This window comes from Dryobates pubescens, chromosome 13 (assembly GCF_014839835.1).
Source record: "Dryobates pubescens isolate bDryPub1 chromosome 13, bDryPub1.pri, whole genome shotgun sequence".
Lineage (NCBI taxonomy): Eukaryota > Metazoa > Chordata > Aves > Piciformes > Picidae > Dryobates > Dryobates pubescens.
The window spans coordinates 3,785,504-3,853,493 of NC_071624.1; the positions used below are offsets into that span (position 1 = coordinate 3,785,504).

The 67,990-nt window shown below is 45.2% G+C and overlaps 3 protein-coding genes across 3 annotated transcripts; 1 reads left to right on the forward strand and 2 right to left on the reverse strand.

Moving 5' to 3' along the window:
* Positions 1–10,664: 10,664 nt before the first annotated feature.
* On the forward strand, positions 10,665–16,369 carry ADIPOQ (adiponectin, C1Q and collagen domain containing). Its single transcript, XM_009904786.2, has 3 exons — positions 10,665–10,817; positions 14,627–14,840; positions 15,270–16,369. Exons 2-3 carry the CDS (start codon positions 14,636–14,638, stop codon positions 15,794–15,796), a joined length of 732 nt encoding a protein of 243 aa, XP_009903088.1. The 5' UTR covers positions 10,665–10,817; positions 14,627–14,635; the 3' UTR covers positions 15,797–16,369.
* A 7,275-nt stretch (positions 16,370–23,644) lies between these two features.
* On the reverse strand, positions 23,645–26,443 carry COPS9 (COP9 signalosome subunit 9). Its single transcript, XM_054166607.1, has 3 exons — positions 26,341–26,443; positions 26,145–26,217; positions 23,645–24,095 (listed from the first exon to the last, which is right to left on the reverse strand). Exons 1-3 carry the CDS (start codon positions 26,401–26,403, stop codon positions 24,058–24,060), a joined length of 174 nt encoding a protein of 57 aa, XP_054022582.1. The 5' UTR covers positions 26,404–26,443; the 3' UTR covers positions 23,645–24,057.
* An 876-nt stretch (positions 26,444–27,319) lies between these two features.
* OTOS (otospiralin) lies at positions 27,320–30,540 on the reverse strand. The gene is made up of 4 exons (XM_009904784.2): positions 30,456–30,540; positions 30,062–30,161; positions 29,700–29,726; positions 27,320–27,610 (listed from the first exon to the last, which is right to left on the reverse strand). The coding sequence occupies exons 2-4, from the start codon at positions 30,111–30,113 to the stop codon at positions 27,426–27,428; spliced, it is 264 nt and encodes an 87-aa protein (XP_009903086.1). The 5' UTR covers positions 30,114–30,161; positions 30,456–30,540; the 3' UTR covers positions 27,320–27,425.
* Between the last annotated feature and the right edge of the window lie 37,450 nt (positions 30,541–67,990).

Below are 67,990 nucleotides of genomic sequence, written 5' to 3' on the forward strand. Positions count from 1 at the left end.
AAATCTCCTTGTTGACAAGCAGCTATGAAACCTCCACACAGATGACTGGAGAAGGAGGAGACTCACCCATAAAGCCAAGGAGATTCATGTGTCCTATTTGAAGTGGTGGGGTTCTGCCAAGTGAAGAGAGTATTCAGAAAGCAGGTAATCTCAGTCTTGGAAAAATGCTTGGGAGGAGTAATGGCCTGGGAATAATAACCTTGGGGCTTCTCTTTCTCTCCATTTCAGAGCATCAGAAACATTCTGCATTTCAGAGTCATTACAATGTAGCTGGAGCAGCCTGTCTCAGAGGGAAAGGCTTTGGAAGACTTGGCACTTGTGAACTGGAAAATGCTGTCAAGGTAGAAAATGTTTTGCTAGGATGATGGAAGGGTCTGGTGGGAAAACATGGCCACATTTTTAATTGAGTCATAAAGACACACGCTGTCTGAGCAGCAGTCACTGAGGGGCACACGCAGAGATGCCACTTTCCTACATTTCCAGAAACAAGTATATAAAACAGGACCAAAACATGAAGTCAGTTATTTTCAGAGGTATCAGAAAAGGCACCACTCACTGAGGGGAAGATGGGAGACAAATGGAGCCCAGAGACAAAAGCGAGAGAGTGGGGGACTACAAAGGCGCTGAGCACAAAAGCTCCCTGATTATCTCCCGCAAACACCCGCAGGCATTTGCAGGCTCATCACAGACCCAAAGAGCAAAGCTGTGAGTGATTACTTGTGGTTCAGACAGATAAAAATATTTGCAGAAAGCAAGCCAAGAGACAACAGGCTGTGGGGCTTGGGGGGCTGGATTTTGCCCCATGCCACTGGGCACACCGGCAGCCACTCATCGGGAATGGCAATGGCACCGGCTTCACCTGCTCATGCTGGTGCCCACTGGGGTGAGTGAAGCCTTCTTTAATGGCAGGCAGGCCAACACTGCACAGAGACACATGGGCAACACCTCAGCATCCATGCTCCTTCAGTGGTCTCCTCTGAATCCACCAGTGGGAAGTTTGCTTAAGGGTTTCCCTGCAGAGAGCTGACAGGCTGGGAAAGAGCCCAGGTCATCAGGCACCAGTGCTCTGCCCTGCCTTGGGAGAAGGTGGCAATGGCATGAGAACTCCTTCCCGCCTCAAGTCAGCAGCCTTGATCATGGTCCATGGATGGCTTCTGCTGAACCACTTACCCCTTTCAGCTGAACCACTTGTAAAGTCAATACAGGCCCACTGCAGTCCCATATGGGAGGTACTGGGGTGTTTCCCACCATGAATACCCGTATCTTAACTCACTTTTGTTCTTTGAATTGCCTTGATCTTTCTATTTTGGCTATGGGGAAGGAAAAAGCTCCTTTCTTGCTCCTTTCCTCCTGTGAAAGGGAAACTGATGTCCCCATCTCTACCAGTGAGCAGCAGGATGCTTCACAGGCAGTGCTTCAAGGGTAGAACCACATGAAAAGTAAAACTATAAGATGTTGGGAGAAATTGTCCTTGAGGTGGATATGTGTAGCTGCATGGGGAAAAAAAAAAAGAAAGAAAGAAAAAAAAAGAAACAGCTTAGATCCTTTTTGTTTTCTTTCTGTGCTGTTCAGAGAACCTCTGTGTCATCTGAAAAGAGACACAGTGGGGAGTTGCTACTTGCTTTGCCAAAGCAATGAGAAGGAAAGGTCTCTGTTAAAGACCCCACCCTCATAGGTATTATAAATACAAAAGGAGATGAATTTATCCAGTTGAACCTAATCCATAGAAAACATTGCAGAGAGGAGCAGGAGGAAGGGGAGAGCCTGGCTGTGGGTGATGGGCCAGGCAGGGACATATGAATCATGTTAGAAACCTATAAAGGAGCACCAGAAAAATGTGTTTTAATATAGAAGTGCTTTCACTCCCCCCTCCCCCCCCCCCCCCCCCCCCCGCCGCCTGTCTAGCTCTGCAGCTTTTCCTGGAGGAGACTAATGATGCCAAGACAGCAGAATCTCATCCCAGCATGTTGGGACACCCCAAGGTCCATGGGCCTGCCTTGGGGTGGAAGACCATGGCAGGAGGCATGGAGGCATCTATTGGGGCACAGCAGGAGCAGAAGAGAATTCAGGACATCTGGTTTGCCTGTGGGTTTGGTGTCTGGGAGCCCAGTCCCACAGGGTTACCATGTGGACACCTGTACTCAGCTCTCTCAAGCCCACATAAGCAGCACTAAGGGTCTCATGGCTGCTGTGTACCTGGAGCAAAGGGTCTCTGGCATCCAGATGCAACTGAGTGAAAGCTCAAGGGCACCAACACAAACCACTGCATGTTTTGCATGGGCATTCATGAAAGGTTTTTGAAACATCAGGTCTGCATCAGGAGGAAGCATTTCCTCAGCCTGGGCTGAGCTCAAGGCACGGAGGAGGAAGCTCTAACTGAGGCTGGTGACCACAGCTCACTGCAGCAAATGCAATGCTTTGAATGCATCACACCCAGTGCTCCAAAGTTCCTCAGCACATTGTGTCCAGGTCCCCAGTCTGCTCTTGGCTGCCAGCTCTGGCTCCCACAGAAACCTCCTGGCAGACACCGGGGGAGGTGATGCAACCCAGTGTGAATGAAGGCTGCTGGCTCATCCAGCTGCTGGGTGGAAGGGTGCTTCCCAGAAGGAGAAACATAAAGTGTTGTGATAGCTGAGAGTGAACCACCATTGTTTTTCCAATAGAAGAGAGGCAAAGTCTGCAGTGGAAGTGAAGTCATTTGATTCCATTAAAACCCCCTCACCATTTACTGCTAAAGCCAGTCACAGCATGGTTTCAGCTGTTCAAGTCAGGAGCACAAGCACTTATAAAAATGAATAATTGAAGACATCATAAGCCTTTCATCAGCCCTATGGCCATCCTAAAAGCTTTCTGCTAAGCACAAGGAAATGCCCTGTCGAAAGTGTCATGGATGTTTCATTCCCTGTGACTTCCCAGAGAGTACTTCATGATGATTTATACCATGAAATGCCCAGAGAAAAACAGACACTGATCATTTTTTTATCAGATTTCAAGTTTCCTGATGAAATATGCATCATTCAGATTCCACAGTGATATTTCATTTTATAGGCAATATAAGATTCATAATGCCTTTAATTAATCATGTCCTAGCTTCTAAGTGAGTAGGTTTTTTAAATGATGGGAAGGAATAAGCAAACTGTTGTCCCTGAGCACCTCACCAATGTTTTGAAGCAAAGGCATGAATCTGAACATGCAAGGCAGGCAAGAACTGGTTGCCCAAATCACAGAATCACTATGGTTGGAAAAGACCTTTAAGATCATCAAGTCCAACTATTACCTAACTCTGCCAGTGCCACTACTACACTATAACCTTGAGGACCATACCTGTATGGCTTTTAAATACATCCAGGGAAGGTGATTCAACCACTTCCCTGGGCAGCCTATTCCAGTCTTTGATAACCCTTTCTGCATAATTCTTCCTAATGTCTAACCTGAACCTCTCCTGGTGCAACTTGATGTCATTTCCTCTTATGCTATCAGATGTGACTTGTGACATGTGATCAACACCCACCTCACTATGACCTCCTTTCAGCTAGTTGCAGAGAGCAATAAGGTGTCCCCTCAGCCTCCTTTTCTGGCCTGAGAATACTCAGTCTTGCTGGCAATGGAATGACAGTTCAGTGGGGTCCTGCACCTAGAACACAGCTCCAAAATCCAGTGAGCCAGCACCTGACCTGCCTGCCCCACAGCCCTGACATCACATCCATCATGCTGCAAAAAGCAGGGAGTCAGCAAATGCATGGCAGAGGTGACTGGAGCTGGTGACTCTGGATCGAATCTGCAGTCAATGGAAAAACCATTATGGCCAAAAGTTATTCCTGTGCATTTGCATAATGCAAAGAAAAGTGTAGTGGGAAGGCTTTAGGTCGCTTGTGGGCTCCTGACTTTCACCCCAGTGGTGGGGTAGAGGTAGACAGCACTGGACTGTCACCAGGCAGTGCTTTCAAATGCAGCAAACAAGGGCTGTGGTTTACTGAGACATAAGGAGCCCTGCCTGTGCCCTGCCTGTGCCCTGCCTGTGCCCTGCCTGCCTGGGGCACATTCAGAGGAGCCACATGTGCCAGCACCCACCCCCCCGCCAGCAGGGAGAGCAACTGTCCTGTTTGACATAGGCAGTAAAAGGAGGGAAGAGACAGAGAAGGGGAAGAAAATCCCCTTGCAAGGAGTCTTAACTCCCAACTGGATGCTGTGGGTAGAGCTAGGGGTCACAGTGAAACCCCTGAAGCAGCAGCCCCAGCATCCCATGGCCCCTCATTGCCTGCACTGGTCACAGAATGGAGCCAGTTGCCCCCACACAGTCTCTGCCAAACCATTCAAGGCTACAGGGCCCCAGATGCTGCTCCCCTCACTTCCAATCAGGCTCAGAGCAAATACAGTCTTCTGGTGAGTGCAATGGTTCCTCCAGATATCCCAGCAACACTGTTAGCTCAAATCAAGAGCAGCAGCTACAGAGCCTGATAGAAGAAACATATTCAGTGATGAGGAGTGGTGATGGGGGAGATGGTGCCATTTTTGTCCCTCAGCAACCAAAGTGATGAAAAATGGGGGACTGGGGGCTAACACAAAATCACATTACATAGGGCTTGGAAGGGACCTTTGGAGACCATTTAGTACAACCCCCTGCTAAAGCAGGGCCACCAAAAGCAGGTTGTCCAGGACCACAATGTCCAGGTAGGTTTGGCATCTCTCCAGAGGAGACTCCACAATTTCTGTTCCAGTGCTCCAACACCATTACAGGAAAGAAGTTTTGTTCATGTTTGAATGCCTTACATCTTAAAAGCCCATGAACCAGCAGGGGAAGTGGCCTGGCTAGAGCAAGCAGCTTGGAATTTCAGGAGCTTCTCTACCAACATTGCCACCAAAGGCAAAGGCCATGCTGGCTGTGTGAGACACCTGGAGGAAACTACCATGCACCCTCCTGCTGCTTTCCACTGAAATGATGGCTCTATGGGAGTGTATTTGGTTTGTGTCTGGCAGGGGTTTGGTAGCAGGGGAGGGGGCTATTGGCATGGGCCCTGTAAGAAACTGCAAGAAGCTCCCTGGACTCCAAGTCAGACCCACATTGGGCCAAGACTGAGCCATCAGTACCTCTGCAACAACACATTTCAGAAAATAGAAGCCTGTTGGGAGAGTTCTTATGTTTGGAAGAGGAGTTGGACAACCCTGTGGACATGAGGGAGAGACAGGCGTACAGACACAGAGGTCATTGAGGAAGGAGGAGGGGAGGCATGCTGCAGCAATCATTCCTCTTTGTCCCATGTCAGATGGCAGGTTGAGCCTTTGCAGCCCTTAGAGATCAATAATGAAGAAGAATCCTTTCTGCAGCCTGTGAAGGACCCCGCAGTGGAGCAAGTGGCTGCTGCCAAAGAAGGCTGTGACTCTGAGGAAAGTCCCTGCTGGAGCAGTCCTTCCCATGGAAGAGACCCTCGTGGTCAGAAAAGTTGATGGAGGCCTGTCTCTGGTGGGAGGGACACCTCATTGCAGCAGAGGAGGACTGTGAAGAGTTTTCCCTCTAAGCAGGAAGGAGCATCAGAGGATGGAACAGACTGACCTCAACCTCTATTCCCTGCCCCACTGCACTGCTCGGAGTGGGGTGGTAGAGAACGGGGGGAAGAGCTGAACCAGGGAAGGGACAAGAAGATGATTTAAAATCCAGTTGTATCAGTCACTGCCCTACTCCAATTCATTTGGTAAATTGTGGTGGTTTTATCATTTAAATTAAACTGATTTTCCTTCCCCAAGTCAAGTCTGTCTTTTGCTTGTGACTGCAATCGGTGGGTGAGCCCTCCCCCGCCCTTTGTGATAGAAGCACAGAATTGGTTGGAAGGGACCTTAAAGATCATCTACTTCCAAATCCCCTGCCACGGGCAGAGACACCAGTTTGCTAGACAACGTTGCTCAAGGCCTTGTCCCAGCCTTCAAGGCTTCTGTTGAGGAGGAAGAAGTGAGAGAGTGGCTTCATGGTGTTTAGTGCCAGCTGGGTGGGCTTAGATCACAACAGAGGGGATCAGTGCAAAGCAGCCACCAGATTTCCCAACTCAGCAGCGCTCAGCAAGGCTTGTGGTGCCACGGTGGTTAGCACCATCTATTGTCCAAACCTCACAGCAGAGGGGCCCGGCTGACTTGGAGAAGGAAATTCATGTGTGCAAAGGAAACTGCTTTTTTCAGTGCCTGAATTATTCAGCAATGCTCTTCTAATAAATAATTCATCTACTTTGTAAAAATGTGTTTTGGATGAATGCAAGTAGGCTTTGGTTATCTGCATGATTATCAGCTGCAAGCTCTCCTTCTTCACCCACACTGAGGCATTCATTTTAATGGGCAAATAGAAATCCCATGGAACATCTCATTAACAGCTCTGGCCGTGGACAAAGGGGAGAGCCAGGCAGAGGCACTCTCTCAGGTGCCTTGTTGGAAAGATGCAGTCACTGCTGGGAGCAAAACCTGGGGAAGACATTTTGGCAGAGGAGTGCTCCACATACCAGATCACTGAGGTTGTTCTGTTTCCTGCCCAGAATGAGCCTCAAAACAAGAACAGCCTGGCTCAGCCAGTACCTGCGAATGGAGGGAAGTTGGATGGAGCTGTGCACAATCCCTACACTGCTCCTTGGCTGTGCTTCCATGGTGCAACTCTGGGGGGCCAGAACAGCACCCTGAACTTGCAGTGCAGAAATGAGTGCCCTGGGAACAGCTATAACAGCAATAAAAAGAGCTTTGAGCAGTATTTACAGGGCTCTGTTTCCTGAACAAATGCATCTCAATGTTCCTTTCGTCATGAGAAACCCTGCTGTGCCAAGATCCCTTGCCCAGAGCCAAGCAGGGATCCCCTGAGGCCAGGGAGTTTATTTGTGATCACTGAGAAGAGAAACACGCTGTTGCTCAAGCCTGGCAAGGAGCTGTTCTGCCCAAGCTGCCCACTGCAGGGAAGAAAAGAGCCTGTTTGTCCATGTGAAACGGGCCGAGAAATCGGTAACCTCGCTGCTGAGGAGCAGACTGGATTCATCAAGCAAAAGCAAAGTGTGTCAGGCAGGTCCCATGGCCCTGCTGAGAGAGGCACATCTCCTCCTTGCTGCTGGCTTCTGGTGGTCCCCAAATGTTGGCATTCCCCACTGTGGCATGCACCCTACAGGGCTTGTATCCTCTCCACCGCTCAACCTGCACTACCATTACCTTGGATGACCAAACACACCATGCACAGCCTAGCCAGGCTTACCTGTGTCCCCATAAAGCCCTTGCCCCTTTCTCTGGGCTGGCCCAACCTGTGCTGCACCTGCACAGCCCTCCTTGACCATCTCTGCTTGTCCCTGGCCCTATGCTGCCTTCCCACACTCATGTAGGAAAATATAGTGGGAGCATCAGGGTCCATGAGCTTGTAATATGTATGTCTGCACTACTGGTGGCCCTCATGCCTCCCACTGGCACTGTGGGGATGCAAATGACTGAAGCAGCCAAGTGCCAGGCAGCACAAGGTGAACCCACCGGCACAACAGCCCCCATGGGGGCCAGACTGCTGAAGAAGAGGCTGAGCAGCACCCAAGGACACTCAGGCCAGGCTAACGCCTTCCAGCCTGCCCACAGGGAAAGAGCTCCTCATGCCCATGAATCATTAGCCACTAGAGGGAAGTGCAATGCTGTAGGAGAAGGGTTTGGGCACAGCAATTCAGGGCATCAGAGAGAGCTGCCATTTGTGGCTCGGGTCCCTTGCTAATTGCAACACTGCCACTAAAGGCCATTTTAATGCTTTTTCTTTTGGGCTGGCTCCGATTCAGGTGCCCATAGGGTGATGGTGGAGACAGGCACAGGGTCTGGCTGGCTAAACAAGCAGACTTGTCCAGGCTGCAGTGGAGGGGTACCCAGTTTGTCCAGGGCTGCCAGCAGTGCCAGAGGACAGAGCCAGCAGCACTCCTGCCATGGAGACTTCTATCCCTCTGCTGTCACAGCCCTGGGCAGCACTAAAATAGCAGGCAGGAGCCTGTCAGCCATCCCGCTCCACAGCACAGGCTCTGCTGTTTTTAGCAAAGTGGGGAATGTGTGTTGTTTCTGGGACGTGCAGTATCCAAGGCCAGCAGAAAGACAGGGAAGGGCCAAGCATCCCACAGGGACAGCGAGCCAGAGCAGGGCAGGGGCCAGCTCCCAGCAGAGGGGCCCCAGCCCCAGGGCTGGGTTGGGGGGAGTACAACAGCTCCAGGAAGGGACAACCAGAGGGAGCAGGGTTCCCATGGACTGGGTTCCACAGTAGTGCTAGCTTGACCCTTTTAGGGGAGGACAATGGTTGCCAACTGGGGGCTTCTTCCCTGGCCCCAATGGCACAGATCCTGCCCACACGGCCAGGCTGGCCTGGGCAGCCACCAACCTCCTCCTGAGGCAGCCATCCAAATGTCCCTGCAGCCAAAGCAGCTTTTCATCCCTCAAATCATGCCAGTGGGGATCATGACTACACTGATGGAGCATAGCTGATAATGAGCCTCCTGCTTTATTTTATTCCTGTTCATAGATGCCTAAATATAACTTCCTGCTTATTTTTATTCTTAGTGAAAGCTGTGACCCACAAGCCATCACATCAGGCTTGCATTTTTTTATTTGCAGGCTTGCATCAGATCCAAGAGAGAAAACAAAGGCAGGCAGGGCACAAGGTTTGTAGCCAAGTTAGGTACGAGCAGCATGTTGTGTGTCTGGGATTCTGTGACCATGGTGCAGTGAAGAAGGTGTTGCAGGACTTGTGGACAGCAGCTTTCTCTGTGCCAAAAAGACCCCCTAGCACCAACCAGAGCTGCTGTCTCTGAGCACCACAGCTATGGGCACTGCTGGTCCCATCCACATTTGGTGGCAGGTTTTACTTGTCACTGGGCAAAGCAAAGGGCATTCTAAATGTTTTCCTAGAAAACTGTAGCTCTCTGGATTGTACAACATCTCCCTCTGCAGCAGGAACAGGAGCAAGCATGGCCCCACAACCCAAGTGTGTAAGACAACATAACCAAGAGTTCATCAGTGGCCGTATCAGCTGGTTGCTTCCACCCCTCTTCTGGGAGACAGGGATATTTGGGAAGCTGCTTGGTGGACCCCTGGATATTTTCTTAACAACTGAATTGAAAGGCCATGAGGTATAGAATCATAGAATTGTTTTGGTCATAAAAGACCTTTAATATCATCAAATCCAACCAGATAATTGCAGCACTATGTATTAAACACATCAGGTCTAATTTTCAAATCCTGGAAGCCTAGTGAATACCCCAATCACACATTTCAGGGTTCAAACTGAGTTGGCAGGGAAACCATCCTTGTCTTGCTCACACCCTGAGCAGAGGCAGCCAAAAACCTCTCATCTCCACTCAAAACCAGTTATTTCAGTTCCCAGATCCTGCTCCCCCATTCTTTGCTCAGGAGATTCTGCAACAGAAACACTGGCAAACCATTTTGTTTGGAAGATACCTCCAAGATCATCAAGTCCAGACAGCACTGCAGGTCACCACTAAAACATGTCCTTCAGCACCACATCTAGATGGCTTTTGAACCCCTCTAGGGATGGGTATTCCATCATCACACGCACACAAAACACACACATGGCTCTAGCAAATCACTTTTGTAAGAAAACAACAGATCCAGCTATATCTATGTCATATTTTATTGGCATTTTGTGAGGGATTGTTTTAAGCCTCAATGCTGCATAGAAAAACCATCATCCAAAATAAAAATAAATAAAATAAACAAATTCTTTAAATGCTGGGCTTGACCAAAGTAAGGCAGGCAGCAAGCAGCCATCCTGCAGCTCCTCCCTTCTGCACTTTTCTCTTCAGGGCTTCCAAACTGACCCTTGCTGACTCAAAGATCTACGTATAAGAAATTATTTATGTGCTCATTTATACAGCCTTTAAGTCCATCCAGATAGCCAGATCTTCACAGCTCAGTAATTGGGGATACCATATTATTCACTTAGATAAGATATGTCAAGGACACCAGACCCCTGACACCACACACACCCCACACTATTTTTTCCTGGTGGAAATTTGCAAGTCCAGGTTTGCCTAAGTCCTGGTTAGCTAACCCTGAACTGCCTCGGAGCATCTGGAGAGAAAAATCTCCATTCTCCAAGGTTCAGCCTGTTTTGGAAGGAAAGAAACACAGGGGCCAAAATACTTAACTTTGACCTAAAGCCAGAATTTGTGATAGGTTGAAAGCCATCTGTAGAGCTGAAATTACTCTGATGATTTACAATAGTGTTGGCACGTCCTTGGCTGGCTTGAGCTGAAACTTCCCCCAGCACAGCCCTTCCTCTCAGGCAGCTTTGCCCTTCTTTGGTGCGGCAGCAGCCTCCAGGCAGGATCAGCTCTTGCCATTAAAAGGAGAAGCCAAAACTTGTCCCACAATGATTCATATACTATCCCATTTTAAAAAGCCCATTTGAGTGCGTTAACACAAGGCTCCAGACACACTTTCTCCACTTTCTCCTAACAACATTTCCCAGTTTGCACAGTGCTGTACAAGTCCAGCTCGGAATGAGCAGCAGGCTTTCACATGGGTTTCTCCAGCAACCCATTGCTCTTTCCATTCCCAGCGAATTCCCAAACCCATCTTTTCCCTCTTAAGGTTATCTTCACAAGCTATCACAGTGTGACCAGATTATATAAGTGATCCAAAACTTAAGCAATCGCCAGGAAACATTACTGGGAAACCCAAACTTTTAGTCATCATGCGCAACAGCAAATGGAAAACGCAGTGTCTGAGCTGAGAGCTCCTCATGCCCTTAGGGATAGCGATGTGGTAGTCGGACTTCATTTCTGAAGAGACTGCAGCAAGCCAACTAGGACTCACGGCAGCTGGTAAGCATGACTTTATTCTTTCCCCCCTCTTATTAAGTTCAGGGTTTTCTTTTCTCTTGGGCTGAATCAGGCAGACAGAATTTTCTGTTCACTGGAAGTTTCCTTTCTCAGAGTTATTCTCAGAATAGCCAGTGAGTATTTAAACCAAGAATAGCTGATCTCCCGTAGAATCATGCTCCCGTTTTTGGAAACACTAAATCAAAAGTAATCAGGAGCAAGAGTGACAAACCACATGGCTACAATGGCAAGTACTGCACTGGCACCTTTTGATTCACCTCTTTCCTCATAGAATCCTGGGATAACTGTCTCTGCCCCAGATCTCCCTGGTCATACCAGCTCCTTACCAGGAAGCTGCACCACCCAAATTTAAGGTGTGAGTCCCCTGGAGCCAGTCTCTGCTGGAATGTCAGCAAAAACTGTGCTACAAAGGATTATAAAAAGAGAGGAAGCTCAACATATGCTAAATCTCTGGTTAATATCCTTTGAACAAAATACTGGAGTTGGAATGGATTGGATTTGGAGATGTGGGGGTTTTGTTTGTGTTTTGCATAGGGAGGTGTGGGGAGCTTAATATATATATAAATAAATATTAATAAATGTATAATAGAAATATTTACTACAATTTTATATAACTGTATAATATTTCTAATGTTATGTGACATTTAAATCCTGGATCACTAGATACCACTTATGAATGGCTTTATCCTTATGGATGATATGCTGCTTTCAGATGATAAATGGATAAGCTCCATATAATGCATATGAGCTTTCAATATAGTAGCCAAGGAATAACTGAAAGCCATCAAGAGTACTTAGCTCATCTATACCTTGTCCAAAAGGTACAACTAACATTCAGATATCACAGATTATGTCATGTTACACTCCTGAGCACTAGATGGAAAGACAAAAAGGAATGAGAAAGACACAGTATAGGGATATCATGCCTAAAGCAGAGTTTAGACTCAGAGCTAGGAGAGCTTAGAATTTCCTCTTTGTCAGACAGACTTCTGTCAGAGAATTCCTTCATTTCTCAAACAAGAAAACCACCTCTGTTGGCATCAAACTGTCATAATATAAGTAATTTTACACTTTCACATCATAGTTTTCTTCTGAAGAAGGAGAAAAATGGATTGTGTAATGCATCAGCAGTGAGTTGCTGCCCAGGAATGCTGTGGGGTGGGCATCATTTGGAGCTCCTCAGAGCAAGCTGTACAAGCATTTACCAGGAAATCTCCCTGCAACTCTGTTGTGAGCTGCCTCAAATTGACATCGCTTTTGACCTTAAGGGGGTGGGGTGGGGGGGCGGTTTGCACCAGGAATAAAACTGGCTCTGGGGCACATGTTGCTAAAATTTAATGCTATTTGAGTTCTAGGCAGCATATGAGGAAGAGGAACTAACTAAAAAAAAAATCACCAAAACACAGCTTAAGAAATGCACTTCTGAGGCAGGTGTTATTGGACATTAGAATGCTGTCCATGGTTAGATGTCCTCGGGCAGCTTGTGCTGATTTTGGAGGGGTGCTTGCATTGCAGCTGAGCCAGAGCTTAGAGCCACCCACTGGCATGGCAAAGTGGCCATCTCACAGCATGTCCAAACATGCATACCCTTTCAGGCTGTGATCACTGGACCCCACGGCACCCTCAGCTCCAAAACTGCCTCCAAGTGTGGCCCCAGCCCCATTCCACGGTGCCCTGTGACTGCTGGATTGGTGAAGCCTGGCAGGGTGGGTGCAGTTTTAGGAGTTCCCTCATTTTGTGTGCTAGGTACTGCCTACCAAAGTAATTAAGCAGAACTTTCAAACTTTCTTCGAAGACCCCCATTATCCTGCACAAACTGAAGTTTTGGTGACCATAGTGTCATTGTCCTGGTTTAACCCCAGCCAGAAACTAAGCCACAAACACTCCCTCACTCCCCCCGCAGCAGGAGAGGCGGGAGAGAATTGGGAGGGTAAAAACAAGAAACCTCAAGACTTAAGAACGGTTCAATAATTGAAATAAAATAGTGATAATAAATTGTAATGAAAAGGAAAATCACCAGGAGAGAAAAATAAAACCCAAGACAAACAAGTCAGGAAAGTGAACACAATTGGTCACCACCAACCAAATGGTGCCCAGACAGCTCCCAAGCAGCAGACCCACAGCCAGCCTCCTTCCTGATCTTACTGCTGAGCATGATGTCATATGGTATGGACTATCCCTTTGTCATCTGGGGTCAGATGTCCCAGATGTGTTTCCTCTCAAATTCCTGTGCACCCTCAGCCAACATGCTGGTGGGATGGGCTGAGCAGCTAAAAAGGCCTTGACTCTGTATAAGAACTGCTCAGCAGTAACAAAAACATCCCTGTGTTACCAACACTTCTCAACACAAATCCAGACCATAGCTCCATACCACCTACGATGAAGAAAACTACCTACCTCAATGAAATGCAGCACATTTGCTTAGTTTCCTTTGAAGCAGTTCTGGGCCAGTTAACAAGAAATTATTTAAAATATGACATTGACATAGCTTGCCTAGGAAAATCAACCCTGCAAAGGAATTGCTCTGAAAGATCTGATTTCTTGGAAATTACAGAGCTAAGGGAGTCTAATGGCCATGCCGTTATACACTTCTTATTGCCTATTATGCCACTTACAATCCTCATAACAGGATACCTTTATTGTTCCAGGGAATAATGTGTGCCTGGGGAGCAGCATCACACAACAGTAGTGATTTTTAAATATCTGTTCCCTAAAAGCCTGGCCCAAGGGCTGTGAAGGTCCTGCTGATTGCTGGGAGCATCAGAACAAAGGCCCAGGCTGGCTGTGGGATGCCACCACCAGCCTGGTTCTGGGAGCCACACTACACACTCTGACTAGCAAAGCAACTAAACACAGTCCAACTCTCTTTCCCATAATCCACAAAAAAAGGAATCTGGGTGGAAAAGAACCCAGTAATATTATCTCATATGGTCAGTCAGAGGAGATGGAAAGCCTGGCTGCAGTTTCTGTCCACGTTAGCTAGACTCAGGTTAGTGGTCTGCATGAGCAGCAATAAACCACCTGCTCAGCAGCTTAAAGGCTTTGAAGATTTTGACAGTCTCAAGCTGCACCAGGGGAAGTTTAGGCTCGAGGTGAGGAGAAAGTTCTTCACTGAGAGAGTTTTTAGCCATTAGAATGGGCTGCCCAGGGATGTCGTGGAGTCGCCGTCCCTGGAGGTGTTCAAGAGGGGATTGGACACAGCACTTGGTGCCATGGTCTAGTAGGCATGAGGTCTTGGGTGACAGGTTGGACTTGATGATCTTTGAGGTCTTTTCCAACCTTGTTGATTCTATGATTCTATTCTATGATTCTATGACATGAACTCTGCCAGACCTGTGCTTTCAGTCAGCTGCTCACAGGGCTGGGCAGAAACAGAGCACATTGTGGACAACTGAACAGAGCTTTGGGAGGAAATCAGCCACAGATACCCTGGTATCTCTGTACTTGATGCCAAGCTACATCTGTGCTTGTGTAAAGAACCCGTGAGTGCCTGGGAAGTAACTGGTATTTGCTGCTCTCTGCACTGGATGTGCTCCCCAACTGAGGTCCATGCTGCCCCTGGGGGCCTCATCCCAGCTTGGCTCATGGACCTCATGCCAGCACCTTGCTGGACATGGAGGAGCCCTCAGGGTGAGCAGAATTGCTTTCCTTCAGATACGTTGATTCGAACTTGAGTCTTCTGTGCCTCTCCACTATTCATGGGTGAAGGGTTGTTTACTTTTTTTTTTCTTTTCTTTTTTCTGTTGTTTTCCCATGTTAACCTTTAAAGTTAAACCAATTGTCCATTTCAGGAAGCAACGATGAAGGGCCCAGCAGGCTTCTTCCTTTGCTCACTGTTGCTGGTGTCCACCCATTGCACAGAGGCTGCTGACCCGGAGCCGGACCCCAAAACACCATGTGCCAACTGGATGGGAGGAGCTCCTGGCTACCCTGGCCACAATGGGGTCCCTGGACGGGACGGGAAAGATGGAAGAGACGGACTAAAGGGAGAGAAAGGAGAGGAAGGTTGGTGAAGAGCAGGGGGTATAACGGTGCTGAAGCATATATCAATGCTGGACATCCCCGACCCCAAGGCCTAGGCCTGGCAGGTCTTGTGTTTGCTGGGCCCATGCTTGATCTTTGTCCAGAAGGCTTTTGGCTATCTCCAGGAATGGAGATTCCACAAATTGAGTCAAAGAGGTTGAGCTGGAGGCTATTTTTCCAGTTAATGATGTTTTTTTCAGCCATGCTGCTCTCAGCAGCTCTGCACAGAGCTGGGGGGAGTGAGCAGGCTTTCCACTCACTGATTCAGCTCATGGGGGCTGTTGAGGTCAACCGGCCTTTTCCCACAGCTCTGCGCTTCTGAGCAGATCATCATGACACAGCCCTCTCTGCCCTTTGGGCCAGTGTATATTGGCTGCCAGCATAGTGTAAACACAATTCTCTGTCCCGCAGGTATGCAAGGTCCCAAAGGTGATCAAGGTGAAATAGGAATCCCAGGGCGTGAAGGGCCAAGAGGATTTCCTGGGCAGCCAGGGCAGAAGGGAGAGAAGGGGGAAGGTTCCTTTGTCCACCGCTCTGCTTTCAGCGTGGGGCTGACGGAGCGAGCCCCCCACCCCAACGTCCCCATCCGCTTTAGCAAGATCTTCTACAATGAGCAGAACCACTATGACGCCAGCACTGGCAAGTTCGTCTGCAGCATCCCTGGCACCTATTACTTTGCCTACCACCTGACAGTCTACCTGTCCGATGTCAAGGTCAGCCTCTACAGGAAGGACAAGGCAGTGATCTTCACCTATGACCAGTTCCAAAAGAACAATGTGGATCAAGCTAGCGGCTCTGTCTTGCTGCACCTCAACTCTGGGGATGAGGTCTGGCTTCAGGTGTATGGGGATGGAGACAACAACGGTGTCTATGCTGACAACATCAATGATTCCACTTTCATGGGCTTCCTCCTGTACCCAGACCTGGATGTCCATTAAAGCAGAGGGCACTACATGGGAAAGGATGATGTGGCTTAACCCTGGATGTCGTCCTGGGGCACTGGCGCTATAGCTACGCTGTATTTACCGGAAAATTGCTTTCTGCGGGGGCAACAATGGCCAAGGGTGGACTTGATCTCCTGTGAAACCAGTGAACTCACACATGAGTGACTTCCACAGGACTAGGAGTTCACTGCTACATCTGCTCTTGCTTTCCTTGTGGAAACCAGAGCTCAAACACCACTCCTACCACATCATGAAAGAGCAACACACAAGATGGCCTAATGTTTGTAAAATCTGAAAGTGATAAGAGAAAAAATTGTTACATTTAAATACATTTTAAAATATTTTAATGTTTTAGCCAGCATTTTAGAATCTGAGAAAAGGGAGAAGACTACTCACAAAAGCCATCTCTTCCCTTGTTTTCAGCTGGCACAAATTTTTACCATTTTTATCATTCATTTTAGCATTTTATCCATTTTCTCACCAGTGTAACTCCCTGTTATATTAGGGCCTTTGACTTCCACCCATGGGTTGTTGTCTCCCTTCTTTAGCCCAGATATTTGAATATATTCAGATTATTATCTTTCATTCATTTTAATCCTTTGATTTTCCTTTTATGTTTACTCCATATAATTGCCTCTAATGTAGACAGCATGCTCACTTAGAGCAGGGGTCTTCTCTTTGGATTTATCTGAAAAGCCTTATAAACATCAGTGAGGCCACACAACAAAAGCGGCCTACTGACTGTGAGGCTCTGGAATCCCAAAGAGATCACAGACAAGTTGGGCGCACAGTTGTGATGTTCAGAAATGCCAGCAGCTGCCCTGCAAACACTGTGCCTGAACAGGGAGCAGAGGATCCCTCAAGGCTCCTGCACAGATGGGACCTCAGGATGGAGGTGTCCCTTCCCAAATCACTCACCTGGCTCTGGAAGTAATGGCACAAATACTTATTCCGCCCAGAGGCTGCCAGAATGAGGCACACAAGCAGCATCTTACAGTTTAAATCTGCAAGTTGGCCAGATCCTGTTCCTTTTCCCCTCTGAATAGCTCCCAAGTGTAGTCAGAAATTGAGATCAAACAACTGTGTCTACTTTTCTACAAGATAAGTGTGCCCTAAACAATGGTTTGCACAGCATCCTAGCAGAGCTTTGGGTGGTGGTGCAACCTGTCATGTTGAGAGGGTTCCTGAGATGGACACCTCCAGCATCTGCCCAAGCTCTTGAGAAGGTCACCTTAACGAGGGAAGAGTATTAAGGCTAGGATTAGTAGCAATCCCATCAAACTGCTCTCCAAAGAGCTTGCTTGACTTTTAGCTACAAGAGGATTTGATGGTTTCTCAGATACATTCACAGAAGACTCCCATTAAGCTTCAGAACAAGCTAACACAAATCAGAGCTAACACATTATTACAAGCACAAAACAGCATTAAGGGCTTCAACTGAAATCACTTCCAATAGCAGCATTTCCTACACTCCAGTGAATTACCACTTCACAAATAATAACAACAATAAAAACCTTGCTCCATGAGAATGCTCCCACGTTTTTGTATGCGTCACTGGGAGGGAGTTGAAGAAAGGGACATTATCAGGCCTCACCAGACAGACCAGGAAAATACATACATTTTCCCAGCAAAGTGGAGGCACCCTGGCCTGGCACACACAGAGACACTCCCCCTTCTGCTTTCCCAAGAAACTCCCCACCCTCTAGCTTTCAGCAAGGCTTCAGCGTCTAACCACTTCACACCGTGTTGTCCTCTCTGGATAAAATGAGCTCTGGTTTCCAGACTGCTTCCCTCAAACCAGTGCTTGAATGCACTCTGAAAAGCCAGCCAGAGAGAGTACCTCCTCTGGCCCAGGAGGTTTCAAGCACCCTAGATTTAGCAAGGGCCAAACTGATACTCAGTCTGATCATGCTGAATTCAGAGAGCTGGGAAAACCCTGCCCCTATTGTATGAATTAAAGGGAACAGGAAAAAAGGAAAAGAAAAACAAAACAACCAAAAGCCACCAAGCCAAGCCAAAGAAACAATCCATAAATACAGGGAGAATTTAAGATGCAGCAGGTGCTGGATCAAGTGGCAGAAAGAGGCTTAAACCGAATGGAAGAAGTCAGAGCTTTTGCAATGGGTTTTTTAAATGTTTTCAGATGGATTATATGAAGGCAGGGAAAATGGAAACAACCAAAGTGCTAAGAGGCATTTGGGATAAACACTAGGAGAAAATACTAATTTAAAGACCAGTTCCTAAGAGGCAGCCAAAACAAATAATTCTTTGCATGCAGCAGGAGCAGATAGTCTTACAGTTTCATCCTGTGCACCAGGACTTAGTGGTGTAAGCATGGTTTTTCACATCACCACATACATCTGATGCCATGTGCTTTAAGCCAGGACAGAACTCAGGATTTCTTAGCAACCCCTGCAACTGCCCCATCATTAGTGTGACCCACATCAATGTAGCCTTCACCCAGGCCAGCAGCGTCTCCTACCACAAGCCACCACGGCTGTAATGCAAGAAACATGTCATGTGTTAGGAGCTCGAGGACTCAGACCACTCTGGGCCTTTTAGGGAAAGTCTTAGACTCACAGAATCATAGAAAATACAAAAATATACATAGAAAAGCAGGAACATGGCTTCCCTTGATAGCACTCTAGTTGTTCCTCAGTTGCTGGGCTGATAAGCCATCCCATGCTCTCTCACTGCAGGGGCTGGCATGGGGACTTAATTCCATTTTCTCCGCACATAGTCCCACCACCACACAACAGAGCACACAGCCTTCAACTTCCAGTGGTTCTCTCATGCACTTCTGTCAGTGGTGCCCAGCTACAGGACAAGGGGCAGTGGGCAAAACCCGGAACAGAGGAAGTTCCACCTGAATATAAGGAACCCTGTGAGGGTGCTGGAGCACTGGACAGGCTGCCCAGAGAGGTTGCAGAGTCTTGTTCTCTGGAAAGAACCAAAACCTACCTGGGCATAATCCTGAACCTGCTCTGGGTAACCATGCTTTATGGGGTTGCACTATGATCCCCAGAGGTCCCTTCAAACCCCCACCATTCTGTGGGTTTCTGCTTGAGAATACCCCATCAGGCCCCAGGGGAGCCCTTATAGAGTAGGAATCACTCAGATCCCTGCCTGTGATAGATACCAAACCTCCACCTCCCTGCTCTATGATGCTAGGGGCACACAGCCAAGCTGACCACCATAGCTGAGCACCATGCTGGCTTCATGCTGCTTTTAAGGGAGAGCTGCAAATAGGTCTTGGAAAGGTAAAGAGCTCAGAAGAGCTCTTAATGGATCCAGGCATTTTACATAACAGAGTTGCTGTGATTTTTACTCTCCCTTCCTCCTTCATAAACCCAGGGGATAGGAAAACCTGTCAAAAACCAGGCACTTATTCAACACCTGGGCTGGCTCCAGAGGATTGCACAATGCTGTGAACATACAGGAGCTAGGAATGACACCGACATGCTGAAAGGGCACTGAATCACCTGCTCTCAAACAAATTTAAATGTTGCAGTCTGTACTAGGCACTGGATGCCTAGTACAAAGTCAGGTCTCACTGTTTACTGGCCCTCTCGCTGTGGCAGGTTTGAAATGGTTGGGTTTCCCTTTGGAAAGTAACATAATGCTCCAGGCACAAAAATGAGTGGCCTCTGGGCATAAACACTGCCAGCAGCTCCTATTAGATAGCAACCAGTAGATGAAGACACCAAGAATGAGGTCTCATTTGCCACTTTGTAATTAGGGCAGTTTATAAAGAGTGCAGTCAGCTCCTTTGATCTTGACAGCCATTTGACTCTTCCCCTCTTGTATTGCTGCTCAGAGAAAGACAACAAGAAGGCAACACACTCTCTGGCAGGCAGAAAGCAACAACACTCCCCAGCGAAAGATCTAAGTCACAGAAGAAATAGTGTGGCTATAGCTGAAGAGACCGGCCAGACTCATCCAGCATGGAAACCATCTGTGAAAGCATCCCTGGCCCTTTTAATCACAATTACAGGCTGATCCTAATTGTGTCTCAGCCCCACATCATCATTTCTGCCAGTAATTAATAGCAGCTACACTAAACCATGAAGAGCTTTAAGAAAGAGATAAACTGCTTTCAAGACTTGTCTATTTGTGAAGCACTAACTCACTAGAGGCTTTTCAGCATGGAAGAAGGCAGAGGGAGTAGGAGGAAGTCCTGCATTCAGCTGATCAGCAATTGTACTTCTATTGAGGAAATGCCTAAGTTCCCCCTTTGAAACGCCCTGGGGGAAACCAATGCTAAGCATAAGCAGGCTAGGAGCAAGACTGACACATTTTTATGACATTTGTACTAGATGAAGACTTGGTCTGATATGGAATTGTGAATCAGGAAACCCACCCTGAGGGTGGTGAGACCCTGGCCCAGGTTGCCCAGAGAGGTGGTAAATGCCCCATCCCTGGAACCATTCCAGGTCAGGTTGTCTGGGGCTCTGAGGAACCTGTTCTAGTTGCAGATATCCCTGCTGACAGCAGGAGGGTTGGACTAGGTAACCTGGACAGGTGCTTTCCAACCCAAGCCATTCTATGATTCTGTGATTTGCTACATGCAAACTGACTTTTCCATGAATAAGTATTCACCAAAAAGGCCCCATTTGCCAATTTTAAAAGCTTAAAAAGATTTTGCTCCCCTCTTCCTCTGTTCTGAACTCCTTGGAGTATCTTCCCCAAAAAGTTATAATTTGGGTCAAGATTCTGACCCTACTACTTGGCAAAGTCCAACTGGAGCAAATGCAAAAGACAAACTAAACAAATCTGGAAGTAAAAACATGGAAGCAAATCCTTATCCTCAACCCCCCCAAGGACTGCCAAGGACTGACTTGCATAGTGCTAGTGCTTTTCAAAAAAGGCACTGATAGGACACTCACATTCCAGCCCCATCACTGACAGAGGGCTCAGAGAGAACAGGGCTGCACTGTCATCTGCCCAGCAGGTTTTCGTGTGCTGAACAACTGCACATTGAGAGCAGGAAGATGCTTGCCAGCTCCCCAACACCACAGGGATGCAGGAAGAACTCTACTTATTCATCTAAACCAATTCCTTCTTTATTAAGAAAAATACCTTCAATTATTGAAGTAATACATTAAAGGAAAACTTTTAATTCCCTAGAAGTTAACTAATTAACACACACACACACACACACACGTCAAGGAAATCCCACTACTGCCACGCTGCATCTGATTCTGCCTGTTCTTGCTCGCATGAGGAGCAGTGGAGCATTGCATTCTACTGCTAACCTGGTAGCCAGCTCTGAAAGGCACTACAGAAATATGCAGGCAGCCAGCTTCCTCTAGCATGGTAACTTTCCCTGCCTCACAATGACCTGATTATTTTCAGCTCAAAATAAATGGCACATTCTTAATGACTAAGAATTCACTGTGACAGCTAACAGTTTCCTGCAAACAGAGACTCGCCCCTGTGCCCATCCAAGGAAACCGGCTGACATTTCAGTGTTTTGAAGCTATTCTTTTTTGTCTGTACTGCACAACTTGCTACGTCCCTTCTCAAGCATTTCAGCACTTTGGGCCTTCATCCTGCCAAGACTCAGGCAGAAGGTCTGCTTTATGCATTGCCAATGTCCCTCTGAAGTCAGTGAGACACTTCAGGACACTAACCTCAGTACCTCCATAAAACTATTCAGACTAGAGCCTTTATTTGGACATTGAAATTCTGAGCAGTAACCAGCAGCTTATGAAGTAATAAACTTCAGTTAAATGTGTACTTCAGTTGAATGTGTACAAAATACTGTTGCTATAGAACAGGCTTGTTCTTTCACCCAGAAACACCTATTATGAGCAGTGTCACTCTCCATAAAAGATACAGGAATCAAAGCTTGGTAAAGTAAACAGCCAAGGCAGACAAATGCCCTTTAAATCCATTTTTATGAGTTATTTTGACATCTTGTGATTATTTCTTGACAACAGGCTGATTGCCTGCTGGCTAATTAGACTGAAAAGCCTGACAAATGGCAACAGAGGAAAAATCTGAAACTGAAGGGCATTTTGTTCCTTGCATAACCCTTTCTGTATAAAACACGGGACAAGAAGTATTCCAAACCCAAGGTGACCATCTTGAAGAGTCTGGGCATTGGGAAAAGTAGCTAAAGGAGCAGAGGAGAAGAGTTGCTTCATAAATCTATTTCATCTTTTGCACCTTCCCAGAATGCAACCTCCATTTACCAGCAGCAGCTCATTTCTCAAAGCCATTATGAGAAAGTACAGCACCAAAGCTAGAAATGTTCAAACAGCTGCTACCTCTCACATCAAAATGTTTACACTGGTGTTAGGGAAAGCTTGAAACTCCTGGCTCTGAGTAAAGTGAGCACTACAATGGAGACTGTTTCCACAGGACCATTCCTTCAGGGACATGGTGTAATGTCAGACACTAAGCAGAGTAAATGTCAGAACACTGATTTAATGTACACTGCATGATGAAACACAGGATATAGAGAAATCCACAGGAACACAATAAAAGGACACCTATGTCTCACTGGTTTTACTGTGATTACATTTTTAAGCTCAGTTGCCAGTATCCTTACTGCTACATTTAAAATTTCTTTTCAGGCAAACTCAAAAGGCAAACAGGAGAGAAGTACAAGAGGAGAGGGTTTCACTCCAGGAGAAGCTTAAGTGGTGCGAAGTCTTTAAGATGAAGACAGCCACAGTACTTTTTTCTGTGATCAATTAATAGAATACACTTTAGATTAGACAGAATTGAACTCTTGACTCTGAAATAATATAGTAAAAACTCACCTGTTCCTTTCATTTTAAGGTTCACTTTGGTCACTGAACTGTTCAAAGTGAAACATTTCTAAAAGTGCTCCAAAAACTCATGTCTAAATGTGAACTAATATCTAACAGACCAATTAATAGACACTATACCTGTAAGTACAAATAATTGCGTGACCTGCTGCAGGGAAAAGGAATCCTGACATTATTTTCTTTCTATACATAGAATAGAATACATACATAGAATAAACCAGGTTGGAAGAGACCTTCAAGATCATCGCGTCCAACCCATCAACCAATCCACCACCACCCAAACAACTAACCCACGGCACCAAGCACCCCATCAAGTCTTCTCCTGAAAACCTCCAGTGATGGCGACTCCACCACTTCCCCAGGCAGCCCATTCCAATGTGCAATCACTCTTTCTGTATAGAACTTTTTCCTAACATCTAGCCTGAACCTCCCCTGGCGCAGCCTGAGACTGTGTCCTCTTGTTCTGGTACTGGCTGCCTGGGAGAAGAGACCAACATCCGTCTGTCTACAACCTCCCTTCAGGTAGTTGTAGAGAGTAATAAGGTCACCCCTGAGTCTCCTCTTCTCCAGGCTAAGCAACCCCAGCTCCCTCAGCCTCTCCTCGTAGGGCTTATGTTCCAAACCCCTCACCAACTTTGTTGCTCCTCTCTGGACTCGTTCCAGCAAGTCAACCTCCTTCCTAAACTGAGGGGCCCAGAACTGGACACAGGACTCGAGGTGCGGCCTAACCAGTGCAGTGTACAGGGGCAGAATGACCTCCCTGCTCCTGCTGGCCACACTGTTCCTGATGCAGGCCAGGATGCCATTGGCCCTCTTAGTACAGTACAATGTCAAGAACTGTATTTTATATCTAAGCATTCCTATGGCCCAGGGCCAGAATGTTTCTCAAACTTAAAATATCAAGGTAAAAATCACTACTTTTTATTCCTGTGCCTCCTAAATTAAAAGGTCTGACAGTAGATGAGTATCTCTCTTGAAACAGAAGACAATGCACACTTTTCTTGGTGTGACTGGCAAATGAGTCAGACCACTTGGAACAAGCAACCATCTCAGCTTCAGATGAACAAAACTCTGGAAGGCAGCAATGTACCCCGCTGTGTATCTTTATATAGTATCCAAAAGTAACAATGTTTACTAGAAAAGAATAATAGAATCTTTCTCTAAGCAATCTCAGAAGACAGCAATATCTACTTTCAAAGCAGAGAGAGGTGGCTTTTTCAGTATTTTATTGAATGGGCACATCAGCAAGTAAGATTTCAAGAAAAATCTACACACAGCTTCCTAGAAATAACAGCCCACAGTTCCCTCTTTAAGTTATCTTTAACCATCTGGTCTTCATATTTTCCAAGCAGCTTATACAGGTTTTTGCCCCCCTCTGTGATTTTCCTGTTTTGGTTATTTTAATAAATAAATGACACTGCAGGAGATCCTAGAGAAAAATCCACATCTCAGCACTGCATAGCTGGACAGCTAATTTCACTGGATGTCATCGTCATCAAAGAGATCTTCAAAATCTGGTCAGAAAAATAAGACAAGGTAAAATTAACCTTAAAAGTTTTGGCAGTCATATATGCAAACATTCCAGTGCAATTCATTATTTGTATTAAAGACAGAAAAAAAGATGAATTAGATGAATAACAGTTACTAATCATCTATTAGCAGAAATGTAATGTTGGGGTGGGATGAGACAGAGGAGAAGGGCAGGCAGACCCATGCACACGTTCTCTATCATACACAAACTAAACTGCTTCATTTGCACAGCACAACCTTTGCCACTAAATCCATGAAAGCAAAGTGAAGATTCAAAGAAGGGGCTTTTATAAACACATTAAGCAGCCTTGATTTTCCAAGTGGATCAACCACGATTCCCAGACTTCAGAAATAAACAAGTAGTAGCTCTATGCATGCAGCAAGTCTCAGGTGCACACATTCCTGCAGAATTCTGGATTTAGGTCATAGTATCTAGGCATATGCTTACAAATTTAGCAGACTGACATTAGCATTTGTAACCTGCTGTTAAAAATCCCTTCCTTAAAAACCCCCAAACATTTAGTTGCTGAGAAAGTGCTAGCAACCTTTCTCTTTCAGAAAACTTGTCTCCCTCAGACATGAAATGTGGCTGGCTAATCACAGCTGTTCTAGATGTCTCTGGAAAGTTCTCAACTACTCAGCACCTTCTTGGCATACTCAGCATAAACTAACAACATAACTGAAACCAGGTCTGTATTCTTACAGAAGGCAATAGATAAGTGCCATATAATAAATGAAGATTAATACACATTTAGAAGACTCTCAAACTATCAACAGAATATAATACCACAACATGGTGATAGAACTTTGTGGAAATACCTACTCCTGAACATGCTGGCTTCAACAAAGAGTATATTGAAGAGTAGAAGAGTATTGAAGTTGAATTTAATTGAAGTTGAGTTTAAGTTTTCTCCTGTACTCTAAGTCTTGAGCAACATGAGAAAGCTACTTTATTTCTGAATTAATACCAGTTTACAGCACAGTTTACCAGTTTAATACCAGTTAACACCACCACAGCAACTAGATTTAATAGCATATCTGAAATTCACTGTTGAAATGACAGGCTGAGCGAGCTGGGGTTGTTCAGCCTGGAGAAGCAAAGGCTCCAGGGAGACCTAATCACCACCTTCCAGTACCTGAAGGGGGTCTGCAAGAAGGCTGGAGAGGGACTCCTTACAAAGACAGGATGAAGGGCAATGATTTTAAATTAGAGTAGATTTAGATTGGATGTCAGGAAAAAGTTCTTTACAGTGAGAGTGTTTGAGCACTGGCACAGGTTGCCCAGAGAGGTAGTTGACGCCCCATTCCTGAAGATATTCAAGGTGAAGCTTCACAGGACTCTGGGTGACCTGATCTAGTTGAGGATATCTCTGCTCACTGCAGGGCAGTTGTATTAAATGACCTTTGGAGGACCCTTCCAACCTGGGTGATTCTATGAAACGTCTAAATATACTTTAAAAGTGTACAGCTTAGAAACCAGGTAGTGGTGCATATTTTACCTCCAAGTGGCTACATAAATAGCTGTTCACCTCTCTAAAAGCAGATGTATATACTTACACATATACTACTGACATTCAAATGCAGACAGTGTGTAACGACCAAAGATTTATTTTGCTTTGGATACAGATGTATGCATAACACCTAAAGGCAATGCTGTAAAGTTTTGTCTGTGTTTTTGTATGTATTTGTACTGTTTAATACAACCTATGTGCTATGCAAACTGATCAAGACGTTTTTCCTTGTAGTGACTAACCTGCCAAATCGCCTAAAACCTCCAGGAGAGGACAAACGCATCATATCATTCTCACCTGCACCATTTACTATTGACATGCTCTTAATGTTACCGCTCACTGTAAGTGTGGTTAGTAGTCAGCTACTACCAGGCACCAAAGAGATGAAATTAGAGAGAAACCAAGGGAGGCCTGCTTTGATAACCTGCAGCTTCTGCAGGCCCTGGACGTTACTCTCCCCACTGGGCGGGCAAATGCTACGGTGATCCCGCCCCCGTACTCCCGGAGCGCGGCGGCTCTTACCGTTAAAGAAGTCGGCGTGCACCGCTTTCTCGTTGGCAGCCAGGTCCATCAGCAGCCCCGTGCTTCCCCCTGCCTGGGAAAGCAGGCGCTGAGCACGGCCGGGCAGCGGCCGGGGAGCGTGGCCCCGCCACCACCCAGGGGCCCCGCCGCCACCCTCATCCTTCCTCACAGGCAGAGCCTCTCAACATCCCCTCACCTCATCAAGATCCACGTAGGGACCAGCTCCCTCAGGGAACATCTCGTCCACGGCCGGCTTCATGGCAGAAGCGCCGCGCGTCCCCTCCACAACGCCACTTCCGGGCGCGCGGAGTCTGCTTCCGCTCCGAGGCTGCGCTGCGGCCTCTCTGCCCGTCCGGCAGTCTCGCGTCTCGCTGGTTGCGTGCAGCCGGCAGCGGCGGGGCCTGAAGTGGGAAAGATGGCGCCGGGGTAGCCAGCGGGGTGCTAGGGGAGCACTATTCACTCTGCAAAGGCTGTGACTGTGAATTGTGCTGGTGGTCTTTCTGATGTGGGAAGGATAGAATTACAATCTTTACAAGCTAAATAAACTGAGACCAGGATAACAAGAGTGGAAGGAACCTGAGACCAAAACATTAGTGTTCCCTACACAATGTGTGGTGATTTCGTGGAGTATAATTTAAATGTAGCTGTGGGACCACTGCAGTATTAGGCAACCGAGCATGGGTGCAAAGATTTATGTGACACAAAGTCATGTAACCAATCATACATAATTTCTTTGTGCTACATAAAAATTGCTACTGTTTGAGATAACAGAGTGCTGGGTTTGTTTCTGCAGAACTGAAATGAAGCAAATGTCTGAACTCTGTGTGTCAAATTGTCTTTGCACACTGGATAAAGGACCCTTTTTTGGAACTATTCTTCAGCCACCTGTCCTGGTGGGCACCACTGAAACGGAGTGGGCTGGTGTTTAGCTACCACACACACACACAAAGAGCAGGTTCCTGAGTCAGGGCTGCAAGCGTGGTGTAAAAAACCTCTTAGAACCGTGCAACACGATCAAGGAATTTATTGAATTCACATGAAAGCATAAACTGTAAAAAAGGAAAAGGCTACTTTAAAGCATGAAATGCTGCATGTGACTGCTATGAATGTTAATAAGTGGCTGAGAGGTGGTGAAGGTACATTTGCTGGTAGCCATGTATTCACTTAAACATCTTAGAAACACACAGTTGTTTTGGCTGGAAAAGACCTTTAAGGTCATCAAATCCAACCATTAAGCCAACACTGCCAAGACACCAACTTCACAAATAATGAGCAAAGCAGTTAGTGCTCATGGTTAGGCACATGATAGCCAAGGTGGCTCCCAAAAGGGAACTGGGCAAAGAAAGCTCTGGCCATTTCATTGATTCTGTTGTAGTCTCCCAGGGTTCGGAAATATTCCACGTAGGACCAGAAATCACTGGATGAGAAGGGCCAGTACGGCAAGGCTACAGGTTCCCGGTAGAGAGCTAAAAAAAACCACAAATAGAATATTGCACATTACTGTAATACAAAGCAGTTTTGCTGAAAGCTTGGACCTGGGAGCCAGCATGGTTTGGGGCTAGACTCCCTTGGGATCTCTGGCAGGAGAGAGGCAGGAAGGGCCACTGACCCTTCTCCATGCCATGCTCTGCAGAAGATTGCCTGTTCTGATCGCACCAGAAATGGCAGAGTGAGACAGGATGGGGAGCATTTTCCCTCATTCCACACCATTTCCTGTGCCCAATGTAAAAATATAGGGAATAAGGCACCATCATCTACACTGTGCCCCTGCAAGCCTTCTTTTCAGTAGATCCAGGGGAAAAGGCCATGCAGTTGCTCCTCTGCCATCTCAGCACAAAGACATTTTAGCTGAGTACAGCAGAAGCTGGATGTGCAGCATCCACCCTGCGCTCCTGGGGCCTGGATCCATGCTGCCCTAACATGGCCTCAAACTGCAGAGTTGTGCCTCATCTCAGGAGGCTGCAGAAAATAAGCTGAGAAAAGAGAGAGGAAAGACATTGCCTCTTGGAAGATGGCTGCTGTATTTGTGCTCACTCTAGGAATATCTGAGAAAACATGAAATACTCATTGAAACAAGAGTTAAAAGTCGTCAGGAAAAGGAAAACAAAATCCATTCTGAAAATGCAGGAGACAGCAATCCTTTGGCCTGAATCTGGGCAAACATAGAAGCATATATAAAATGTAAACTGAGACCGCATAGTCACAAATGTCTTTCTGTGCAATAAAAACTAAACCCGGTATTTTCATTTGATTGAAAGCCCTTTAAATAAATGGGAGCAGTTCCACTCACCAGGCTCATCCTGGGACCAGGGTCTTTAGTGGGAATTAAAAGCCTTCAACAATCCTATTGTCAGACCTTAATTTCACAGAGTAAAGTTTGTAGTGCAGGCACAGATGGCACATAACAAACTAAATGAAGCAGCCAAATGCTGTCTGCAGAGAGGAACTCACTGTTTATACCAGCTGACCTTAGATTCACTTTGCAGTCTGATGCTTGGCCCAGTGTGAAAGAAAACCATAATTGTTGGTAATGAGAGCAACAGGATGCTGCCTGAACAAGGTTTTATTTTCAGATTGACACACACTATCCTGACTCTGTAAGAGGCTGTTGCAAAAGTATTTGCTGTCCACAAATATAATAGTGCCCATAAAAGAGTGAAAACACAGAGGATGCATTCAAAAGATTTTAGAGCCATAAGGAAATACAGTGGAGCATAGGGAAGAGCGTTTTGCATTTAAAGTAATCTTATTAGCCCTTATTCCATATATATGTATTTCTGATTTGCATATCTGTTATAATACTCTCTCTTCATATTTGTATCTGTGCACTTGGGGTGCTGAGAGCTGTCCTGTTTAATATACCAACTGAGACGTACAGCAGCAGTAACAGCACCTTGTTACTGCAGATACTTCTGTGCAACTTTGTGCTCAGAAAGGATGCTTTCTGAAAACAGCAAAGAGAGGTTAGCTGGTATCGCCCTCAGTAAGCCAGTGTAAACATCATTAGGATGCTGAGGGTTTTTTTAATCAAAGGCAAACGCTAATCCAATGGACTAATCACACAAAGTGACACGAACCACAGGGTAGCTGTGCCAAGGGATTTATTCCAACATGTCTTTAATTGGATTTGTGGCAATTTGTAAATTTTATGCTTTTTGTCGTGGAATTCAGTATTTCTTGCCAATAACCAGGCACAGATATAGTATTACTGTTCAGGACAGACGAAATTCTGTCTGTTCGTAAGTCTGGTGCTTCCCAATCACAATTTGTACTATGAAATACAGTGACTTGACCGTAACTCCTTCTTGTTTTCAGACTGGAAGTATATTAGCTCTGTCGTTAGATGTTCATGTGTCAGCTTTTAGGAAATGTTAAAGACAATTCTACAAATTTAGTCTTCTTTCTCCACCAGAGCTCAATGAAAGCACTTCCACAGACCGCTGAGGTTAGTATTCATTCTTGCCAAAGTCACTGCTGGGGATCAGGTCTGGGAGTTACAAATGACTCTTCTAATTGTTAGTGAATCAAAGGGAAGGAAAGCAAATGAAGGATTACCATCTCCATCCCGGATTGATCGGGCGTCTGTAAATAAAGAGGAAACTCATCAGTACCAGCTCCCGCACAGAAGTACTTTGCTGTTAATAAAAAGATTGCTGTGTAGCCCAAAGTTGACAAGTTCTTTAATGCACACGTAGAGCCCTCAGTATAGCCAAATGAGTTTGTTTTTTTCTTGAACAGCTGAATAAGGACTTGCAGTCACTCAGTGCTACAAACCAAGTACTCTTAACTACCAGGTACAGCGGTTGTGATTAGTATGTGAGCAGTATCTGATACGAAACAGAAGATACTGTATTAGTAACAAAATATTTCTTGCTGATTGAAAAAATAAACAAGAGTATATTCAGCAGCAATCTTACCTGTTAGCATATTCATCAGCATACAGAAGAAAAATAATCCAATAAATGTCATCTTTTCTGCAAGATAATGCTCGTGTTTCTGAAAAATAATCTGTGCAGCCTGAGGATTATTATCAGAGATTAAAAATTATGCAAAGTCTATTATTTCTTATTATTATATGTTCCAAATCAGATTCTAATTACTAGTTTAGGCATAACAAGATCCAGTTACATTACCTTACAGTTTCTGAACTGCAACACAGAGTATTAAAAGCACCACAAGTCCTGAAGTGTGTACTAGTATTTAATTTTTCAAGTGGCATAAATCCAAAAGGCTCCTCTGAACTGACATGAAATTAAGTGTCTCTGGAGATGTTTTATTTTGTGGTTAACTTAATGTCACTGCAGAAATTACCTCTCTCTCCTTTTCCTCTTCTTGCAGTAGTAAAGGTCCGTAGCTCCAAGACAGCTACAAAACGCCGACAGGATTTCTATTGCTGTAAAACAGCAGTGCTGTTTAAGGAAGAGTGGGAGGAAAAGGAGAGATACGTCACTGAGTTACTACACCAATCCCATCTTGTCTCCTTCAGGTAGAATTATTTTAACTACTTAATTTGTGTTGTGTTTCAGCACTGTCCGTGGAAGAGACAGGGGCCATTTCGGAGAGAAAATCAGAATCAGCTTTGGATATACCGCTTTTGTATTTTGAAGACAGAGGGAGAAAATCCAGAAGCAAATTCAGTGACATTGCCTTTGCTACCCTCCTGATTTCTTTCTTTTTGCCTCTTTAGAAAACTAGATTTTAATAAGAATGACTTGAGAAAATTGCTAAGAGGATATTGAGCACTTCCTCCAGCTGAGTCACAAAGCCCACAAACACCTCACGCTGATTATGTCCTGATGTTGGATCCTTAAAACATAGGCACCAAGTGCCCACTGAAATCAATTGGCTTACATTAAGCAAATAAGTGGGTCCCCAGGTATCTGAATTATGCTGATGGTGCAGGTACTGCAGTCTCCAAAGTGGGTCAGAAAGGTGCATTGAGATGCATTTTCATGTTACACTGGTTGGCTGGAAAGATTCCCAATGTCAAGCAGGAGCTTGGACTTCACTCTGTGCAGTTTTTGAAGTCTGGAGGGGGAATACAGTTTGGAGAATCTTTGGCTGATGTGTGTATTCTTTTAGCACAAAGCTCCTGATAGCATCAGGTGCGGTCAGAGACTAAGGTGTAGCAGAAAGTGCAGCTGATGGGGAGATGTGGAGATTTCCATTCTCCTTGACAAGGTGGCCACTCAGGTCATGTTGCCAAACCTGGCAGTTGTTTCCAAATGGCTCCAGTCCAGAAAGGAGCTACTGAAATTCCTGTTCAGAGCTCACTGCTCACTTTCATGGTGTGATGATCTGATCATAAGGCTGATGATCTGATCTCTCTTGACTAGGAGTTTTCAGTTGCCTTTATAGTCTACAAAATCATCAATTATCTTGATTCCAGACACCTGCATTTTCTAACTGCATACGTTGGTCCTAGCATTGGGTCTTTTGCTCTAACACATCCACTTGTCTGCCACAGAAACATCACGTGGGGCAAGTCTGTGTACTCTCCAGAGTCCTGGAGCGGAGTGACCCAGGGGAGTGGCCTTGCAGGAGGCCCCAGCTTTGCTGGAGTTTATTTCTACCTACACATGAAGTTAGATAGTCCTGCCAAAAATTAATTAGATATTCTGAGGAAGGAAAAGAAAGAGTGCTTTGTAGCACGCTGAGCTGTGCCAACTCATGTGGAGACTGAAAGGGAAAATATTATGAAAGCAGAATCTATTGCATCTTTGAAAGGGCTTAATCCTCCTGTTTAATATTTCCTAGGCCTGCAGGAGGGGTCGCTCCATCAGCCACGTACTTCCAGCACCTCTGCCCTGCTCACCTGGGTCACAGCAGCTGTCAGAACAGCCAAGTGACTGCCATCACAGCCAGTCAGTCCCAGCAGCAAGGCGTCAAGATTGGTGTGTTTTTTCACTTGAGCAAGCAAGGAAAAAGAAATAGTTCTTGACAGACATAACTGCTGCCAAAACTATTCTTTGGAGGAATCAGAAACCCAACTTTATCCAATGTGAAGAAATGTATACAAATGCTTTATTAGCCACCCATGTAAGGACAAAGTAGACAGTAAATTTCACTTGGTTTTTATTTTAAGCCTGTATTTTAAGCACTGTTATTCATGTTGGTTTAATTGACCTGGACACTTTCATATTTGTGATGGAGTTTAATTAGAGTCTAAAGATAAAATTCTCTCTGGTTTCCTGCTGCCTGCTCCTGTGATCCTCTATAGCTGGTGAGTACAGAGTATCTCTGTACCAAAGTTTTACAAACAACCTGAGTGGGAGGTTTTAGATAATATGCCAATAAATGGGTACATTATAATCTTATTTTATTTTATAGCTGCAATTCATACATATTCTTTGGGATTAATACCACAAGATATTCCTTTTAACAGTATTAACTGTAGGGCAGATCAGTTGGCACAAGAGGATGTAATTTATCTGCATCTTCAATGGAAGTTTCATGAAGTCCCTGCTAAAGAGGCCATGAAAATAACACAGAACTAAGAATAAGAAGATCCTGTCACAAACATACACAGGCATACACAGGAGAGAAAAAAAAATCTTACATGAGCTTTCCATAGTGTGACCTCTGGATACTTCTATGTAAGGGACAAAATTCCTCCCAGGAGGTTCAATAGTGTTCTGCCTGGCATATGAAGATCTGGAAGTGGGGGGAAATATGGTGTCACACTTATGACCAACTGACTTAGAAAGCTTCCCAAGGAAGAAAAATATAAATGGGGAGCTTCAGGAAAAGAGCTATCTAACCAAGCAAAACTCAACAAAACCTGACCTCTTGAAAACACATTGCTAGCTCTGAAATGCCCAAGAGGATCTGTGACTCCTGGCTTACATGGTGATAGACTCCCAGAAACAAGATCAGGACATTGTGATGGGCAGCGCTCTACTCAGTTTGGTATTAATGTTACATGTGTTCACTCTGTCTCTGCAATGAAATTGAAAATGCTATACCGACCCAGCTCTACTTTTGCCAGGGTCCTGACATGCTCATAGCTCCAGTGGCTGAGAATGGCCTCCCCTGGGACCCCCACCCCCACCATCTCCTGCTACGGGCCCAGGGGATATGTCTCAGATCAGCCTGGGGTCTTTAGTCCCTGCCTGAGTGATGTTGTAGGTGCGGCTGTCCCTGCCTCCATCTCCTGGATGGGGCTGGGACCTGCACTGCAGAGAGCTGCTCTCCTGGATGGAGCCCTTGGACCTGTGTCAGAGTTCCTGACTCCATTCCACTCACCATGAACAGGCAGCAGCAAGGCTGCCATTTGCTTGAAATGTCAGGAGGTGTTCAGCTCCAAGAACTCTTTCAAGGACACACAACACAAAGGTTACAGGTGGAAAGAGGATTTTATTTTTGTTTTTGTGAACCTGTTCCAGAGCTGATGCTCACTAACACAAAGCCCATTGTGTAGCCAGGAGCAGGCTGATGTGTTCTCAGTTTAGTTGGGAAAATCATCCTTTGCAGTCTGGCAAAGGAGAGCCACAGAAGGTAGCAGCAGGAGCAGAGGCCAAGAACCCCCTGCTTCCTGAAGAGTAAGAACTTGAACACTGCAAATTGGTATCCACTACACACAAAAGAAGAGGAGGAGGTGTATGGAACTGTGGGGTATTTTCCAAAGTAAGGCATGCAAGGACGACAAGCAGCAGACTTTTGTCTGCCAAAACTTGAGAGCCTGAGGGAGCCTGGGCTCAAGTGGTGCCTTGGAGGTGCAAGAGCAGCAGCTAGAACCGAGCCAGAAGGGCCCACAGAAGCCCTGACAAAAGACTGTGCTCAGTGCTACAGAGGAAAGGAAGCAGCTCCAGGGGAACCCAAGAAGCTTCCCCGTCCTAGGAACACAGAAAGCTTCCTCCCCCCGGATGCGGGGCACGAGAGGCCATCTCCACGGTGCGTGAGCAGCAGCAGCAGCAAAGAACTGAGCCAAAAGGGCCTGAAGGAGCACTGACAAGGGGCTGTGCTCAGTGCTACAGAGGAAAGGAAGCAGATCCAAGGGAACCCAAGAAGCTTCCCTGTCCTAGGAACACAGAAAGCTTCCTCCCCCCGGATGCGGGGAGGCCATCTCCACGGTGCGTGAGCAGCAGCAGCAGCAAAGAACTGAGCCAAAAGGGCCTGAAGGAGCACTGACAAGGGGCTGTGCTCAGTGCTACAGAGGAAAGGAAGCAGCTCCAGGGGAACCCAAGAAGCTTCCCTGTCCTAGGAGTCTAGAAAGTTTCCTCTCTCTGGATGCAGGGCCCGAGAGGTCATCTCTGTGGTGCATGAGCAGCAGCAAGACCCAAGCCTAAAGGTCCCAGAGGAGGCCTGACAAGGGGATGTGCTCAATGCTACAGAGGAAAAGAAGCAGCTCCAGGGGAACCCAAGAAGCTTCCCCATCCTGGGAGTATAGAGAGTTTCCTCCCCCCGGATGCGGGGCACGAGAGGCCACCTTTGTGGAAGCACAAGCAGCAGGCACCTGACCAGAATGGCCCAAAGGAGGCCTGGCAAGGGACCATGCTCTGTGCTGCAGAGGAAGGCAAAAAAACCCCATAGGCATTTACCAGCCCACTTGGGGGAAAAAAGCCTTCCTCTCCCCAGCTGCAGGGCACAAGAGGCCATCTTCGTGGTGCATGAGCAGCAGGCAGTAACCAAGCCAAAAGGAACCAGAGGAGCCTTGACAAGTGGTCATGCTCAGTGCTGCAGAGGAAGGCAAAAAAACCCCAGGGACCAGTACCAATACTCCCCAGGGGAAAAAATACCTTCCTGACCCCAGCACTGGTGATCAGCTACTCCCTGAGCATGTGAGCAAGACCTGCTTCCTCCTCCCTCAGGCTCATCATGCCTCCCAAGAGATGTCCAAGTCCTATTCTCTCTCAACCTGGAGCCATCTCAGGGCATTCTAAGAGTGGTCAAATGCCCCTGGCCTGATTGACCCTGAGGGCAGGAATCTTTTCCTGTGCCTGGCAGGACACCAATGGGTGCTCCAAAGCACTGAATACCCTGGCAACATCTCTACATCCCATTTCTTACAGCTACTGGCTCCAGGAAGGATGCTCTGCAGTGCTCCTCAAAGCTGAAAATCCTGATTCCCTCAGGCACCTCCAGAAATTGGTGGTTCTTCTCATCGTCAGCAGCCTAGTCTAGCTTCTGGTCTTGGTCCCTTAGCCCTCACCAACTACTTCCATTGGCTCCTCAAGGACCTCCACTGGGATGTCTCTGGGATGCTCCCAGGCCAGTGTCTGGTAGCAGATACAGGAACAGTGTGGCCAGCAGGAGCAGGGAGGTCATTCTGCCCCTGTACACTGCACTGGTTAGGCCGCACCTCGAGTCCTGTGTCCAGTTCTGGGCCCCTCAGTTTAGGAAGGAGGTTGACTTGCTGGAACGAGTCCAGAGAAGAGCAACAAAGTTGGTGAGGGGTTTGGAACACAAGCCCTACAAGGAGAGGCTGAGGGAGCTGGGGTTGCTTAGCCTGGAGGAGACTCAGGGGTGACCTTATCACTCTCTACAACTACCTGAAGGGAGGCTGTAGACAGATGGATGTTGGTCTCTTCTCCCAGGCAGCCAGTACCAGAACAAGAAGACACAGTCTCAGGCTGCACCAGGGGAGGTTTAGGTTGGATGTTAGGAAGAAGTTCTATACAGAGAGAGTGATTGCCCATTGGAATGGGCTGCCTGGGGAGGTGGTGGAGTCGCCATCACTGGAGGTTTTCAGGAGGAGACTTGATGGGGTGCTTGGTGCCGTGAGTTAGTTGTTTGGGTGGGTTGGATTGGTTGATGGGTTGGAAGCGATGATCTTGAAGGTCTCTTCCAACCTGGTTTATTCTATGTATATTCTATGTGTTCTATGTATAAGATGCTCCCTTTTATACTGTCCTGGGGCACTGGCACTGCTGTGTTGCCGTTGCCAGGTGATGGCATTGTGCCATCAGGGTGATGTGCCCCCCATGCCCAGCCCTGCCCATTGGCACCCCACCCACTTCCTCTGTGCCCAGCATCCTGCAGAGGAAGCCTTTGGGCTGCTGTCCCTGAGGCAGTCCTTATGCCTAGGAGGCCTGGGAGGGCTTGTCCCTGCCCTTGGTGGCCATGCACTGGGCCCCCTGCTGTGCATCCCTGATGTGTCCTCTGCCCCTTGGCTCTCAAGTACAAATCTTGTGCTGTTACTCTTCTCTCATGTAGCTCAGAGACCACACCTATCAGCTGGCCCCTGTCTGCACCAGAGCTTAATGTCCATGGGCCCACAGTCCTCTGATCTGGAGAGTCACAACTGCAGGAATAATGTTTTTTCCTTTTGTAGACATTAAAATAGTAAGGGGCCACCTGCTCCGTGGGCAGCCTGTTCTATTTTTCCATCACCCTCACAGTGAAAATTTGTTTCCTCATGTTTACATGGAACTTCCTATGCTTCAGCTTCCACCCATTGCTTCTTGTCCTGGGAGCAATTGAAGGTAGTCACAGCAGATGGATTTAGATAATTGCAAAACAATTAACAAAATTACTGTAGTGCAATTAGAAGTAGTTAAAATGAATCACTCTCACATACTAGAGCTGTCAAGGTGAAGGTCAGATTTACAAACCATAGGCTTAGGGAGTAGCTCTACAAGAAAGTTTATCTGTTCACATTTATTTCAGCCTATAATTTAAACATCTATCAAAGGGAAGATTCTATTTGTAGATCCAAAGGAGCTTCCAGGGGTTCACAGACAACAGGCAGTGCTGTATGCAGCTGCAGGTGGTGAAACCAAAGCAAGGGAGCAGCTCCACTGGCAGCAGGACTAATGCAACTTGACTCCTGATGTGATGCTCCTGCCAGGTAGCCCAGTGCCTCTCCCCAGGAGCACCCTGATATCCTCAGCTCCTGCAAGGGGTTCTAAACTCTGCCCTACTGTCCCTTTTCCTCAAAGGGCAGCACTGCTAGCTCCAAGTAGCAGGTTTGGCTTCCACTGCACTGGAGTCTGGCCCACCTGCTCACCAGTTAAGCAGCTGCTCCCGGACAAGCAAAGAACAACCACAGGCTATCACCACTGACAGCCGGAAGTTTTCTCCACTCACCATCTGCAAATTTTCACATGAATTTCAGGAACCTCCCATCTAGGCTGCTGCCAAAGTGGGTTAGAATTTGCTAATGGTTTTAAACTCATTTTTGCTATAGGCAAAATGAAATATTAGATCCAGCAAGTCCGGCTGATTGCCCACATCTTGTTTCTTCGAGACAAGGCTGGCAATGCCTGTTGTCACCACAGAAGGTGCATTGCAGTGAGGACTGTTTTCTTCCAAGCAGAGTGACAGGCAGCAGCACCAGACTCTGGTAGTAGAGAAGCCAGGACTTCTTCCTGCACCTACATTAGGCCTAAGTTTGTTCCTAAGGCACCTTTTTGGTAAATCATTCTGTTCTCTGCTTTGGCTGTACTCAGCTGTCTAGCACAGCCACAGATGTCTGTGAACTCTGCAGGCAATCTGACAGACTGGCTACTGAGCTCTTTCACAGCTCTCAAGGGAGGATATATTTTTCTCATTGCCATTATGGTTAGATGTATCATAGCAATAACCTCCACCACTTTGAAATATACTCACAATAAATTGCTCTTCAGATTGATTGAATGCTCCAGCTACATTTAAGCTATTAAGCCATCAGCAGCTGTTTATTGTTTTAATTTCACAAAGCAGAGATTCTTTTTTTAATAAAAGTGTGTTAAATATTTTGTTACCAAGTAATATTTAGATTTTACTAAGGTGAACACAAGCTTCCTTATACCTCAGACCTCATCCCTTTGATTCATGCTCCAATGCTACTTCAATATCACCAGAGTTATACCTGCCCCCAAGCAGCTCTGTCCTGTGGACAAAAAGAAAATCAATTACACCAGATTGATGAAGAGATGAGCTTGATTGCAAAAAATTCCATCAATGAAATCAGAGCAAGTTGCTAGTATATTTGATATGAGCAATCAATGAGACTGTGTTTGGGGCTGTATCGCTGTAGTAGTTGCCAGTCTAAAAGCAACATGTAAAGGTAGGAAGTGCTGCATGGTGCCCTGCCATGTTGGCAGTGACCTGGCTATGCAGGAGCAGGGCATTAGCCCAGGGAGACCATCCAGCTACCAAGAGATTGTTCCAGCTGCAAATGAGGATGCACCTGAAAGAGGCTTCCACCAAGAAGGCAGCTTTTATCGAGTTCAATGTATTGATCTGGATGGTCTGACCGAAGAGTCCAGTCATCCTGTGTGCTCACTGCTGGAGATGCTGCTCAGCACTGCAAGCAGCACCCACATCTTACCTCCTGTCAGCCTTTCAACATTCAGTGGAACAAGCATTCAGTGAAAAGCTTCAACAAATGCAATAATGCACCATGGACAAGCTGCCTGCCAGTATAGGAAGCAGTTGCATCAGTAAGGGCAGTGCCCCTCATACTGCTCCAAGACCAGGCTCAGATATTTGTGTTGTGTTCCTCTTGCTCCTGCAAGAGAGGGGAAGAAGTCTTCAGTGAAGGCTGCAATATGCTCTGAATGTTACCATGGCTCTGGACAGTTACCCTATCTGGTCAGTGGAAGGAAAACCATCAGTAACTGCAAGAGTCCCAGTGTGGCTCAGCATATAGCCTCATCTCTCATAGGCCAGCTAGCACCATGGGTACCACAAGCACCATGCTGCCGTCACTGCAGCTTTGTTCACACTCTGACATGGGAAGACCTGGGCTGTAACTCACCTGCAAGTGCCATTATAGCTGGATACTTTACTCTGCTGAGCATTGAGGAGTAAACCTGAAGGGCATAGAGGAAGAGTCACATCTGCAATCAGGAATGTGACCATTAAGCTGTGGCCAGCATTTCTCTTTACATGCCCGTGACTCACCACAGCTCCCCTGTGTCAGTCCCCTGAAAATGGTGACACATGGCTGGGTATCCTCACATAAGGAGCAGAGAGGATTTGGGAACACTCTTGTTTCCTGTGTCCCTTACAGTAAAGCAGTCAAGGAGGGTCATGTGGCTGGTCAGGAAAGAACCATTTTGTTTCTCCACATTACAAAGATTTGGGGTTTTTAAAGACTGAAAAGCTGAGGACTAACAGTGACCACCCAAAAACGCAACAGCAGTTATCTTCCGACCCAGTTTTATGTGAGTAACAGTGATCAGTGTTAATATTGTGGTACCTTACACAGTGGAGGCAGAGCTTAGCCTTTCAGCTGGCCTACTTTAAGACATTATTTATTCTGATCAGGCATTTAGACTCCTAAGTTAGTAGCCTTACCAAGTTGTACAAGCTTCTCTGCAGAGAGGAGTTAGTAAAGCTTTAAGGTTCTAATTTGGACTGATGTGCTAAACTCTAGTGAGGCTGAACACTGGATGGAATAAATTAATCTTTGACACTCTGAAATTTGTGGAATCAGTCTGGTTGGAAAAGACCTTTGAGATCATCGAGTCCAACCATTAAGTAATAGTGCAGTTCATCATTTGCTGATCATGCCCTGTAGCCCGTGTCTGACATCTGATCTTGACTGACACCCACAGTCAATATTGAGCTGAATGCCACTCTCTGGTAAGTGACATTAAGCCGTACCCGTCTGCAGGGCAGCTTTACCAGAGCTCTGCTATGGAAGTTCAGTTTATTCATGAGGAACAAGGCAGACGTGGAGTAGGGGTAGTGGCATTTGCTGGAATGTGTTTGTGCCGGGGTCTTCTCCGCTCCACGGGAGACTCCCGTCAGGAGCCAGCGCGGGGTCGCTGCCACGGGGCTCCTGCTCCCTCTGCTGTCCGCAGATGCCGGAATCCTTGCTCTGCAGCCAGCTCAGAGGCACAGGATCTGCTCACGGTTCCAGGTATTCAGTCGCTTCTTGGATTTGGCATTTTGTTGGTCACACACGTAATTTGAGTAGAGTCGAGGCAAAAGTTAAGCTACTTCAGGAGATCAACAAAAGGCAGGACCAAAATCACCGTGGTGATAAGCCCACTTCAGTAGGGGGAAAGATGTTTCCTCAAGAGACTTTTGTAACATTGATTCAGCAGAAGTCCTCAATTATGTTTGGGTTTTTCTGGGGAGAAGTGACAGTATTATGTCAATGCTCTGTTGAAAGCACAGATACCAAGCATATTGTCCACAACGCACCTTTTCAGTATTGAGGGTCCTACTTAGGCAAAGGTGTATGGAGGAATGTGGAGAAAACGAAGGTTAAAGTGCAAGGCACAGGATAAAATTCAAGTCAAAAGTAATCAGTGGGGCTCAGCTCCTAGTTGAATACTCCAAGGTCTGGAGTAGGTACTCCACCATCACCATTTCAATTCCACCTATGCACTCCCTCCTGCCTGGCTGAGGATGCATATTTGAATCCTCCTTCCATTGCCTCTAGGACCTCTCTGCCTCAGGCCCCAGCAGGTATTGCAAGGATTACCCTAAACCACAAACCTCTCTTTTTCAATTTAGCTGACCTGCTATATTAGTTTCTGACTCCCACTGAAAAGCTGCTAGAATATCCTTCACCTTTCATATAAAGTATCTCTGCTCACTCTGCAGCTTTCTTTCACTTAGCCCAGGGGCAAGGATCTTGTGTTTTTTCTCTCCAGTCCCTAGGGTCCTTCCTTCTCTCACTGTCAAAAACTCCACATATGGGAGATAAGAGAGTCCCATCACCTCCCCACTGCCTGAACCAGCCCAACTCCTAATCCCACTGAAGCTGCCAGGGAAGCCAGAGCCTGACACACATAATCCACTTCTGGCCTTACAAAAACACTGTGAACATGACTGACTGTCCCCACCCCACACCTCCCTTCCTGAGCCCTCTGCTCAGTTACAACCAGCAATACTGTTCTGCAAGGGACTCCCACTCCTGTGCTTTTGCCATCACCCCCTTATTGAGAGCCTAACATTGTTGTATCAGTGCTTTGAGTTAGGCCCACTTCTTTCTCCCATTTTCTCATTCTCATGGTCTTCTTAATGCTTTTGTCATCATGATGATGATAAAATGCCCATTTTCACAGAATGCCAGGTTGGAAGGGACCCTAGGGATCATCTGGTCCAACCTTTCTACATGATAGGGTAATTTAAATGAGATGGCCCAGAACTCTGTCAAGCTGTCTGAAAGCTGTCCAGTGTAGGGCAATCCACTACTTGGATTAGTGGATTATTGGGGAGATTATTCCAGCTGTTCTCATTGTGAAACATTTTCTTTTGGAGTTCAATTGGACTCTCCCCAGGAATAACTAGTACCCATTATCCTTTGTCTTTTCCATGTGACTCCTTGTAAAAAGGGATTCTTCATCCTACTATTTTCATCTGCCTGAAATGGGAGGACCCAGAAGTACAGACTATAAATCCTTCAGCAGAAAATATTTTTCAATCCATGTGTGTGTGTGTGAGCTTGTTTGCATGGCTTTTTCCTTCCGCTCCAGAAGGGACACAGCTGTTATTTTCCTATCAGCTCTGAATCAGCTAATATTTTAAATATTGCTTATTAAAAACTGAAAAGCAAGTATGGTTCATCAAATCTACAGAGACTCTCAGGCTTGCATTTTAAGGTTTACATACAGCTCTGTGTGTAAACATGTGCCTCAGAGGGACTTGCCGAGCCTGCTCGCACGCGTGGCGAGAAACAAGCACTGAGTGCTCTGCTGGGTCAGGGCCAGAGAGCTCAGTGCGTGTGAGGATGGAGCTGTAATGCTTGCAGGCTCACAATGCCCCTTTGAGGTGCACAGTGCTGTGAGAGCTGCTCAAAATGTGGAAGTGCCATTCTGTGGGAAATTCTGTTTCGTTTTGTTGTTTTTTTCTAAGTGCAAAGGGAAGATGGGATTTAAAAGCCTTGTTTAAAGCTTTAAAATAGAAATGATCTAAAAGTGCTCCCCCTCCTTCCTGTTTCATGCCTTCTTCTCTTTGTCCTGTGCAAATTTAAAATAAATAATAGTGGTTGTTACAGTGAAAACAGATTTGGTGTAATGGAAAACCCTTGATCATCCTTAGCTGTTCTAAATCTGTAAGAGTAAACCAAGATCTTGTCAACATATCCCTTTTGGGCCCTGTGTTTGCCTGATTGTGAACTTAGAGGATGATTTATGGAAAATAAAGAGGGGGAAAAGAGCCTTGCTAAGAGCACCTGAGACCTTTCTGCAAGCACACAAATGTGTAAGGCAGGTGGCGGCAAGGGAGAATGCCCAGGGTTACAGACACAGGGTTGGGGCCTGCACAGCTGCCAGAACTGGGAGACAATGCAACCAGCACAGACAGGACTCAGTGTTCCCATTGCACTGTGGCCATAAATTCTTGTTTATTCTGGTAACAACTCCACAGTGGTCCAAAGCCAGGCAGAGTGTGGAGTACTTTGCTCTAGGTAACAGGGCAGCCAAGGGCAATTTCTGACATCACAAAGAAAGTAAGTTCAACACACATTCACATGCCTTATTGACTGGGGATGGGATAAGCTTTAATGTCTACTGAATCATGACTTCTGCCAGGATTTCAGCCAGAAATGACTGAACTCCTTAGATTTCCACTGTCTTCAACCTGTGCAACATCAGGTAACCTATCCAGATGATTGGCTTTAAGCCTTCCAACAATACCAATAATTTCATTTGGATAGCTCCTGTATGCCAGGAACTTGAGGTCAGATGCACCAAGTTTCAGCTCTGGAGGCTGGTAAAGATGGCAATAAGAAGCTCTATATAGATCTCTGCTACAGTATTCCTGTGCAACCACAGGAAATTCATGCTGTTGCTTGTAGGCATTCCATCTGCATCAGTGTAAGTCCTGCAAGATGATGGGAACAACAGAAGAGCAGAAAAGTGGAAGAGCAATTATTTTTAGTAGTGCAAGGCTAAGACAAAGCCTTCAGGAAACAAGAATGGGTGAGATGACTCTAGTCCTCATTCTGATGTGGAGGTATGGTAGATTGAGCAGTCTGTGCTAGTCTTCAGCAACCACACAAGATTATTTTTAAGGTATTTTTGTCTTGCTTTAGGTCAGGGGTTGATGATGTACTGAGAGAAGTCTCTCTAAAGTTCTGCAGGGGCAAGGGAAAGCAACCATGAACATGATAAAAGGCCAGAGAAGGACTAAGTCCCTTGCTGGCTTCAAACATAAACGTGTCCTTGTAAAAATAAGGCCATTTCCTTGTAACTGGAGTGTGCAGGAAGTTTGTTTTTATAAGCATAAAGTAGAACCTGTTCTTAATGAGGAACACTTGTCTCTGGTCAAACATCTTGTCAACAATGATAATTCTTTTGAGCTCCTCCATGCCTTTGACATCCCAAAAGAATTATCTTCTGAGAAATATGATCAAAAAGTCCATAAAACCCAAACAAGGAATTTACTAGACAAGATTCTAAGAGCAGGAAATTGAAAAAATGAAAGCACAGTTAAAAAGGAAACCTACCATAAATGCTGCTGAGCCATAGCAGCAAAAAGTGGTGTATTGATGCTGACATCAATTACTTAGGGAAAGTTGGAAAACCTTCACAACAGGAATACATCTGCCTTTCATTATTTGGTTCAGCCATTGGAGAAGATTGAATGCCCCTGTGATTGCTTGTGTCCTCCCAATGCTGGTGTGACCAAATTGGGAAACATGGAAAACCAGTCTGAATGAACATCTAGTGCCAAGAACACAGAGGAACAGCCAGAGCTTCTGGGCAGCTTTAGGATCTATAGCTTTTTGTCATAAAAAGTTGCATGCTGAAAGTTCAAAGAAGTACAAACAGGAACTTAAGGCAAACAAGGGGTGCAGGGCAAAGCCCCCAGTCTGTGTTGTTATCCTCACTCTCTTCATTTTCTTGGGGAATTACAGAGCCCTTTTGCTGTGCCCCCTGAATAACCCACACATGTGGGGCAGAGAACACTTGCAGCTTGCTGCCTGCATTGTCTGCATCAGTGACATAAATCATAGGGCTTTTTATAAAGGTCTGTGATTTCATGGGTGCTGGCTGTAGAACAAAAAAATCCAGACCATTGTCATCACATATGTGGATGAAATTGGTCATAAGCAGAGTACTTTCAGAAATAATAGGTATAATTTATTCTCAAGATTGGACATATTGGTATGCTGTTCTCATCAAAACTCCTTTTCAGACCTGAACTGTGCATAAGACCTGCAGGAAAGGGTAATGTTTTGATGCCAAAAAAATGGCTGTGTGAAGGTCTCAAGCTTCCTGCACCATGTAACCAATTATGTTTGGGGACTGTGCACTCAGGAGTTTGCACATTAGTACTTTTATTGCTACCTCCTATCTCCTTCTCCAGAAGGACAGACACAAAGCCTGATCATACTGCGGTCAAAAGGAGATTTGCCATTATGTTTGTTGAAGCCGGGATTTCATCTTCTGGGGCCAGTGCTTAACTGCATATGTTTACAACCTGCCTAGAGCTTCAAGGTACACTTTTGTCAACAAAAGCACCATCAGTGCCATTGCTGTTTGCTGAAGTATTTTAAATTATCTCCATAATGCAGGCCAGGGAGGGAAAGGTGATACAGACTGAAAGTTGCTGAAAGTTGATTTAGCTCTGCTACAATAATGACAGGTAGACCCATCTCACTTGGAACCCTGTGAAAAGTGCTGTTCCTTGTGTATTGCATGGAAACAGCCTCATTATTATTACATGAGCTAGATGGCCACAGTGTGAACATGGGTAAACAAACATGGGAAATTCACTCTGACCGCTTCTCAGAATCTTGCACTGCAAAGCATTTGTAAGTGTAAATATTAAGGGTGGGAAAACCTCAGAGTCTCTGACCTTTATTTCCAAGATCTGGGATCTTGCAAGATTTGGTTACATAGTGAGAAATTTGAAACTTTGGTGGTTTGGCTTCAAAAATATTTTTTTAATTTACATCATTTTCCTGTTACTAAGTAAAAGAGAGTCACTAAGTAAAAGAGAGTCATGCCTCTTCCCCAAAGCACAGGTCAGGATATAAAAGCACCTCAATGTAACCATGGGAAATTGTAGACCAAAACGCTGCTTTGATTTAAGTAGTAATACTTTTAATATTAAAAGACAGAACAGGCTTTTCTATCTTTGCTCATCTCCCAGAATCTAGGATGGAGCTTATTCCTTCCAGTGTATTTATGCAGAACTTAGACTGATTTCTCTGGTTTCACCTATTTTTCCTGTGTTCTGCATCTCCTTCTAAAGAAGGAGATGTTTATGCTTCATGTCCTTATTCAACTGCTTTGGGGATGTCCAGTTCTGGGCCCCTCAGTTTAGGAAGGAGGTTGACTTGCTGGAACGAGTCCAGAGAAGAGCAACATTGGTGAGGGGTTTGGAACATAAGCCCTTCGAGGAGAGGCTGAGGGAGCTGGGGTTGCTTAGCCTGGAGAAGAGAAGGCTCAGGGGTGACCTTATTGCTATCTACAACTACCTGAAGGGAGGTTGTAGACAGACGGATGTTGGTCTCTTCTCCCAGGCAGCCAGTACCAGAACAAGAAGACACAGTCTCAGGCTGCGCCAGGGGAGGTTCAGGCTAGATGTGAGGAAGAAGTTCTATACAGAGAGAGTGATTGCCCATTGGAATGGGCTGCCTGGGGAGGTGGTGGAGTCGCCATCATTGGAGGTTTTCAGGAGAAGACTTGATGGGGTGCTTGGTGCCATGGGTTAGTTGTTTAGGTGGTGTTGGATTGGTTGATGGGTTGGACGCGATGATCTTGAAGGTCTCTTCCAACCTGGTTTATTCTATGTATTCTATGTAAAAATTATATGTCCCTGAATACAAATCAAATCTTTTACAGCTTTTATTCTGCTTAAACAAACAAGCAAAAATAACAATTGAGAACAACAGAAAGTTATTTCATCAACAACTGCCCATTTACCCCAGACCTCACTCAATTTAAAGTATATGCCCATGGGGTAGAACCCTCTTGGAAAGGACACTTGTCTGGGCTGTCACTGTGATGTGCACTGTATGTTTTGCTTCTTAGGAAAGGCATTTTTTTCAGCTTGGCCTGTCACGATTGCAAGTAGCATGTGCCATCGTCACAACTCCCAGTCTTGGGACACATTTTGAAAGCTGCCAGAATGTGCTGTGTTTCCTTGCTTTCCACTTACAATCCTAGTTGTGCCCTGCCTATGTGGGAAAGAAGACCTAAAGGTCTGATCTGTAGGAAAGCATTTCTCAGTTATGATTTGATAGAAAAAGAGAGGGAAGGAAGGAAGGAAGGAAGGAAGGAAGGAAGGAAGGAAGGAAGGAAGGAAGGAAGGAAGGAAGGAAGGAAGGAAGGAAGGAAGGAAGGAAGGAAGGAAGGAAGGAAGGAAGGAAGGAAGGAAGGAAGGAAGGAAGGAAGGAAGGAAGGAAGGAAGGAAGGAAGGAAGGAAGGAAGGAAGGAAGGAAGGAAGGAAGGAAGGAAGGAAGGAAGGGAGGGAGGGAGGAAGGGAGGGAGGGAGGGAGGGAGGGAGGGAAGGAGGAACTACACACTTCAAAAGTTAGTTCCTAGAAATATTCACAATGAATAAGTCTTTGCAGAATGAGACCATGTGGGGAGATGCACTTCTGAGCATTTCTTCTGATCTGCTGAGGATTTTGGTGTGATATGGAGCAGTAATTTAGAGACTCTCGCAGATGGCTTAAGACTGTTCATTGAAGAAGGTGACAGCTAGCATGTAAATATATAGCTATGGTCCTCTCCAGCTTCCATATCTACTGAACTCATATGGGATGAGTCAGGCAGAAAAGGGAAAGCTCTGCAGCAGCATAATGCTGAACAGCTGTGACCAGAGCCTGTAACTATCCAATTGTGTTGAGAAAATGGTCAGGTAGTGTCTATTGCCTGAGCTGCTCTCCTGCTCAGGAATATTTTGTAGATGACAGTGTTCAGGAATAAATTGAGCCCATACGGGAGGATAGCAGCGCACAAGCTTTTGTTATGTCATTCTGTAAGCTTTCGAGCTTCCAGTAATGCAGGAAAGGTCAGGCAGGGCAGGAGCTGTTTCATGTTGCTCCAGCACTATATGATGTGTTATCTTAATTATGTCATACACAGCAATTCATGTAGCCAACGTGTTTTAAATACAAGCTGGAAGCATGAAGCTTGGGTTTCCTCTCACATATATTGGCTCCATGCTTGCATTGCTTCATCATTTTCAGTGCAAATTGACACTGGTTTAGATCAGCAGGAACAAGATGGGAGAATGATTATATCTACCAGAAGTGTACAGCCCCTTTTCTCCTAGATGTGTGTCAGGCAAACAGCTTTTTCTCTGAGCCTCAGAAAATGCCCTTTTTCTAAAGTGGTACCTGGTGGCCAAGTCAGGCACACAGCAGGTGCCAGAGTAGACACTGGGGCTTTCATTCTCTTTCAGGAAGGCAAACATTAGCACGAACAGGACTAAATTTGCTGCTCTGCTGATGAAAAAGGAAGAGGTGTGCACAGCAAAGCCAAAGAAGCCACCTTCAACCATCAGTCCCAGGAAGCAGTGGCATTTCCACCTCTTGCAGATTACCCCACGTGTTCCTGCAGAAACATTTGTATCCTTGCTTTTGCTGTGTGTCCTGTGCTCTGAGGACGCTTTTAAAGGGTTATGGCTTTGCCTTTCTGTTCACCTTCAAAATGTGATGTGTGTCCAGGACAACCTTACTGGTCTCCCTATCTTCAACATTTGCTCCTGTTGAACTGAAGCACATGGGGAAATGTTTTCACCTTCCATTTCCAGGCAAAATGCCCACTGTGACCCAGTTCCCTTTCTGAGAAATGAGGACAAGTAATGCTCTATTTGTTAATGTGGACAGCAAATAGCCTTTGAAACAGGAGCTGTGGCTTACGGTCTTTCTGGCTGTAACTGACACAAAAAGGTCCAGGCCTTGGTTGTAAGAATTCTCCCCAGTCAAATTCAGAAGCTGGATGAATGCAGTTAAAGAATTAAACTATCAATTTTGTATCTTTTGGCACAGCAACAACATCAGCATGCCCTACAGACTGCCTGAAACCTGTTAAATTTGCATAATCTCAAAGTGACACATTTTTATGTACAGGTATCTCAGGAATACATGTTTCTGTGAGATAGTGGCTCAGCATTTCTGTTCTCTGCTCTGTTAATCACGATCGACTGCTGGTATCCAAATAATTCAGCAAATCTCCCACAGGATAAAGCTGACATACAAGAATTTGAATTTGGCTGACCTGGAAATATCTCAGTCATGGTTTTCACAAGCAGCATTGTCAGACTAGGGCAGAGATAATTGCATCTTGGGGTAAAGGGCAAGGGAGACGGGAAGCCATGTGGTAGTAAGCATGAAAATAAATAGCCCTCTGTCACAAGTACAGCCCTATTGAGAGGTGCTGATTTTGACCAGGAGAAAGAAATCAGTCTGGGATGACCCTGAATATGTATCAGCTCTGTTCTTCTCATGACCCCTGGGCAGCTCTCTGGGAAACCTCCTATTCCCCATGTCTCGGTCCCTGAGCCATCCACAGCTGGGGTCTGGGAAGCCCTGATGGCAGCCCTTTGCTGCCCTGAGCAGAGCAAACCCCATGACACATTATTCCAGCCTCTGCATCTGGCACTGAAGGTGAGACTTGGCCACATGGCTGGGCATCCACAGAGGGAGTGGGAGGCATGGATCTGTTTGAGCTGTGGTGGTCTATGCCCTGGGGCTGCCCCCATCCAGCTCCACTGCTAGCCTTCCTCATCCCTCCATAGCATAGTACAGCTGACAACAGTGAAGGTATTTTGGTGATCCTGTCTTATCTGCTTCCCTGTGAACTGTAGTGACCATGGCTGTTGGGCCCCTGGATAGTGCTGAATCATGGGTCAGCTCAAAGTGATGGACCTTTTTGGAACCATCAATAGCTTTAGGGTTTCATTTGCTAGGTCCTGATTAGGACACTGGCTCATGGGCAGGTGTTGTCTCCATTTCCCTACTTACTGATACCAATTACCTCATCAGGGCTGCTGGGAACACAAGCCTTTAAAAGCAAGACATTCTGCTCCTGGGCTCTTTATGCTGTGTGAGTACTGAAGGAGGGTTTTCCTGAAAGAAAAAGCAGTTGACCCCTGGAGAGCTAAAAATGGTGTAACTATTCCTGTCTTATGCCTTTGATTGCTGGGTGTAGGGGGTACAGACAGGTATCTTCCATATGCTGTTTTTCAGTGGCTTGAGCACAAGGAAAGGCAGGATTTGTCTGTTGCTCGTGAGTGTTTCAAGTAATGTTTCTAGATGCAGCATTTGTCAGAATTTTCTGTTGAATCCCTGTTTAAAACAGTAAAAAATCTAGATGAATATTCCTACTGCTTGTGGTAACTTCTACCTCTGCTTTGCCAAGTGGGTTATACTGAGAAACCAGTGAGACTATTCATACTGTGAAGAGCATCATTCAAGTGTGATTACTAAAGAGGTTGTTACCTTCGCACTTTCAAGGCAGCTGGCATCAGTTTCTGTTAGAGAAAACCAGCTAAGAGGAACTGGAGTGGACCCTTAAAATAGGTGTATGTGTAATGTTGGGGTCCTGGGGATCCACTGTGTTTTAGGCAGGTGGTCATAACAGACTGTTCCCCAGCATTAACTCACTGACATTTCCAAATCAAAATTCTGTGGCTAAATTAGTTAAGCTTTTTTTTTTTTTAAGTGGAAATTTACTTCCTCTGAGAGGTGGACAAAACTAGTCCTTTTAATATAATTTGCCTTCAACCTGAGGTGAAATCTACAAGTATGAAGGAAAACTTGTGAGTTAAGAAAGGAAGATGAAAGTGCAGAAAATAGGCAGGCCCTTTTGGGGACAAACACTTTTGGGGAGAAACTGTATTCATTGTGAACTGTGTCCTAAACTGATTTCTGGTTTAAGGGTAGTAAATGAAGGCATGTTAACTGTTCCTCACAGAGTTATGTCCTGTTGACCCAATGGACAATTCAATTGGAAAGCCAGGCATCTGTGTAACTGTTTGCGGCACCATGTGAACAAGGTCAGGGTTGCTCTTCGGGAGGGTCAGTAACTCTGGGTCCTCTCAAAAGGGCTACATCTGGGTCTGTGCACATGCAGTATTGCTTTACTTCTACTGAAAGACAAGAGATGTGTTTGCAATTAAAATGTATTTGTAAGAATTTCTTTCAGCTGATGACTTCCAATGCTTGACACCTTTTTGTTTAGACATATGAGAGTTAATACAAACCTCATGTACCACCTACTTGCATTCCAGCCTAGCTTGATTTCCAGGGTGTGAGAGCGCTCCCTCAGATGTTTTGGAATATAAGACAGAAATCTTTTTTGGTGGAGACTAATGGAGTGACTCTTATTGCAGAAGACTGCAGTAAAAACATGGGAGGTCTGACACTTTGTGTTTCTAGATTTTGGCAGTAACTCTTATTCTAATATTTTAACTCTTCACCAAGCTGCAGCCTCCTGCAAAGTCCCCAGTTTTATTCAATATTTTTAATAAACATCTCTGGCTGTGCTCATCAAGGAGGGTGGTCCTAAAGCATGCAGTGATGGCTGATTACTACAATGAGGAAGAACATGTGTCCTCCATCAGGGTCTCTGAAGTTGCATACTCTCCTGCCAGGGAAGTGCCACAGCACAGCTGCTCAGTTTGCTGTAGCTGGTGGCAACTGACACTTTGCATCCCTTCAGCAAGGACATTCCTTGCCTGTCATTTGCCAATTCGTTCCAAGGTGGGGCTTTTGGTTTTGCTCCTTCCTTTATTTCCCATGGTGAGTGGTATGATGTGCTGAGGAGATGGAGGGCTGGACTAAAGGCTGACTGACTTCAGTTTTGTATTACTGGAGGACAATTCGAGTGTTTAAGCTTTTCAGGGTCTGGATTCTGAAAGCAATTCCTCCTTGAGGAGGGACCCTGCTGTGTCAGGCTGGGCTTGGTGGGAGTGCAAATGCTGCTGTGTTGCTGTCAACAGGTCACAGCCTCTGGCTTATTCAAGCCTAGGGCTTGGAGAGAGCCTCCCAGGCTGACCTTGGTGTTTGAATGTACATATTTTCTGATTTAGCAGGATGAGATTTAGAAGTTGTTTCTTAAACTCAGTTTGAGCTTGCAAGCCCAAGCACAGGGGTTAGACTTCTGCTCCCCAGCACCCCAGTGTAGTTCAGCTGTGCAAAATGTGAGGAGCCTAGTCATGCTGCTGCTGCTTTGCAGCTTACTGTATCCCCATTTCTTTCAGAGGAGCTGTGGGATATGAGGAGAGCCAGCTCTTCTGGTCAAAGGGAAGGCATAGGAGTGGCAGGTGTGACTGGGGGAGCAAGGGCTAGAGACTAGCTGTATTAACTCTCCTCATGCCTGTTCAGCTGGAGAGCATTGGTCTCATGAAGGGGAAAAAAAAAAAAACCCACCCAGGCACTAATTAGTGTGAAAATCACCTGGGACTAAGCCTGGATTATAAAAAACAAACCTACAAAAGCTTGTCCTGTGTACAGCTCCCCATGGCATCAGTCCTCCTGTCCATGGCAAAGACATCTTGGGAGCATGGATTATGTTCCCTGAAGCACAGTAGCAGGGCAAGGTTTTTAGGGCCAGAATTGTAATGGCTTGGTTTAAGAAAGCAGTTTTGGAAACAGAAATACTGCTAAAGCAATTTAGTTGATGGTATGGTGAAGTGGCCAGTCTGTAATATGTTTTAAGCTCATGTTTTCACTGTCTACAATCTTCTGCTTGTACAGCACTTGTCCAGATGGATCCTGGCCCAGGCTAAGCCCCTGGAGATGTTGGCAAGGCACAGAGTTGCTGTTAAGCCTGAGGGAAGTGTGAGCAGCAGTTCTGGTCTGGGGTTTTGAGAATTTGGGCTTATATTCTGTGTGCTCAGGCAGTGCATTGGAGGAAGAGGCATAGATAAACACTGGACATAAAGCATGCATAAGAGTGGTTTCCTTTATAAGCTTGATGACTAGAAGCTGATTTAGGTATGAAACAAGAGGTTTCCCTCAAACAGATCTTTGTAAGCTAGGCCAGCATTGGCCTATGTAGTTGTGAGTCATATCAGTGTCTCAACTCTGCAAAGTTTTTGATCATGACAGCAAGCTTGGTGAGTTAATCATGGATTCCTTGAAATTATGCTAATTTAAAATTGGGTATGTTTCACCTTATGTCTTTGTTTTGTTTATGAACACATTTGAATAAAATTTGGTGCTAATAATCTAGATTAATAGTCTTTTTTTTCAACAACTATGCAAGAGATCTCTTAAAATTCTGGGTTGGAGTGAAGTCTTGCTTTCAGCTCTTTGTATTGTGTATATAAGCTAGAATATCCAGTTGAGCTAGTGTGCAATTAATGCCCTTATTCATACTGAAGGGACTAATAATTTTGCTAGTTTTAAATAATTTTGCTAGGTTTAAATAATTTTGCTAGGTTTAAATAATTTTGCTAGGTTTAAATAATTTTGCTAGGTTTAAATAATTTTGCTAGGTTTAAATAATTTTGCTAGGTTTAAATAATTTTGCTAGGTTTAAATAATTTTGCTAGTTTTAAAATAAAGAATGTGTAATATATGTGTCTGGTTTTAAACTGACTTTCTTTTATAGACGGGAGGCAATATACACAATATTAGTACTCACACCAAAGTGTATCTGTGAGCTCCCTCTGTGCCTTCCAGACCAGGAATTTGCCAGTATTGATCAGCTGGTCATGCATGAGTATACACTGAAACTGCAAAACACCTTTTGTACCGGTTTTCAACTGAAGAGTGACTCCCTGTGAGGCTACATGTACATTTCCTGTGTTTCTAAATCTTATGACTCCTATCTACCTGTGGAATAATGTTTAGCTATCTCAGGACTTTAATTCTCACTCAGAAGAAAACTCATCCAGCTGAAACATCTCTCTTTTTACATTCAGAGAGCATTTTCTAGATATTGGGGGGTTTATTTGCATGATTCTTTGGGGAGAAGTTCTACAATAATTGAAAGTCTTGTTTCTAATCAGAAGTTGCACAAAAGGATTTCCAGAAAGTTTGCAATCAAAATTAAACTTTCCCTTCTGCTAGGGAGCAGGAAGCTTTTGTTTTACCCAGATTGCTAGTTTAAGAAAAGAAGGGAAAACAATGCTTCTACAAGTACCTTATGTTCATCTGATGTAAAATGATATTTTCTAGTGTATGGTTTAAATAGTTTCCACCCAATCCTGGAGATGCACTAAACTGAAGTGTCTGGATTGTGATTATCTAGCCAGGACTCCTCCGATGGCGTCGCTGTTAGTACCAGGAGAGGGCACCAGACAGCAGTGACAACAGCCGTGCTCAGTGCCATGCTCTGTCTCTGCGGAGGCAGCAGCTGCTCTTTGCAGGTAAAGAATAACTTTCCCTATTATAGGAGCTTTTTGTGGAGAGTGATTCCACGTGTAATCAGAAAGTGTTTGTGCTTACGCAGTATTTCCGAGTTAGAGTCCCTGGAGAGTGGGTAACCTGATTTACATAGATTTGGGGAATCAGATGGAGAACTTAAGACTGAGACTTTCAATGAAATAGAAAGAAATTAGGAGCCAAATGACCTGCAAAAGAGAGCTGTGTACCAAAAGCCCCTGTGGAAATTCAAAGCTGAGATGCAGTGTCGTATCAGTGTAGTGATGCTTGCAGAACCAGAATTGTTTTGGTTGGAAAAGACCTCTAAGATCCTCAAGCCCAACCATCGACCCAGAACCACCATTGCCATGGAGCCACATACTGAAGTGCCATGTCCACACATTTCATGAACACCTCCAGGGCTGGTGACTCCACCACCTCCCTGGGTAACCTATACCAATCTGTGGAGCCAAAACATGGGCAGAAAGTGGCAGAATGCCCAGAGGGTAGGGAAAAGTTATCCAGGATGCATCCTTGCAGAGGCTGGCCTGCTGAGCTGGCCCTGCCAAGAGCAGGATGTCCACTGCAGTGCTCCCCTGCCTTCCTTCCCTCCTCTGTTCAGAGCCTGACCTTCATGTCTCTTGCTTTCTCTTTTTAAGGTATGTGAGAGCCTGATGGACTTTTCCTGTAATTCACTCAATGACTTTTTGAATAAAATAGAGTATCTCTTTAGAACTCTATGAATAATTAAACTATAATTCTGATCTTCTATTAATGGAAGATAAATGCCTACAGAGACATGGCACAATGGAGACTTAATTATTCTACCTAGAGAATACTTAAAATGAAGGCTTTGCCCACCTATTTAGAAACACATTAACAGTATTTAGACTGAAATACAGAATTTGGCTGCTTCTACTTTCCTCTAATTCTTTGGAATCAAGTGTTATCTTCTTTTATTGGCTACCTTTCTACTCCTAAGAAGAATTAACTAGCTGAATGTATCAGCTGAAGGTAACAGTCCATTTTCTAATATACTCTGATCATGTGCCTTTGTGGATGCTCTGACTCTCCTTGACTTCACTGGGAATTGAGGATAGCCAGCTCTTTAAAGAGCTGGCCTCAGTTAATTTGCATGCTGAAATTGGCACTTGTATTAAATTACAAAAAAGCAGTCTGGGTGAGAGCTGTAAAAGTTTCTGCACCGTGAGCACAACTCTGAATCGGCTGCAGGACTGAGGTCTGGTTTTAAGAGCTGAGGTGTAAAAGAACTTACGTAGATCCTCTTATTCAGAGCTGTCTAAAACTGACAGCTGCCAGACTGCTTTTCTGGATGTAATTTTCAACTTCTGAATACTTTGTTTAAATTTCTGTTGCAGCCAATATAGTAGCCTTTACATGAGTTTAGGGGCCACCAAAGCTACTTGCTTTGCTTTCTGGATGGCACCTTCCAGCAAGGTGTCTCAATGTGGTCTGAGTACTTCCATAATGTGGCTGGTCATCTCCAAGTCTAGGGAGCAGTGCCTAGTAGAGGCTGAAGGGTGGCTTGGAAAACGTACTGTCTGTTCTTGAGCAGGTGTGTAACTGTGACTATAGGTGCTTGGAGAAACCTGCCTTTCAGCACCTGAAGCTGGGCTGAGGCCAGTCCTTGGCCAGGCAGCAGCTTTTTGTGGTTGCAGAGCTCTTCTGTCATTAGACTAAGACTATTTTTTGTGAATATATTTGCTTCAAGTAATGGCACAATTTCTACTAATGCATTTCTCTTATTAATTTTATATCCACAGGATTAATCTAATAGTCTTTGCTTTCCTTTCTTCCAAATTAGATGGAGATTCATGCTGGATAATGTTGGATAATTATTCCCAAAACCAGGAGTAAATATCAAGCTTAGCTCTTATTCTTGAAAGCACTAAGGCAACTGTAAAGAAATTCCATTCCACAAACCCTGCCTTTCCTATCTTAAGAGTCAAAAGCAAAGGTGCTATTGCTGCAACCCTTGCTAGGACTGTGCACTTGAGCATCATCCTGATATATCAGAGCTGTCTCTGTGTTCTGCCCCTAAACTGGAAGGAACTTGCTGCCAGCTTCTCTCTGGTGTCCTGTTCCCTCCCCAGCCTCTTCTGTCATCTGAAATTTGTGTAGCAGCTTCAGCTAACCAAGGCTGAGCCACAGTACTTGCCATGAGTCCTCTTGCATGGAACTAATAAAATATTCTTGGCCACAGGTTGTATGAAATACTGCAGAGCACCTGCAGAAGGGAATTAAGTTAACCCCTCCTGAATTGTGGTTCTTCAATTAATCTTTACACTGGGAACATCTATCAATAGCAGATAGTTCATACAGGATGACAGAAATGCTAAGAAAATGAGGACTGGAGCTGAACTGAATTTTTATAGAGAAATAAGGCCAGGCATGAATATTAACTTGTTTTCTTTTGTATTGACCTTGTCCTAAGCCTTGAATGTCTCTATGAGACCTGAGATCTTGTTAAATCCAAACCTCAGCTTTTGCTGAAGAGCTTGAGAAGGCTTTTTATCCTCTGTCACCTGTCTCATTTGTCTGAAACTGTTCCTGGTTTCTTCCAGAGCATTTTCCTGGCTTTATCAGCCACAAGATCCTAAAGGCATCAAAGGCTAATCCTGATTCTGGACCCAACCTTCAACTGTTGCAGGGCCAAAGCACTGCAGGAAGTGCAGATGTGTAATACTGCAGGCTCTGGAGGGTTTGGCTGCACTGTAAAGCTAGCAGAGTCAGGAAAGAGCTATGGTGTCTACTGGGTGCTGATGGATACAAGAGGAAAAAGGCAAATAGTCTGTGTTCAGCAAAGACCTTGTGTTCCCTGCTCAGCATGCCAAAACCACAGATCATTTGCCGATTTGTCTGGCTGTTTGCCTTACTGTAGATGTCAGGCAACAGCCTTGTCTGTCCACTAAGGGTAAGGATGACAACTGGTCATGCTACTGGAAAGGAGACAGTCATCCTTGGGATGACACCCTTATTCAGTGACATGCTGAGACAGATGTCCTGAATCAAGCAGCCTCACTCAAAAATGTGAGGGCTCTGGGTTGATTTTGTTGCCCAGCCTATGTGCCACTGAAGGACTGATGCACAGCTTTAGCTGTGTCTGCTGGGTAAAGTAAGTTTTGTCATGACGTTTGGTCAGGTTTTAAGCTCAGATTTAAAGTGTATTACCTTATGCAAACTGCTGCTTCAGAGGGGTAGCAGGCTTCTGCTGGGTAGTTGGGAGGAAGTTAATCTTCAGGATTAACAGGTCTCCCTCTGGAGAATGGGAATTTCCTTCCCTGTGTCCAGACTGTCCAAGCCTTCTTGTCTCTATTACTGTTTTAGAAGGTATAGGGTCAGGACAAGATCATTATCCCATTCCTTAACCTTCTTGCACTAGCAGAATGTGGAGTTATCAGTAAAGAGCACAGCAGTTACTTGTAGGTTAACAGCCTGAGCACACAGGGCAAATGCAGTATTTGTGCTTATGAACACCAAATCACAGTTCAGGTTGAATCTATTTTGAAGGCTCAGGGTCTAGTCCCAGTTCAGCTGACTGCAACCTTAGCAAGACATGATACTGTGATATCTGTGTGTTCCTGAAGAATATATGTAACACATTCGGGTTTGTCCCTTTAAATAAACTTTTTGTGCTTTCAAGCTTTGTAGCACATTCATTCCTCACTGACCTCGTGAAAGCTTCATTCTCAAACTAGCCATATGTTGTCTGATCATCCAGACTATCTATGTAACTCCCACATGCTTTTACCCAGCCTGGCTGCTTATTACTATTCCCTCTGCTAGGCTAATGATGCCATCCTTAATGCCCCTATTAATCTTTTTTCCTCCATGAGTGTCACTGTTCTATTCTCTTGCTTTTTTTAATGTGAGATGCCCCATTAAGTCATTCCTTTCACCATCCAAATAATTTCTCAAACACTTGGCTTTTGCCTGTAGTGCTGAATCCCTCTTCCCCCTGTGTGCAGGTGGGATGGCACATCGTGTGTCATTTAGAAGCATGAGAACTGACTCTGCTGCTTGTGGATGTTCACAGCCAGGCTGCTCCTAGTGCTGCTGCTTTACTATAAGCTTCCTCTTGTTGCTCCTCTCTGTTTGCTTGTTTCGCGTACAGCAAGAACTGTGTTTGACCTTGTCTGATGTGAAGCTTGTGGCACTCTTGTGCTGCAGCAACAGCCCTAGGAAGAAAAAGGGTCACTGATTTCAGTGGGTTGTGTCACTGGAGTGCAAGTGGTATAAAGCAACCACATAGCCAGAGCACTTGTGTTGCAGTTTGCTGTCAGTCTCTTGTTTTGACACCAGACCTGCAGAATGGCTGGTAATAAACTTGCAAAGATGTTGGATGCTATATCTCTTACCACTTGAAAAAAGATCTAGAGATCCTGTCTGATGCTTGTATGAAGATGAGGTGTCCTCCAGGACAGGCCGCAAGCTCCCCAGGGGAAGCTATTGCTGAGAATAATTAAATTAACACCCCCTGAGCACTGTTCTGGTTAACCGGTGCCCATGTTTTACCTTGTCTTCATGTGATGGCCATTGCCTTGGCAACCTCTGTGTGCCAGGAGCAGCTGTGGTCCCCTCTACTACTGTGTAGTGAGTTACTGGGCAGCAGGGATAGCTGTCTGAAGGCATAGTCATGATGAGGGGGAACCAAGGCTATTTTCAGAGAGCTATTGTCTGCAATGCCACTTTTTTCCTTGAGAGGCTGACTGAGAAGCCAGCTTCTTCTGCAGCTGGTTGAAAATCACATTGTATCAAACAACTGTTATGGTGCTGCTTAGCGCTGTCCTAGGGTAGGAAAGTCAATTAGGCAGCAATAAAATAAGTGTGGAATACTTTGACCAGCCTGGCATGAAACAAGAGGTACCAAAGGTCTGTCTGAGTGTGTCCTGCTAGCACTGGTTTAACAACATGTAGCACTGAAGGCACTGGCATTTGAAGTGGGGAAGGACAGGCTAATGTTGGAGGCTGTGCTCATCTGAAAGCAGACTCCAGGCTCAAGCCATGGGAGGGTGCTTTGTGAGCCCAGTTCAGACAGCAGTCCTGCAGCATGCACACAGCCTGTCTGCAGGCCTGCTCTAAGAGCATTTTAAGTATGTTGCCCTTGGTTTTAGTTTCATGGATAATTTTAGAAAGCATATGCCTGGGTCTCTAATTTCCAAATTACTGCTGCTATTCCATGTGTCAGATGGTATCTGTTCTTCCCTGACAAAACTTTCTCATCATCACCACTGACACTCAATACTTTTGCTCCAGTGCTGCTACTTTTAGTTCATGGGAAAGTTGCAGATCTCACTGTGCCGACTCTGATGTGCATGTGGAGAAGGAGGTGGCAGTGGAAGCAGAAGTGCTTTTGTCTTTGCCAACTTTTGCCTATTTTGTTATAGAACAGCTGTATCCATGCTTCAGTATGGGATACTAAAGAGTTTTGGAAATATATAAAGAGTTGAATTTAAACTTAAAAGTCTGCAACTGCATTTTTAGATGCATAGTAGAAAAATGTAGCCTATGAGATATCAATGCTCTGGACTTCAGTTGCTCACATTGCATGTGCTAGATGTTAACTTCAGCTCCTTTCAGTCCTTCTTTCCTCATCTGCAAATACCATAAAGTTTTGGCATTATAGGGCAGTAACCTACTACAATAACTTAAGAACCTGATGTAAGCCTATATTCATGCAAAAGTCTGCTGGAAACTTCTTTCAAGTAATGTATTGTTAGATATTGGAAAAAAGCTGTGGAGCCCATTGTGGGCTGTGCTGGCTAAAAGATCAGAAGAGGGTTTATGAATGTTTTGTGGTTGAGCAGTCTGCTTGTGTACCAGTTCTGGATGCTGCAGGAACTTCCTGTGATGCTGCAGAAAGAAGGGATGGTCTGAGTTGAGAAAATGGGGTCACAGCAATGTCTAATGTAGAATACATAGCAATGGGCCCCCTCCTTGGGGAAGAAGGGCCAGTCAGTTACTTGATGACTGCATCCCTCCAGCAACAGCTCTGAGAAGGAAATACTGTATTCATTGTGTCCTTACTTGAAGTGTCCCAGTGCTTGGGGGTTGTGAAAATCCTAAATCATGCTTGGAGTCAGATTATTGCAATATGAAGTTCACCCCTTGATTTGTTTGGTGGTTATCTTAAAGGATATTGAAACTAGACTTTACCCTTCTGACCATGCCATGCTTGTAGTTTTTCAAAGAAACAACACCAGAGTCTGCCAATTGCAAGAAGCTCATTATTTTCAGTGTTTTCACTTGCTCCTGTGGAAATTGTATCTCGTGTTGCAGTCTGGTGCATGTCTCATTCCCATAGTGCCCCCACCATTTTCAGAGACTTCTCTCTCTTCCCAAATCTATACAGCTCACTGCTGTTCTTGAGCCATAATTAGCATCCTGTACTACACAGTAATGGGATGAGTCACATCACCTACTCTTTAGTGCTCACTGACACCATCCCTTGGGATTGTGCTTCTGGTTTGCTGTGCTTTCTAAGGCATTGCTGCTGTGTTACCTTCAAATAATTGTCCTATTGTAAATGAGCTGCAGTGGTGTAGGTCAGTGTTAATTTTGTGGAAGGCTGGAATGCAAAACTATGACAAGTAAACATGGTGGTGTTTGTATACTCTTAAAGTGCCTTACACCTGCAAGAGATGTCCTGGGCAGATGTGCTGTCAGTCCACCTCTTTTTCCCTCTCCCTGTCAGGGAGAATCCAGCCTCCGGTTCCACTTCTTAAGCAAGAAAGGATATCCAATGAGACTGGGAGATTCCTTTTTCTTCAGGCCCCTCTCTTGATAAGGTACTTTTGAGTAGCAACCAGTGAGAATTATCAAAGTAGAAGAAAGTTTGTCACCACCAGAAAGGCCAGCAAAGAAACAATTACTCTCTTTTGTGGTCAGTACTTTTTCCCCATCTTGGGGAAGAGAACTGGTCTAGCCCTGACAGATCCTAGAGTTTTCTTAACCTCTTGGAGGACTATAGGTCTATGTGGAAGTCCTTTAGCCTTAACTGAAGAAAAAAGACCTGGGGGTGCTGGTCATCAGCCAGATGAATGAGCTAGCACTGTGTCCAGGTGGGCAAGAAGGCCAACAACATCCTGACTTGTACCAGAAATAGTGTGGCCAGCAGGACTACAGCAGCCATCATCCCACTGTACTTGGTATTGGTGAGCCCATACCTCAAGCAGCCTCATTCCAAGGACACTGAGGTACTGGACTGTGTCAGAGAAGGGCAACAATGCTGGTAAAGGGTCTAGAGCACAAGTCATCTGAGGAGCAGCTGCGGGAATTGAGGTTGTCTAAACTGGAGGAAAGGAGGCTCAAGGGAGACCTTCTGTATTTCTACAACTCCCTAAAAGGAGGTTGGAGCAAGATGGGGTTGGTCTCCTCTTCCAAGTAACACACTATAGGATGAGAGAAAACAGGCCACCCAGGGAAGTGGTGGAGTAACTATCCCTGGAGGTACTTGAAAGCCCTGTAGATGTAGTGCTGAGTCATGTTTTAGCAATGACTCAACAGTGCTGGGTTGATGGTTGTACTTGATCTTAAAGGGTCTTTTTCCAACCTAAACAATTCTGTGATTATACCAGAATGAAGATGGGACTCAACTGTTGAGCTTTTGTCTTGCCATGTAGGATTGCACTTCTCTGAACCTTGGATTCGTGGTAATGGTTTTACAACACAAAGTGTTTGCACTTCCTCCTTAACCTGGGTTTGCTAAAACACTCTTGTATAAGTGCATTGTGGTTTCATGTGGCTGTAAGTAAGGCCTGGCAGTGTACTGGCATATGAAAGACATTGCAGCAGAGAAGATGTAATATTTGCCTGCCAAGACATGACTTTAGGAAAAGTGCATCCCTTAATTGTGAGTTTAGGTAGTACAGATGTTGGGAGAAGCTTTTGGAGTTGTGGATTTGTAATGTTTCTGCGCAGTGTGTGCTGCAGATGAGCTGCATCTGAACTTCTGAAAACTGTGAGCTTGTTTTGCAATCTAGTCTGTTCTGTGTCCCTTACTGCCACCAACTAGATTTTTATTGCAATTCACCACATTTGAAAGTCTTTCAGACTGTTAGAAAAGCTGAATGTAGTGTGCACCAGGTATGCCCTGGAAATCTCACAAGGCTGGATTTTCCTCTTCTGGAAGAAGAATTGGGGAACCTTTACCCCATTGGATCGTTTTTTAAAAGGTGAAAAGGGCTTCCTGGAGCCTTGCAGTTGATTGAAATGCTTCTCCCAGCTCAGGCTCTGCATAGGCACCTGTAGCCTGAGGTTCCCCTTGGGGTTGCAGAGGAAGTAGGGAAGTGAGGCTACTGTGGCCATCAGAGTTTAACTTGGCCACCCATGGAGTTTTGTGGCAGGTAGGGGCTGGAAGGGTGCAAAAGTGAACATAGTCCCTGAGAACTGTCCCCTCCCAAGGTCCAAGTGCAGTATCTCTTCTGCAAGACTGAACTAGAAGAGAGGTATTTTTCTCTTTCTTTTTTTATTTAAAGCCTAGCAGGACTATGTGATATAACAGGCCAGAGCTGGGGCTTACAGCCTTTAGCACTTAATGGCTAAGAATATTCCTGGCTGTTTGAGTGAGGTTATGTAGGTCACTGAAAACACCTTTGTGTGTGTGTGTGCTTGTTTTCTTTTCTGTTACTAATATTTGAATTCAATACTAAATTGTTCCTTGGCATGAAATTGTCTCAGTGGTGTGAAGCTGACCACCTGGAGTGCAGAAATCCAGCGTATCCACAGAAAGAGGGGTTTCTTTTTTTCACTGTAATGAATATTTACCAGTCAGTATGTCTGATAGGCTTTTTAGCAGTAAATATCACTTGAAGCCAACTGCTGGAATCCCTGACTGTAATAACAGAAAGGAATGAATGGAGTAGGGAATTCACATTTCAAATCCTTCCAGGGTGAGTTATTAAAAATAGCAGAATTGGAATAGGGCTGAAATCGGGCTTATCAGCACCTGGAGAATGATGGATTTCATGACTGCTAAAAGCTGTTTGTGCTGTTGTAATTAAGGTCAGTATCTGGCACACACTGACCTTGGAAGTGGTCAGTGGTCCCAATAAATATTTATTGGGAGGAAGCTGACTCAGTTCCTTGGATGTGTAAACCTGAGAATCTCAGCTCCAAACAGTTTTGACAGCTATCGTATGCTACCTCCTATGACTTTACTCCCCACTGTCTTGTTTTTCTTCCTTCTTCTGTCAACCTCATATGTGGAAATTTATGTGCAGAAATAGTAACAGATAGTTCCTAAGGTTTTTGTAGGGAAAAAACACAGATCCTGTTCCAGAGAAGAAGGGGGGGAAAAAAAGAACAACAAAGGAGGTCTGGCTGGAGGACTGGCTGGGAGGCAGGGCTTCAGCCCTGGGCTGAGCTAAGGGCTTTTCAAATAGTTTAGAGGAAAACTGCTTAATCTGTCCCTCACCTACAAGTTCAGGGTAGTAGTGCTTTCTCTAGACATACAGCATCGGGGCTTTGGAGGCCTTGATTTTAACTTGGAAGACCACTGTACCAACTTCTACAGGGGAAGCAGGAAGACGATATTAACAGATGGAGCACTTTGTTTCTCAAACAGAATTTGACTGGGTGAAGCTTTAGCCCATTTGCCGGGCAGGAGGAATGAAGGCAAGAGCAAATGCACTCAGCATAATCTCCTTTTTGAGCTCTACTCAATTGGGGCATCAGCTGTATCTGCTTAACCTCTGCAGCTGAGGGTTCCTTCTTGAGCAAAGACAAGTCCTGTTGTTTTATCACAGAGGAGTTCTTTGAAGTTCCTCCTGTGTCTGTCAAGGTGATTACACTGAAGTACAGCCATCTGAAATAGACTTCAGGGACTGAAAGTGTGTGAATAACCACTTTACTGCCTCTATCTGGTCTTGGCCAGTGTATGTTCCCGTTACTGTTCATCACTCTGCAACTATAGCACATCAGTACCTTGCAGCCAACCTGACCCACACCTCAAAGTTGGAAGATGTATAGTTTCAAAGTGCATAATTCCAAAACCCAATAGCTTAACTTTAGTCCACGGCTTACCGCACTGTCTTGACGTACAGGCGAATGAAAGCAGAGTCCTGCCCCAGGACTCTTGTCTGCTCTACCAGATGTGCTACCTGTGGGTTAGTGATGCAGCAAATTATTGTATCTTTATATTATGATAATGCTGAATTTCCATCTGATTAATGTTCCCTTTTGCTTAGTGCTGTATAAAGGTATTGAAAGCAATGACCTTTCCTTAAAGGGCTTTTACTTTCAAGAGAAGTCAAATGAGAATAAAATAGGCAACCAAAATTGAGTGGCAAGGGGGGAAAAAAAATAAGGAAACTCTTAGCTGAGAGCAGTAACTGCAATCTATTTGCAGATGACACAGGTTCCCAACCTTTCCCCCTTTAAAAGGTCTGCTTCCTATAGCAAAACAACAAATGCTTGATCTAATCTCATGCTGCTGTGGATTAGGCATGTCTATACTGCAAAGACTAAACAATTTATACTTAACCAAGCAAGCTTTAAGTGAGCTCCTTTTGAAGGCCATGAGCAAGCAGGTGAGGACACACAGCAGACTGCAGATGGCTCTTGGCTTCTGGGCAGGTGTGTGGGGTTTCTGCTCACCCCAAGCCCTGTCTGCAGCACAGACAAAACAAGCGCTTTTATTCCAGTTTATTCCTCTGCACTATGAGCAGAATCTGGCCCAAAGAAGTTAGGTTGTTTGTACACCAGTGATAAAGCATATGGCCCATCACAGATGGGTTGAGTTATCACTACAGCAACCTTGGGGTGAAAGGAGTTCAGGAGGGCTAAAAGAGGTCCTTGTGAGATAGTCAAGGGGATGTTCCTTACACAAAAACAATTAGGAAATTTGAGGCATACAAAACGTGGGGGGGAGCCTGGGAATGAGTTGAGGATAGAGACTGGTGAGCTAAGGAAATGGACTCGGGCTTTCCTTGATGTTGTATGTGGTGGGTCACTGTCAGTATCTGGAAAGGGACACAACAGTCCTGTGGCTTTCTTGAGGGGAACCAGATCCTCTTAAGGCTCCCTTGCACTGGAAAATTTGTGGGAAATCAGGCACTGCTACCAACAGAGTTTTTCAGTTCTGCTAGCTTGTAGAATTTAATAGCAGGATTCCTCCTAGTTAAGATAAAAGTGAGTGTCTGAAAGAATTACTTTAATCCTCACATCCCTTAGTTCTCAGATTGTCTGTGCTTCCTGTGTAGCAATTGACACTCATTATGTTACAAGTACAAATTGCCACAACATGGTGTCTTAAGTTTGATGTAATGAGGAAAGAATTCAGATAGCATCAATACCTCATCATTTTTCACTGATTGTTAGTGAGAACCAACAAAACCAGATACAGCCTTTCTGCATTAAGTGTACAAACAAGCCATGAGTTCAAACCCCCTCACTTCAGTTGTGTGAGATTTTCATTATTAAGTCCATGTTTCTAGGACAAAGGGCAAAGGCAAGCAAATATCTCAGGCAGCCCTCTGCATTGCCACAGTGCAGGGCCTCTGACTGGTCCTGAAGCGAGTGAGGCGTACTGGTTTAGAAGGGGTTGTGGCGTGGTGGGCACTGCCTCGGTGAGCCCCTTATATTAAGACACTTTCTCAACATTTGAGTTGTTTGGCTGTTTCCTCACCCTGTTTTGTAGGGAGCTGGGCAGTAGAAATTGAGACTTGATCCTGTCTGCAGGGAGCCAGTACTTCCCCTGGAAGATATTTACTCACAGTGGCTGGGGAGCACATTCTTCATGTACAGCAAAAGGCATGTGTGGGGCAGCTCTGTCTGCAAGCAATGGGCATGAGGTTTGCAGGGACTCTGACTTTGTGGGGATCACTTCTTTGATGGTCTCCTCTTGTTAATCTGCCAGCCATATGCTGGAAATGGGTTTGCTCCACGGTGAAAAGTAGCAGGGAAATCTTAGTCTTACTGCCTAATTTGAAAGGACTAACCAGAAACAAAGCAGTTACTGCGCTAGTCCTGTGTAATACTAAGAGGAGTCACCAGATGGCGCTGTGTTAGCTAAATCTCCCCACTTGCGTCCTTGGCTGCAGGGGCACTTAGGTGGCAAATCCTCGTGCGCGTAAGGATGCGCTTGGCTGGAAGGTGAACCCAGCACCAGAAGGGTGTGGGTACCACTTTCTTGACGCTCCTGTGTTCGTTTGTGCACGTACAGTTCTGAAAGGCTTTCCCCGATGCAAAAGGCCACGGCAGTGCGTGTAAGCTGGAGATAGAGGGGCTTTCATTCTCTCTGCCCTTTTGCACAGGGTACCTTGGGACATAGATTACCTTCTTGGCCCAGTGTGTGGGGCAAAAGAGTGTTCCTGGTGGAAATCTTCCAGTTCACTTGTCAGATTCCTCTCTGTACTGCCAGGAAAGGGGTTAAAAGCTCACTAGTGTTCAACATCTTTAAACAGTCTTCTCTTTAAAAAATATAAAATGTAGTTTAAAATAAATCCTCATTCTTCTACACTGCATGTTGCTGGATGCAAACAAGCAGAACTTTCTCCCCAGGTATTGTGTGCCTCTGAAAAAAAGGCTGAAATAAGAGATTTCTGTGACCTGAAACACCTAATTTAGGCACTGTGGGACTCTGACATCCAATAAGCTCTTTGCTCTGGAGCTCAGAAATATTTTTTTTTTAAAATGGCATTAAAATAGCAGATGTTAAAAATATGCAGCTTGTGAGAGGGAAGGCTCTTCTCCCACTTCCCAAAGGCACAGAATAATAGATAATGTTAATATATGACATCTGAGTCTGTGTCTTTGTGCAGTTGAACATTTCGTGGTATCTGGACTAAGTGATGATAAAGAAACCAAATTGAATGTGGCTTGGAAGATTTTTGTCTGCATCTGTAATTCATCTGCAGCTCGCTTTTTCACTGTGAGGGAAGAACAGGGAGTGCTGTAACAAAAGCACCAGGCACTGCAGGTTGGATTTAGCCCTGGTCCTCTAAGGACAGAGGAGTTGCGTGTCTGCAGAGAATGTCTCAGGTCCCTGAATATGTAGATTAACAGCCAATTAGGCTAATTGTGTTGAAGTACAGAATTAGCTAGTGCTGTTTGTAACTGTTTGAATATCAGCTCATTGAAACACAAGAAATGTGTGGTCATGAGGCACATGAAGAGACAGAGTATCCTTGTAAATTGATAATACTTGGTGCATCACATTCTTTGCCTTGCAGAATTCCTTGTACAAGGAATGAGCTAATGAAGAGCTTACTGCAGACTTGACAGCCAGCATGTCAAGAGACAGCAGAGCTGTTGTGGATTTTATGTAAATAAATATATATATTTGTGTGTGTGTGTGTATATATATATATATAAAATTGCTCTATGCTACGGTGCTTCACAAGCAAATTGGAGTGACCTTGTAGCTTTGGGTTGTTTTGAAGCGTGGTTGTTGATCCATTTGAGTTGGGCAGCCACAAATTCTCCCCTGTATTGAAAAGGAGGACAAGGCTATCTCTAAAACTTTGGGGATATAAAATACTATATAGAAGGGAGGTTTGGGTGAGAAGAAAGGTTGGATTGAAAACAGGAGACTGGAAACTGGATAGCTTGCTGTCTTGGCTTATAGCTTGGGACACGGGAATTCCAGGCTCCTGTCATGGGCGTGAGTCATACTTAAGTATGTGTGGTTACAGCAGAAAAAAGATGCAAACGGCTGCAGAAAATGATGTTTATACAATGCTCTCTCAGAAAACCTTTCTTTCCAATTGTTAAATTGCTTGAAGCATGTAGGACTGAGAAACCTGAACATACTTCAGGGTTTCTCCACAAATATGTATTGATGGCTCCAGATAAACCCAAGGTCTGTGAGAGTTTTGTGCTGTTAGCTACTCTGACAGGAAGCTTGGTTGCTCCATTTGAGGAAAGGACCTCAGGGAACAACAGATTCCTTCTGCTGTGCCAGTCCAGTCCCACTGAAGCCAGTACAGTCATGCCAGCACAAAGGAAGCAAGAATTCAACCTGTGGTTCTTTATAGTGCATCTCAGGACACAGTATGGGACAAAATATGAATGTGCTGTATGGATGCATGTGTGCCAGTTGTATACCAGTACTTGCTGTGCTTCTCTAGTTTTGTGCTTCAGCACCTAGTAGCTTCTTGAAATACATTACTTAGCATGTTTGGAATGACTATTTGGGTTACTCCAGTAACTCATGAGTACAATATTTTCATTGTACTAATCAAATTTTCCTCTTTAAATCCTAATAAATGGAATGTTGTGCTTGTACAACGTTGAAGGGCTAGATATTATCTGAAGTTTCTCTATGACTCTGATTGCACTGTTGGGTGTCAAATTGCTATAAGATAAATTTTCAGAAGTCCATTGTAATCATCCTTCACCAAGTACAAGCACATCCACAGCTCCTATGGTAACTTCTAAAGGAAAGGAAAACTGACACATTTGTGCTGGAAATCAGAGCTACTCTTTGGTGCATGCTAAGGATCAGATGTGTAACATCTGGGGTTTTTAAAGGTGGTTTCTCAGGCATAGTTCATCTTTTAGTGTCAACTTTGCAATGACAGGGGTAATGTCCTACATTGCAGGGAGAAAAGTAATCTCCAATCTGAGGGAATAAAGGCAGTGTTGGTGACTTGAAGGAGAACTCAGTGACTCCATGTGCCAAGCAACTGCCTTCTGTGTTTCCCAGCTTGTAGACACTATCACT

Excerpts from the sequence above, each read along its gene's own strand:
- COPS9 (XM_054166607.1), bottom strand. The coding sequence starts at position 26,403 with ATGAAGCCGGCCGTGGACGAGATGTTCCCTGAGGGAGCTGGTCCCTAC. Across the intron at positions 26,218-26,340 it reads CCTACGTGGATCTTGATGAG|GCAGGGGGAAGCACGGGGCT; the intron begins GTGAGGGGATGT and ends CTGCTTTCCCAG. Across the intron at positions 24,096-26,144 it reads GCACGCCGACTTCTTTAACG|ATTTTGAAGATCTCTTTGAT; the intron begins GTAAGAGCCGCC and ends TTTTCTGACCAG.
- ADIPOQ (XM_009904786.2), top strand. The coding sequence starts at position 14,636 with ATGAAGGGCCCAGCAGGCTTCTTCCTTTGCTCACTGTTGCTGGTGTCC. Across the intron at positions 14,841-15,269 it reads GGGAGAGAAAGGAGAGGAAG|GTATGCAAGGTCCCAAAGGT; the intron begins GTTGGTGAAGAG and ends TCTGTCCCGCAG.
- OTOS (XM_009904784.2), bottom strand. The coding sequence starts at position 30,113 with ATGACATTTATTGGATTATTTTTCTTCTGTATGCTGATGAATATGCTA. Across the intron at positions 29,727-30,061 it reads GCTGATGAATATGCTAACAG|ACGCCCGATCAATCCGGGAT; the intron begins GTAAGATTGCTG and ends CTTTATTTACAG. Across the intron at positions 27,611-29,699 it reads ATCAATCCGGGATGGAGATG|CTCTCTACCGGGAACCTGTA; the intron begins GTAATCCTTCAT and ends GGTTTTTTTTAG.